General features: G+C 40.1%; 1 protein-coding gene across 2 annotated transcripts; it reads right to left on the reverse strand.

Annotated features, from left to right (window-relative positions):
* Positions 1-20,370: 20,370 nt before the first annotated feature.
* Positions 20,371-58,890, reverse strand: noa1 (nitric oxide associated 1). Of its 2 annotated transcripts, XM_002937553.5 has the most exons (8): positions 58,460-58,890; positions 45,115-45,952; positions 36,786-36,950; positions 32,879-33,087; positions 32,091-32,222; positions 26,822-26,938; positions 22,273-22,390; positions 20,373-20,658 (listed from the first exon to the last, which is right to left on the reverse strand). In XM_002937553.5, the coding sequence occupies exons 1-8, from the start codon at positions 58,769-58,771 to the stop codon at positions 20,468-20,470; spliced, it is 2,082 nt and encodes a 693-aa protein (XP_002937599.2). In that variant the 5' UTR covers positions 58,772-58,890; the 3' UTR covers positions 20,373-20,467. The 2 variants fall into 2 exon arrangements, with proteins under 2 accessions (XP_012811653.1, XP_002937599.2); XM_012956199.3 differs by lacking the exon at positions 26,822-26,938 and having other exon boundaries at positions 20,371-20,658.
* Positions 58,891-72,089: the final 13,199 nt, after the last annotated feature.

Raw genomic sequence — 72,089 nt, forward strand, 5'->3', positions numbered from 1 at the left:
ATCTTCTTCTCAGTAGGGTCTGCATTAACTTCTAAAACCCTATTCTGGTAAATTAGAGCTGAACTGATTTAGACATCAGTAGGTCATTCTTTTCTCAGACTTTTGATGTCATGCAGAGATAACAGCAATCTGGGGGTGGAGAATTTAGTGAAGCACAGTTTGCTTGTTTAAAGGAGGTTAGATGCAACCTTGAGATTTTGGTTTGCAACACTAAACTTCAGTGTTGGCATTTGTTTCACGTGTAATACATTCTATATCACAAGATCTAAATCTAAATGTAATTAAACTCCAATTTAATTCATTTTCAAATGAATAATGCACCATGGTCTTATTTTGAATGCAAACCTTAGGAGGTATAATGGTAGCAGAAACATTTACAATTGGTGACCAAATACAGATGCCCATGATACCAGTTTGACACTTGTTTCTTAATGAATGTTTAATCAAAAATTTTTTTGTACAGAGAAAGCCAAAAGATGAGCCCAATATACACATTTTTATTTAGTAATAAATATCAAGGCAGTTTTACAGAATCCACCAACAAATACATTAAAAAAAGACCACTGTACAATGCAAATATTCTGAAAATACTTCTGTTATAAACCAGTGAAGTTTTTAGGTAAGTATAGTAAAATGCACTCTTCCAACTTAATAATTATAACTATAATTATGTATGCATATTATTTCTCTTTTTCTTTGACATTAAAAGACAGGTAGAAGTGCGGGGCATAGAGGATGGAGGATTGGAGACACTCTGGAGCAGTTGAAGACTATGACGGGATGGAGTGGGAAAAGACTAGGACCAGGACAGGATGGTGTGGGCAAAGACTAGCACCAGGACAGTATGGTGCGGGCAAAGACTAGGGACAGGACGGTGCAGGCAAAGACTAGGACCAGGACAGTACGGGCAAAGACTAAGACCAGGACAGGAGGGTGTGGGCAAAGACTAAGACCAGGACAGGACAGTGCGGGCAAAGACTAAGACCAGGACAGGAGGGTGCGGGCAAAGACTAGGACCAGGATGGAATGGAGTGGGTGAAGATTAGAATCAGGACAGGATAGGAGCAGGCAGACACAGGCAGGAACAAGAACAGGGGCAGACAGAAAAAAAGAGCCAGAGCAGGGAACAAGAGTTAGGGGCAAGCCACCGTGCTCAATGAAAGGCCAATGCTCAGGCAAGGAATGTGAGGAGGGCTGGGCTTATAAAGGGCAGAGCCATCCCAGATTGGCTGACCCCACCTAACCAATAAGGATGCTGGGGTGATGTAACAAAGCCCTGTATAGAGGTGCATGGAAGAATAAATGAGCAGTGTGCTCTTGCTGGCTGCTCTTCTGGCACAATGGTTAGGGAGAGCAGCCAGCAATCAGGAGATCCTGAGATCAAACCCAGCAGAGCCTGCCAGTTACATAGGGTTGAAAAAAGACCAGAGTCTATCAAGTTCAACCCTTCCAAGTGAACCAAGTACACACAAACCTATTCTGACCTAGCTTTACACTCCCATACATACTAACATCAATACAAACTGTAGATTTTAGTATAACAATAGCCTTGGGTATTTTGCTTGTCAAGAAATCATGCAAGCCCCTCTTAAAGGCATTATTATTATTATAACAACATATTCCGCAGCGCTGTACAATATAACATAATCTACCATCACAACATAACTAGAAAGGGCATTCCACAACCTCACTACTCTCACCACGAAATACCACCTACACTGCTTAAAATTAAAGTTCTGTTCCTCTAATCTAAAGGAGTGACCTCTGGTGCGCAGATCATTTTTATGGGAAAAAAAGAACATCTCCTATCTCTCTGTAATGTACTTCAGCAAAGTAATCATGTCCCCTCACAAGCATCTTTTTTCCAGAGAAAACAACCCCATACCTTGACAGTCTAACCTCATTCCATCTCCTTTACCAGTTTAGTTGCAAGTCTCTGCTACATTATTAATATCCTTCTTAAGGACTGGAGCCTTAAGATGAGGCTTTACCAGAGACCTTTAAAGAGGCAGAATTATGTTTTCATCCCTTGGGGCAATGCCCTTTTTTATACAAGACAGCACTTTATTTGCTTTAGTAGCCACAGAATGACACTGCCTGTAATTAGACAACTTGTTATCAACAAAATTCGAGAGATTCTTCTCAGTTAACCATACCCCCAGCACACTACCATTTAGTATATAAATTGTATTTAGTGTATAAAATGTATATTACTTCTACCAAAGTGCATAACTTTGCATTTTTCAACATTTAACCTAATTTTCCATTTTGCTGCCCAGTTTTATCAATTTTGTCAAATCACTCTGCAAAGTGGCAGCATCCTGCATTGAACTTTGCACATATTACTATTGTCAGCAAAAAAAGAAACAGTAATTTCTATGCCCACCTCCAGGTCATTAATAAACAAGTTAAGAAGCAAAAGACCAAGGACTGACCCCTGCAGTACTCAACTAACAACACTGGTCCAATTAGAAAATGTTAAATTTACCACCACTCTTTGTAATCTATCCTTCAGCCAGTTTTCTATCTGATTACAAATATTATGTTGTAAGCCAATATTCCTCAATTTTATCATTAACTTTCTGTGTGGTGCTGTATCAAAAGCTTTAGCAAAGTCCAAGTAGATATCCACTCTAGCCATTCCAGCATCGAGGTTCCTGCTCACCTCCTCATAAAACCATGCTGGCACAAACTTAAAGTATTGGGATTTGCAGTGTATTCAAGTATCCTATTACCCCTTCCAAAAGAGGGTTAATTTTAAAGTTTAACATCTTTTGGTTTAAAACATCTGCTAAACACTTATTTACAGTATATATTATGATATATTAAATCATATGCAACACTCGCTGTTTAATGTGTACTCATTTTGGGATTCACAAAAAAGTAAATCCTATAGAGTAGATCCCATACCTGTACCTTTATAAATGTTTTTTATGTTTTTGTCCTGAGGAAGACACCCCTCTGTGGTGTCAAAACGTTGACTTAATTTAAGTACATTTTTGTATTTTTGATATAATAAGTCCAGCATATGGGAATGTATCTTTTTGTTTTTGCGCAGGTATATGGGAAAAAGCCCCCTCTGACTTGCACATGCCAATAAATAAAAGAGTGAGACGGCTAATGCAGACATTTTTTTAACTTGTACTGTAACATTATATTTGGAGGAGAAGGAAAGGCTAGTAAAGAGTTAATCTCAAGCTGCAGGCATACCTTCAGTTGTCTCAATAGTGCCCTTAAGTCTCCCCATATTTCACCTGTTCAGAAGATCTGAAGCCAAACAGGAAGAAAAAACACTGAGCTGTGTAAAGAAAGTTCCCATAATGCAGGGATCCCCAACCTTTTTTACCCGTGAGCCACATTTAATTGTAAAAAGACTTGGGGAGCAACACGAGCATGAAACATGTACCTGGGGGTGCCAAATCAAGGACTGTTATTGGCTAATTTGCAGCCCCTATGTGGACTGCCAGCCTATAGGAGACTCTGTTTGGCAGTACACCTGGTTTTAATGCCTAAACTTGCCCCCAAGCCAAGAATTCAAAAATAAGCACTTGCTTTGAGGCCACTGGGAGCAACATCCAAAGGGTTGGGGGGCAACATGTTGCTCATGAGCCACTGCTTGGGGACCACTACCATAATGCCTCACTCCTGCACAGACATGCAGACCAAGTGAACATGCTCAGTTAGTAAAAATGAGGAAGCTTCCTGCTGATTGGCTCAGATCCACATTCCTAAGGTGGGGGAGTGAGTTCTTAGCATTCTTGAGGGAGTGGGGAGCAGGAAAGAGCAGAGAACAGAAAGCTGCGTGTCTCTGGCACAGGAATTACAGACACAACTAATCTTTTTTCAGAGAAGTCAGTGCAGCGTTTCTGTGAGTGCTTATGGCTGTATTTACATAGACCTTTCTGATAAAGCTTACTTAGTTTTTACCTTTCTTTCTCCTTTAATATTTTGGTAACATTTTGTGATAGCCACTAGATGACATTGATCTATAAGTCATAAATTGTACCTTGTTGCTATGAGGTTTGCTGCAAATACTTATCAAATAAATGCATTTTAAAGAAATAAAGTCATGGGAAAACATGGTTTATTCAAAACACATCAGTTAATAGAGCTTCTCCAGCAGAACCCTGCGTTGAAATCCGATTTTCAAAAACACAGATTGTTTTATATTTAATTTTGAAATTTTACATGGAGATAGTCATATTCTTCATTTCCCAGGGTGCCACAGCCATGTGACCTGTGCCCTGATAAACTAGTCACACTTAACTGCTGTTCAGCAAGTTGGAGTGATATCAACCCCCTCCCTTTCCCTCCAGCAGCCGATCAGCAGACCAGTGGGAAGGAAGCAAGCTAGCAGCTCCCAGTTACATGGGAGTAAGAGAAACAATAGGTTATCTGAAAGTAGCTCTAATGTGTAGCACTGGCTCTTTCTGAAAGCTCAGAATCAGGCACAATGTACTAAGATGGCTGCCTTATAAACCAATATTACAGCTTGTTGGTTCAAGAATACAATTTCAAACGATAGAGTGAACTAGAAAGGGAAGTTTGAGAACAAACCATGTTGGGTTGAAAAACATGAAGTCACTGAATGGGCTCCACCCACTTTCTCTGACCATGGACCACAATTATACAGTAAAAACCACTGTCCTTGAGAAAGCTCCACAACCTGGGAGCGAAACGCGCGTTGGGCTTTGGGGGGAGGAACGGGTGTTGATGTGGGACGGTTTTTCTGAGAGGGAGGCAGGGTGAGGGCGCACGATTGATGTGCGATTTTAACTGCAGAGGTGTTATAAAGATTAACAAGCCGAATGGCTATTGATATTGGGGAGGTGGTGGGCTGATGAATTTGCTAGTTTATAGCTTAAAATTCGAGCATATGTGCACCTCTAAAACATATGCTAACAGGCTCCGTTTTTCTTGGTGTTTAAATGAGATGATGGGCAGAAACGCTATACCTTTCTCTCAACGAGTTTGAACTGGCAACAATTGTTGCAAATTAAAAGGGGTTTTTTTTTCTGGCTGTCTCTACAGGAACGCTTAAGTGCTGAGAGCCTTGATATTCATTGTATCATTTTTTTTTTATACTGTATAATCCTGTGCACCTGAAAGGCTAGATAACAGCTGCCCTACCACATCTCATAGCAGATTTTACACCTGATAATCACCTTTGCGAATTTTAATGGGGATTTGAGCAATGACACACATCTTTCTATTTTTTTTTTCCCTTTTTTAATGATTAGCAATAAAGGTTAAGTTTTATCATTTCAGTTTAATGGACTATTTGATCTACCTGATACTAATTGGGTTAATGGTGCAGTAATTTGAAGACTTGATCAGGACCACCTGTGTGGTGTTTCCTTTTCCGCCTTTTATTAATATTTAAAGAATGGCCGCAGTTTAAATTTAAACATATGAAGTCTATAGGTGAAATCTATATTGGTTGTTGTTGGCCCCACCCACTTTTCTAAACTTGGAACATAGTCACAAACCTAGTGACAAACTGTGCAAAGTTTTGGGACCCTGACTTTAAACATGTGAGAATGGCAGCAGTTAAAATTTTCCCACTGGAAACAATGAAAGAAATGTGATTGGCTTTTAGCGGCCCCACCCACTTTTTCTAACCTTGGGTACAAAGTCACGCAGTGACTGACTGTGCAAAGTTTGCCAACTCTGGCATCAAACCAATAGGTGAAATCTGATTGGCTGTTGGTGGCCCCGCCCACTTTTTGAAAACTAAAACTGTAGTCCTCTAGTCTAGTGACCAACTGTGAAAAGTTTGGGGACCATGGTGTTAAAACTGTCAGAATGGCAGCAGGTTGAATTTCCCCATTTAGAGTCAATAGGTAAAATCTGATGGCTGTTGGTGGCTCCACCCACTTACAAAAATACAAAAAACCTTTAAATGCATAGTCACCCAGTGTCTGACTATGCAAAGTTTGGGAAGCCTGGCAACAAACCAATAAAAATCAATAGGTGAAATCTGATTGCTTGTTGGTGGCTCCGCCCACTTTTCAAAACTAAAATTGCAGTCCCCTAGTGACCAACTGTGAAAAGTTTGGAGACCCTGGTATTAGTACTGTGTGAATGGCAGCAGGTTGGATTTCTGCCAAGTCAATAGGTAAAATCTGATTGGCGGTTCACAGCTCCGCCCACTTTTGGGCATCCAATAATCATCCTATTTTCATTCAGGCTGACCCCATGACTATGTGATTCAAGTTTGGGGAGTGAAGCCTCAAAGCTGTAAGTTTGGCAGCGGTTTCAATTTCCCCATTAAAGTCAATGATTAAAATTTGATTGGCTGTTGTTGGCCCCTCCCACTTTGGGGTCATCCAACAAATGTTGCTGCTTCATTCGGGGTGACCCCATGATTATGTTGTTCAAGTTTGTGGGGTGTAGCTTTAAAGCTGTAAGTGTGGCAGCAGTTTGAAAATCTTCCCTGTCAAAGTCAATGGGAAAATTGGGGGGTTCGGAGCGGCGCCACAAAAAGACGGGGGGCGCAATCTCTTAGAAAAGCACAAGCAACCTGCTCCGCTATAGGGCGAAGAAGTGTGGAGAGTTTGGGTGTTGTACCCCTAAAACTGTAGGAGGAGTAGCGTTTAGAAAATGGGGGGCACTAAAAATAATAATAATAACTAGAAAGGGAAGTTTGAGAACAAACTTCATGTTGGGTTGAAAAACATGAAGTCACTGAATGGGCTCTGCCCACTTTCTCTGACCATGGACCACAGTTATACAGTAAAAGCCACTGTGCAAAGTTTGGGGACCCTGGTTTTAATAGTGTCTGAATGGCAGCAACTTAACTTTCCCCACTGAAAGTCAATGACATCTGATTGGCGGTTGGTGGCTCCACTCCCTTTTTCTAACCTGCAGTTACCCAGTGACTAACTCTGCGAAGTTTAGGGACCCTAGGATTAATAGTTAAAGAACGGCAGCAATTACACCAATAAAAGTCAATAGGTGAATTGTGATTGGTGGTTCCGCCCACTTTTTCTAACCTTGAGTGGAAGTCACCCAGTGACAAACAGTGGGCACCCTGGCATAAATAGTGTGAGAATGACAGCATTTTAAATTTAAACCAATAAAATTTAATGGATGAAATCTGATTGGCTGTTAGTGGCCCAACCTACTTTTCCTATTTTTGAACTGCAGTCCCCCAGTGACCAACTTTGCAAATTTTGGGGACTCATTGTGAGGCTGACAGCATTTTACACTTCACCATCGAAAGTAAATAGGTGAAATGTTATTGGCTGTTGGTGGCTCCGCCCACTTTTTTCTAACTTTGAATGGCAAATACCCAGTGACTAACTCTGGAAACTTTAACAACCCTGGAATTAATATTTAAATAATGGCATCAGTTTAAATATAAACCAAGGAAATCTAATGGGTGGAAATGGATTGGCTGTTGGTGGCTCCTCCCATTGTTTGGGAACCCTGACATAAATAGTGTGAGCAAAGCAACATTTTAAATATAACCCAAAAAAATTCAATAGGTAAAGTCTGATTGGCTGTTGGTGGCTCCACCCACTTTTTAAAACCTAAAAATGCAGTTCCCTAGTGACCCTGGTGTTAATACTGTGAGAATGGCAGCAGGTTGAATTTCCCATTGAAAATCAATAGGTAAAATCTGATTGGCTGTTGTTGGCTGCACCCACTTTTTCTAACTCTGAACTGCAGTTACCAGGTGACTAGCTCTGCAAAGTTTGGAGACCTTAGTATTAATATTAAAAGAATGGCCGCAGTTTAAATTTAAACATATTAAGTCTATAGGTGAAATCTAATTGGTTGTTGTTGGCCCCACCCACTTTTCTAAACATAGTCACCTAGTGACAAACTGTGCAAAGTTTGGGGACCCTGACATTAAACACGTGAGAATGGCAGCAGTTAAAATTTTCCCACTGAAAACAATGAAAGAAATGTGATTGGCTTTTAGCGGCCCCGCCCACTTTTTCTAACCTTGGGTACAAAGTCACGCAGTGACTGACTATGCAAAGTTTGTGAACTCTGGCGTCAAACCAATAAAATTCAATAGGTGAAATCTGATTGGCTGTTGGTGGCCCCGCCCACTTTTTCAAAACTAATACTGTAGTCCTCTAGTGACCAACTGTGAAAAGTTTGAGGGACCCTGGTGTTAATACTGTGAGAATGGCAGCAGGTTGAATTTCCCCATTTAGAGTCAATAGGTAAAATCTGATTGGCTGTTGGTGGCTCCACCCACTTACAAAAATACAAAAAACCTTAAATGCGTAGTCACCCAGTGTCTGACTATGCAAAGTTTGGGAAGCCTAGCAACAAACCAATAAAAATCAATAGGTGAAATCTGATTGGTTGTTGGTGGCTCCGCCCACTTTTCAAAACTAAAATTGCAGTCCCCTAGTGACCAACTGTGAAAAGTTTGGGGACCCTGGGGTTAATTCTGTGAGAATGGCAGCAGATTGAATTTTCCCATTGAAAGTCAATAGGTAAACTCTGATTGGCTGTTGGTGGCTCCGCCCACTTTTTCTTACCTTTAATGCGTAGTCACCCAGTGACTGACTGTGCAAAGTTTGGAAAATCTGGCATCAAACTAATAAAAATCAATAGGTGAAATCTAATTGGTTGTTGTTGGCCACGCCCACTTTTCCTAAACTTGGAACATAGTAACCTAGTGACAAACTGTGCAAAGTTTGGGGACCCTGGCATTAAACATGTGAGAATGGCAGCAGGTTGAATTTCCCCATTTAGAGTCAATAGGTAAAATCTGATTGGCTGTTGGTGGCTCCACCCACTTACAAAAATACAAAAAACCTTAAATGCTTAGTCACCCAGTGTCTAAATATGCAAAGTTTGGAAAGCCTGGCAACAAACCAATAAAAATCAATAGGTGAAATCTGATTGGTTGTTGGTGGCTCCGCCCACTTTTCAAAACTAAAATTGCAGTCCCCTAGTGACTAACTGTGAAAAGTTTGGGGACCCTGGTGTTAATTCTGTGAGAATGGCAGCAGATTGAATTTCCCCATTGAAAGTCAATAGGTAAACTCTGATTGGCTGTTAGTGGCTCCGCCCACTTTTTCTTACCTTGAACCACAGTTACCTGGTGCCTAACTCTGCAAAGTTTGGGACCCCGGGGTTATTACTGTGAGACTGGCAGCAGGTTGGATTTCTGCCAAGTCAATAGGTAAAATCTGATTGGCTGTTCACAGCTCCACCCACTTTTGGGCATCCAACAATCATCATATTTTCATTCAGGCTGAGCCCATGACTGTGTGATTCAAGTTTGGGGAGTGTAGCCTCAAAGCTGTAAGTTTGGCAGCAGTTTCAATTTCCCCATAAAAGTCAATGGGTACAATATGATTGGCTATTGTTGGCCCCTCCCACTTTGTGGGGGTTTTTTAAAAAAAAAAAAAACCTGAATCCATAGTCACCCAGTGACTGACTGTGCAAAGTTTGGAAAATCTGGCATCAAACCAATAAAAATCAATAGGTGAAATTTGATTGGCCGTGGGTGGCTCCGCCCACTTTTCAAAACTTAAACTGCAGTGCCCTAGTGACCAAGTGTAAAAAGTTTGGGGACCCCGACGTTATTACTGTGAGAATGGCAGCAGGTTGGATTTCCGCCAAATCAATAGGTAAAATCTGATTGGCGGTTTACAGCTCCGCCCACTTTTGGGCATCCAATAATCATCCTATTTTCATTCAGGCTGACCCCATGACACTGTGATTCAAGTTTGGGGAGTGTAGCCTCAAAGCTGTAAGATTGGCAGCAGTTTCAATTTCCCCATTAAAGTCAATGATTAAAATTTGATTGGCTGTTGTTGGCCCCTCCCACTTTGGGGTCATCCAACAAATGTTGCTGCTTCATTCGGGGTGACCCCATGATTATGTTATTCAAGTTTGGGGGGTGTAGCTTCAAAGCTGTAAGTGTGGCAGCAGTTTGAAAATCTTCCCTGTCAAAGTCAATGGGAAAATTGGGTGGTTCGGAGCGGCGCCACAAAAAGACGGGGGGCGCAATCGCTTAGAAAAGCACAAGCAACCTGCTCCACTATAGGGCAAAGAAGTGTGGGGAGTTTGGGTGTTGTACCCCTAAAACTGTAGGAGGAGTAGCGTTTAGAAAATGGGGGGCGCTAAGAATAAGAAGAAGAAGAAGCGGAAGAATAAGCTAAAGTCGAAGAACAGTATTTGGGGGTTTTCAACTCAACATAATTATCTGCTATGTAAACAGTGTAATTTAGAAATAAAAAGTACACCATAAAAATCATGACAGAATCCCTTTAACTTTAATGAAAATTTCAGTTCTGTCCACAAATTTTCTATATGTATTTTCCAGTGGTAAGTGGCTGCTGACTATATCATATCAGTAGGAATCACTGCTGACTATTTCTTGTTGCCGTACAAGCTTATAGAATCATAGACACATCAGAAAATAACCAGTTGCTTTATGCAGTCTATCTATTAAATATTAATTTCTGTTTTGGTTTCTACTCATATCCCGCACATGCATATTTGAATTCTATTAGTAAGTTCCCACAACTACTAGAAAACTATCCATGTAATTTGCCATGTAAAAATTTTGAAATCCCAGTAGATGTTAAAGGGGAGAACCCCCTTTACCGCTACCATTGTGAAAGAGTGCATGATGTACACTAAGTAAGCTCTTACAGCAACAGGGCTTCCAATTACAGAACCCCAGGAATTATATAATTTCACAAATAGTAAATTATAATATTATACAGTATTTATCAGTGAGTTTGTAAAGTTTTGTTACCTTTTGGTTTATTTCCTTTTTTTTTTAATTACATTTCTAGGTCTAGATTTCTAGATTGTGTTTATTAAAGTGATACTGACAAGAAAAAACTTTTTAACGGATTCCTACTGTACAAATATGGCAGCCCCCTCATAGAGTTACATGGGGGATCAGATAGGTAATGTAAAAGCATAAGTAAATACTTTTATGGCAAAATTATAAAGCTCATGCAAAGACAATGTTATGATAGATGTAAAAAAGGTTTAATTTCTGGTTTAAGTTTATGGTTGTTGCACCTAGCCCTCATTTGCGGCTTGCACATGCTTTAATGTATATTGAGCTTAGCAAATTATGCCCCTGGAATCACCACCTGATTTGTCTGCATTTTGCACACATAGGAACTACTAAGTCAGACCAGTAGAATTACACACAAATGACATTCATAACACATGCAAAAGCAAAGGTATTTGGCACTGAGGCAACTTGTGCCTAATTTAAGATTTAATACAACTTAAAGGAGAAAGAAAGGTAAAAACTTAATAAGCTTTATCAGAAAGATCTATGTAAATCAGCAATAGGCAATTACAAAACTGTAATGCATGATCCTCTGTCCATGTTGGGGCACCCCCAATGTTCTCATGTCATTCCTATATTTAAAAAGGGTTTAAGATTGCAGCCTGGCAATTGTAGGCTAGTAAGTTTGACTTCCATGGTGGTCAAGTTATTTGAAGGCTTGTTAATGTATCACATACAAAATCATGTTCTGGAGAATGCCATTATGAGCAGTAATCAGCATGGCTTTATGAAGGACAGTTCATGTCAGACAAATTTGATTGTCTTTTATGATGAGGTTAGCAATAAGCTGGACATTGGGGGTGCAGTTGATGTGATCTATTTGGATGCCAAAGCATTTGATACCGTGCCCCACAAACGGCTGCTTTCTAAACTAAGGTCTGTTGGTCTTAGTGAATTTGTTTGCACATGGATAGGAAACTGGCTACAGCAGTGGTTCTCAACCTTCCTAATGTCATGACCCTTTAATACAGTTCCTCATGTTGTGGTGACCCCCAGCCATAAAATTTATTTCTAAAACCAGAAATATGTGTTTTCTGATGGTGTTAGGTAACTACCAAAGGGGTCCCGACCCACAGGTTGAGAACCACTGGGCTACAGGATCAAGTACAAAGGGTGGTTATTAATGGTACATTCTCTGCTTGGCTAAGTGGCAGATGAGATTCAATGTTGATAAATGTAAAGTCATGCACCTGGGATATAAAAATATGCAAGCCGCTTATACCCTTAATGGGACTGCACTTGGCAAATCCATGGACCTTGAAGTCCTTGTAGATAATAAACTTGACTGTAGCAAGCAATGCCAAGAAGCAGCTGCAAGGGCAAACAAGGTTTTGAGTTGTATTAAAGGGGGCATAGATTCACGGGAGGAAGGGGTTATTCTTCCCCTTTACAGAGTGCTGCTAAGACCCCATCTAGAATATGCCCTTCAGTTTTGGTCTCCAGTGCTCAAACAGGACATTATTAAGTTAGAGAGGGTCCAGAAAAGGGCAACTAAGCTGGTAAAGGGTATGGAAAGTCTCAGTTATGAAGAAAGACTGGCCAAGATAGGTTTGTTTACACTGGAGAAGAGGCACTTAAGAGGTGATATGATAACAATGTATAAATATATAAGGGGATCATATAATAAGCTCTCTAATACTTTATTTAGCAGTAGGTCCTTCCAACTGATATGAGGGCACCCACTCCGTTTAGAAGAAGGGAGGTTCCATTTAAATATTCGGAAAAGATTTTTTATTGTGAGAGCTGTGAAGTTGTGGAATTCCCTCCCTGAACCAGTCGTACTGGCTGATACATTGGATAGCTTCAAGAAGGGGTTGGATGGCTTTTTAGCGAGTAAGAAAATACGGGGTTCTGAATCAATTAGCAGTTAGGCAAGTTATATATAGACATTAAGGTTGAACTTGATGGACGTGTGTCTTTTTTTAACCTAACTTAGTAAGCTTACTTTCTGTGCAGTCTCACACAGGAGACTGCACAGAATTCTAGAGAAAGACAGATGCAGGTGGTAATCTGGGTGCAAGTAGGAAAACTGTGTGTAGGCTCTGTTTCATAGTGAGTTACACTGAAATATTAATGTAACATGGAGGCTCTGAGGGCAGAGAGCTGCAGATTGTCTTTCTAGCTGCAAATGTATCTGCTTACTCGGGTTGCCACCTGCCTAGTTTGGCCCAGACAGCCTGGTTTTCAGGAGGGCTCTCCAGGTCAAAACTCCTTGCCTGGTTTTCCAAAGTAGAGAATCAACCATCTCCATGTCATAACCCCACCCCTGACATCACATGTTCCGCCCCATGACATCATAACCACACCCAGGTTTCCGAGAATCAGAAGGTGGCAACCTTACTGCTTACTAACAGTGCCCTTATATATTTATGCAATTAATGTGCTGTACAAGTGATTGTATTGTGTTCCTGAGTGCTAAAATATTAAGTTGTAACCATGTGCTAACTGCTTTCCAGGATGATTATTAGAGTATCATCCCAATGATGGTAGCTGGGGCCTTGGGAGGGTATCGGGAAGCCCTCCTGTTAATTGAGTTAAGTTTGAGTTGAATTAAGTTTGTAGTGGTGGTACCTACCAAGGACCAAACAGCCCAGACCACAGCTAAGTTGATGTGGACTCATGTAATAAGACCATATGGTTGTCCTCAGCAGGTTTTGTCAGATCAAGGCCCGAATTTTGAGTCTCAGCTAATTACTGAACTCTGCGAAAGTCCCGCACTACCCCCTACCACCCCCAAGGTAACGGGATATGTGAGCGTTTCAATCAAACATTGCTGAACCTGTTGAAAACTTTGGGAGAGGAGTATCATGAGAGGTAGCGAGAAGTTTTGCTCAGTGTGGTATGGACCTACAACACAGTGCATGCCACCACAGGGTTTACCCCCTTCTTCTTGCTGTTTGGTAGGCAGGCAGGCTTGGTTGCCACCAGCACCTGAGGCCCCTGTGGGACGCAGCCCAGAGCAGTGGATACGGGTGTTTGCTAAGCGGTTGCAGGAGGCCCACAAAGAGGTACCACGAGTGGACCCAGCACCATTAAAGAAGGGGGATCGTGTGTTGATGCGGAACCCAAAGGCACAGCGAGGTTCTAAGCTGTGGCCAAAATGGTAACCTGATCCGGATGTAGTGATTGCTCAACCACATCAGAATCTATCTGGTGGAGCCAGAGTGGGATCAGGGGAAGTATAAGCGGGTACACCGAGACCAACTCAAATGATGTGTTTTCTACCCTGTACCGGAGAGCAGGACAAGGCTGTTGACACAGGGAATGGAGTCCGAGAAGGCTCAAACTTCATCGCCTGTGGGACCCCCGATTATTTGATGGGCATTACCAACTGAGGTGCAAGTGGGGCCACCAATGCGAGCAAGTTACCCAGAGGGTCAGGGTCAAATGGAGATGTGGAACCTGTATCCACTATGGAGGAGTAGCCCTGCCTTACCTGAAGGTTCAGGGGCACCTGCTTTATGGGAGATGGGTAGCAGAGAGGAGGAACTCCAGGAGCTAGCTCCCCCTGTGGAGCCTGGGGACAGAGTTGAGAAACATGCTGAGGGGCAGTCAGAAGAACAGTATCCAGTACGGGCTAACCCGTACTGCTTAGCCCGTATCTTACATATAGAGATAATTATGTCATTTTTCCCTTCATTATATGACACGGGAATCAGACATGGGGATACAGGACAGACTTGTTCAGTGCTGAGAAACTGAACTACACCCCCACCCCCCAAGCTATAAAAATGGCCTGCATCGACCCCCCTCACCTCTCCCTTATCTCATACTCTGTAACTTAAAAGACTGTCCCTGCTGCAAACCCCAACCCAAAAGAGCAGTTGAAGCTGATTTCCTGATAGCCCCAACTGCGCATGCTCAAGCAGTATCCGCATCGGCGGTGAGACCCAAAGCTTCTACGATTGAATGGAAGATGGAGCCCAGGTACGTTGGTGCGCTGCTCTTCTAGGTTGGGGTTTGCGATAGGGACAGTTTTTAAGAATACAACCCTAGTGTTGCTGGACTATAGCTCCCAAGCATGCCTCTACCTTCATTATATGTTAAATTATTCTGGGATTTGTAGTCCAGCAACAACTGAGTATAGTTTTGTTGAGCAGTGCTGTGCAGCAGGGTTTACATCTCCTTTAAGGTTGAGCTTGATGGACGTGTCTTTTTTCAACCTTTCAACCTGGCCACACGTTACAATCCACTCGTTTGGCAAGGTCACCAAAGGAGCTGATCTTCTCCTAATATGCCCACCTAAGGTAGGCAATATCAGGCTAATTTGGCCCTAGGGCAAACGGCTGACTTCAAACCGAATCAACAAGCTGATGCGGTCCCCAATACGACAGGAAAATCAAACCTGCCTAATGGAGGGGTGCCAATACATGTGCAGGTAAGCTGCCAAATTGGTCTAATGGACCCCGAAATGGCAGCCGAAATCTGCCCATGTATCCGAAATCTGCCTTTTGACAATTTTTCAATTTGCCTTTTCTGTTTTTTTTTCGTTATTTTATTTACCAACAGAAGCTATTTGGTTACAATAGTCTTATTTACCATAGCAACTAGGCAAACTTTTCCAGGTTTATGTTTGGTCATCTTTTATGGTCCTATTATTTATTTATTTATTTATTTATTTTAATCCGGGCAACATGGATATCTCTTTCTTAAAACAGAAGACCCCATATGCACTAAAAAAGGACTTAATTTACTCAGGAGCAAAAACCCATAGCAACCAATAAAATGTTTGCTTTTAAACAGGTAGCCAGTAACTGCTTCCTGCTGATTGATTGCTATGGGTTACTGCTCCTAGGCAAACAATGTGTTTTATTAAAGGAGAACTGTCACCAGTAATAGTGTTCTCTGTCTTTTGATTTCTAGGTGGCAAAGTGTAAAATAAAAAAGAATGAAGGTTTGTTTTTTTAAATAGCTTAAACTACCTCCTCAACCACACTGTTTTCAGTCCTGTACAGCCAGTATCCAAATGTGCATTGTCGGCGACAAGACATCATCAGTATTGACTCCTAGCATGTGCCTCCCTCCTGGCAAAGCCCTCCCTGACAGTCCTTCCGAGTTGCATTCCTCTGAAGGAGGTTGTCAGGCTTTTTTTTTTTTTAATATGCATGCACACTCCTGCAGTGACCTTATTCAGAGAACCTTAACCAACTGTCTGTAAATGGTCATAAAACAATGTCTCATAACTTGTAAATTTAAGCTTACAATTGAACAGGTAAAGGATTAGACCTATTTTTGTTACACTTCCTAGCAGATAGAGACCTCTGGAACTCTATCCCTGAATCCCTCCGTAGGGAACACTCACCCACTCTCTTTAAGATAAAATGCAGATGCTACCTTCCGGAGCACCAAAACATTATTTTGCCTAGTCCTTACCTTCCAATTTGTGCCTGTATGTTACCCAATCACTTAGATTGTAAGCTCCACGGGGCAGGGACTTCCTTCCTACTGTGTCTCATACCACATGGCTCTTATTCCCTGTGTATTTCAACTTATTTATTGTATTTGTTATAAAACTTGTCCTCCTTGTGTGTAATTTTGTAACATTGTACAGCGCTGCCTACCCTTGTGGCACTTAAATAAAGTTACACATACATACATACATATACAGATGGTCACTTCCCTACCCTAATCTCTGCCCCCCTTTGCACAGGCCTAGAGCTGAAGGAAAAACTTCAACTGTTTAAAATGACTGCAACATTGGCAATTAATCATTTTTTAATTTAATTTTATATTAATTTAACATTGTGTCAGTAAGCTGCACAGAAGGGCCACCCCTTGTTTAAAGCAACAGAGGAGAATCTGTCAAGCATTCTGGGGACCTGCGCTCCTACGTATACTGCTGCAGAGCCACAGATGCCCAAAGGAGGACATGAAACAGCTAGCCAGTAACTCAACAGCTGGTAGGTTTTTCTGCCCAGTGATACCTGAACTAATATCTGTCTGCCAGCACAGTTAATCTACGATAGCCAGCCTCCCATGCAGCTTTAAAGGCCTTATACCGTCCAATGTGTTCATTATTCAGAAAAAGCATGTGATAGTAGTCAAGCAGTTATGTTTGTCTATTATGTGTGACTAAGTATTTGCTAAAACATAAAAATAGTTAGATGAAGCAGAGTTCAAACATGGGCTGTTATATGGGATATATTTTTAGTGAGACCCACAATGTTCAGGGGTATAGTTTCCTTGGGTATAGTTGTGTTATTTGGGCCCTTCATTAAATGTTAAGATCAAGGGATCAATATAGCCTTAAAATGTTCTGTACAATTAATAATTTTCCTGTCATATGCTCTGTTCCTTGCATGCAGGTCTGGGAACAGCCTGGCAGCCAGCAGGATGTCGACACCATTAAAGGTAGGAGCAGCATCCACTGTAACAATCGATTGAGCCTAGCCTGACTCCTTCCTATACAGAAGGAAGGCTAGGCTTGATCAATCAATCGACCGTCGCATAGTGGATGCTGCTCCTTCCTTTGGCGTTATTGCCTTACTTCAAATGACCGGAAGCCCAGTTTAATTAGGTATTTTCTAATAAAGCATTCAAAATACTAAGTGGTTTGCAGGATAGGGCAATTATTGGGGCAGGGTAGAATAGATTTTTTTACTTAAAAATTTTTAGTGTTACTTTTCCTTTAATGACAATATAGAAATCTACGTGATGGCAGGGAAAGGGTTCAAACACTCATAGGGAGTTGATCACTAATAGCCCTTTATAGTTAGATAGTGGAATTCAAGTGCTTCGAGTTTTTTAAAAAGTAATACATACACTGTAGTTATCATGTCACCTCTTAAGCGCCTCTTCTCCAGTGTAAACAGAACCTACTTGGCCAGTCTTTCTTCATAACTGAGACTTTCCATACCCTTTACCAGCTTAGTTGCCCTTCTCTGGACCCTCTCTAATTCAATAATGTCCCGTTTGAGCACTGGAGACCAAAACTGAACAGCATATTCTAGATGGGGCCTTACCAGCGCTCTGTAAAGGGGAAGAATAACATCCTTCCCCTGTGAATCTATACCCCTTTTAATACCTCCAAACCTTGTTTGCCCGTGCAGCAGCTGCTGCCTGGCATTGCTTGCTACAGCCAAGTTTATTATCTACAAGGACTCCAAGGTCCTTCTCCATTATGGATTTGCCTAGTGGATAGAATTGACTGGTCTGCAGAGTTTTGTGTAATCTGCAAACACAGATACATTGCTTATAATACCCTCCCCTAAGTCATTTATGAACAAGTTAAACAAAAGTGGACCCAGTACAGAACCCTGAGGTACCCCACTGAGAACCTTACTCCAAGTAGAGAATGTACCATTAACAACCACCCTCTGTACCCAATCCTGTAGCCAGTTTTCTATCCATGTGCAAACGACTTCACTAAGACCAACAGACCTTAGTTTAGAAAGTAGTCGCTTGTGGGGAACAGTATCAAATGCTTTGGCTAAATCCAAATCGATTATATCTACTGCATCCTCACTGTCCAGCTACTTACCCATCTCATCATAAAAAGCAATTAAATTGGTCTGACATGACCTGTCCTTCATAATGCCATTCTCCAATACATAATTTTGTATGTGATTCCTTAACAAGCCTTCAAATAACTTGCCCACCATGGATGTCAAACTTACAGGCCTATAATTGCCAGGCTGAGATCTTACTCCCTTTTTAAATATAGGAATGACATTCGCCTTCTTCAAAACCCTAGGTACCATACCTGATGAAAGAGAGTCTGAGAATATCAGAAACAGAGGCCACTGTAATTCTTTCCCTAGCTCTCTCAGTACCCGAGGGTGTATTCCATCTGGCCCCGGTGCCTTGTTTACATTTATCTTGTGTAACCCTTTAAGCACCATATCCTGTGTCAACCACTGCGTAGTTGGAGCTGAGGCAACAGTGCAGCTATTGGGTGGGACTTGGCACTCTGGCTCCTCTACTGTATACACAGAAGAAAAGAATTGGCACATCTGCCTTTTCTGTATCCACTGTAACCATATTGTTACTATAAATCAATGGGGCCTATCCCTCAACCTACATCTTTTTACTATTAATATACTTAAAAAACCTTTTGGTGTTAGTCTTGGCCTCTGCTGCAATGCGCTCCTCATTTTCTATCTTAGCCTTCCGGATTGCTGTTTTACAACACTTGTTATAGGTTTTATATTCATTAAAGGAGATGTCAACTTTCACTTTAATGTCAGGTCTAATGCCAAGGGCACCTTACCCCCACCTCAAACGCATAACTTTCACTCCCTCAAGCTCTTCCTGCAGCCTGTATCGCTGCATTCTTTTTCTTGCCGTTTCACCTGTCACCCGGCGGGCATTTTGCCGGGTGACGTCATCGAGAGCTCGGTATATGTTCCAAATGCGCATGTGCACATAGCCCCTCCTGCCTGGATTATTTTTTTTTTTAACAAGCTTTATTAAAAACAACAGATAGGTTGCCCTGCCGAACATGCAGGCTCATTAAAATGGATTGATAGTGCGCATGTGCACCAAGCCAGGCAGACAAGGAGATTCTGAAGGGAGGGGGGAGAGGGAGTCACTGAGCTCTACAGTGAGAGAAACATCAAGCGATCGGCTGCAACTTCACTGTTTGCTTTTGAGGGACCCGAGTGGCAGGTATATAAAGAATGCTGTGAGGCTTTTCACTGCTAAAAATTTTTGGTTGGGGGGGTTGACATGTCCTTTAAACACAGCTACTGTCCCCAATGCTACATAGGGTAATTTTTAACACTTCTACTTTTTCTTATTAATGGAAAAATTGAGGATCAGTATAATGATTTAATATAATTTTAAATGACAACCATTTCTGCTCTGTGTTTTTATCAGAAAACATAATGCCCCAATCTATGCTCTGAAGTGCTGCCCTTAAGGAGCTAAAATTTGCTTTTCTAAAATTCAGTGTCTTTGTTGCCCCAGTGTAAATTTGTTTCCTGCACCAAACATCAAATGAAATAACATTATGGTCACTATTACCCAGGGGTTCAACCACTTGCACATTTGTTAAACGTTCTGGGTCATTAGAGATCACTAGATCCTATATAGTATGGTTCCTGGTTGGCTCCTCAACAACCTGTGACATAAAGTTGTCATGCAAGAAGTATCTAAACTTGTTCCCATTTACTGTCCTGGCAGTACTATTGCTCCAATCAATATCAGGATAATTAAAATCCCCCATTCTTATCACTTGCCCCAAACTAACAGCCTTTTCTATTTGCAACAGGAGCTGAGCCTCCTTCTCTTCGCTTACATTAGGGGGTCTATAGCATACCCCTACCATTAATTTGGTAGATTCTTTTCTATCTGTGAGAAGCTCAACCCATAAGGATTCAGCTCCCTCTGTTACCCCAATCACTTCCTCCTTAATATTTGCTTTTAATTCTTGCTTAACAAACAGACACACTCCTCCTCCTTTTCTATTGCCCCTGTCCCTCCGAAACAACGTGTAACCCCCAATGACATAAAGAAAGCAGTTTGAATATCCAGCAATGTTTCTAAATATTGGATATCCAGCAATATACAGCAGGCTATAAAAGTGATGATATGTGATTCCTTTAAAATCTAAATCAATCTACAGATACAGCGGCAATTTAAATATATGGACAACTTTACTTAAACACCATAGTGATAAACCTCCTTCTTTGTCATAACCCTATAGTCTCAGTTCATGGTCTAAATCTAAGCCTATTTCAAATTTTGGACAAGACAGGGAGGCTTTTTAGTTGCGTAGGCTGGCCCCTTTCTAAGCCTCTCTCCTTTAATGTTAACAACTAGCGGCAAAAGTGGAGGCTGACGAATTGTTAATGATGTTCCTTTTGGGGTAAAGCACCTCAAATGAAGTTGTTCTCCTGAGTGAGCTGTAACCGCAATCCAGCCTAAAAAAGAAAAGGAGATCACGTGATCATGTATTTTGAATATTTCATACCCTTGAAAAAATAAACACAGCATGTATAAGCAAGTGATAATAGCATTATAGGCAGTAAGACTGACATTTTCAGTCTCAGAAGCCCTAAGTCCTTTCAATTAAATTTTAAATAATTATTTTTAAAAATATGCTGTTTTCTAGAAGAAATTATTTAAAAGCCTGTTTTAATAAAACAGCTCCTGTAACAATCAGTTACACAGTGCCGAGAGTGCAATAGCACTTGAAAATCTTTATTTCGACTCCTGGCAACAACACCCCTGATCAGAAGGCCTATTACATAGGATGCATTCTATCTGAAGATGATCAGTGTATTGTGCTGGGCTCTAGAGACCAGTGTATGCTTTTACAGCAGCTACAGACTACCTAATCCAGTACCAGTAGCCAGTACCATATATCTATCAGATCACTTGTAATAATCAATTTCACATTGCAAAACGTAGCACAGGACAGTTTTGATATGCATCAGGCAAATGTGAAACTTGTGTTAACAGAAAATGTGCTGTGCAAAATATTTCTTTAGGACACACCCTCAAAGGACAAAGTGTAGGGAATGTAGGGGGTGTAGGGCCTCTGGTACTTATCCCAGAACTGCTCTTGCCATGGATGAACTTCACATCGATGGTGATGGAGCAGCTGTTTTGGGGGAGAGGATGGCTAAAAGGTTGAAGGAGATTTTTAACCAGTCATTGGTGTTAAGGAGAAGTAAGAAACTCTTTGAAAGTGGTTCTGGGCATAGCAGGAAAAAAATATGGTAAACATGTTAAGTAGATCATATATGGCAGGAAGAACTATATGTTGCATATACAAAATTAAAAAAAATTTTTATACAGATACATATGTTTATTCTGTTTGGATGGTAAAAAGGTAAAAGAGCTGCAGTTGAATTAAAATTTATGATCTGCATTATTAAAGCAAGACAGAATTATTCACACAACTGAGAAATAATATATGTATATTTCTTGTTTCTTAAGGATAGGGGACATTTTAAAAGGGAGAAGCTGTATAAAGAAAGAAGTTGTGGAGAAGAATCACAGCTGAAACCCCTACATTTAAGTTCAGAGGAAGAGGCTCAGCTTTTGATGCAAAAAGAAAGATTAGAAGGCCGGGGCAAGTCTTTTTAATGGGGGATTTTAATCATGTCATATCATATAGATAAAAGTTGGAGCAATAATACTGCTAGCACAGTTAATTTCATAGACTTTGGAAGACCCAAGCAGAATTTATGCTATATTGGATCTTTAACAAAGCAGAATACATTACAAATGTTCAAGTACTGGAACACATGGCAATAGTGACTATTGTCTCATTTCATGTTTGTACCAAAAAGCAAATATACACTAGTCTTTAAAGAAGATTTTAAATTATAGGAAAGCAAATTTAGCACTATTAAAACCATTACTTTAACTGGCAGACTGGGACGGGATATTAAATCATTAAGTTAATAAGAATGAAAAAGAAAGGATTTAAAAATTCAAGTCAGTGGGGAGAGATGCTTTGTTAGGACCTATAAATATGCAGGCTCATTTATAAAAATAGCAAATTTTCAAGAATCTAAGTCAATAACCTGCAGTAGAAAGCTTGATATCAGCAACAGCTCTAGAGGCACCAATTCCTTTTAGTTTAATATCTTGTGGAAGAAGGGGGGGAAACTCTTTCATTCTCTCCTCTCCTCCAATTGGAACCTAGTAAAAGAAAAGTAAGGTTAAAGTCAAGAAATGTTATTAATTTATGGATAGCATTGCCAGATGAAAATCCACACTCAGTTTTTTACATATACTTGATTTTTCTAGAAAATATTCAGTAAAGAAAAAGGCATGGGTTATTCTGTGCAAAGCATCTCATCTACCCGCCAATTTCATAATTTACACAGCTATAGCTATTTACACAATGCTTTTAAATACCATGACATCATTAACACACAAAAGTTGCAGAATGTTATACAATGGCCCTTTCATTAATCTGAAAAGGAAACATTAACTGTGTTAATGGATATCATACTATTTTCCCTTGTTGTAGCCAAAGAGTTCAGGATTGTTTTAGCATAGCCACTTTTTATTTTGTTTTTTTCTTTTCTTTTTTCAACCCTTTAAGTGCCGCAAAACGTAGAATCTACGTTCTATGGATAAAAGTACCCAAGTGCCACAGGTCGTAGATTCTACAATCTGTAGCACTCCTGGGTTTGGGGCGGAGGAGCGGCTTTTAAAGCCGCTCCTTAGCTCCACAGCCCCTAGGCATTGAGCAGAGGTGGGGAATGAGTGGCCCCTGGAGCACGGCCGCCCAGGGGCCCCTAGGCAACAGTAGGCACGTGCAAACTACATGCCTGCTGTTGCCTGCACTTTCTGCTCCCCCTCACCAGTCACTGGATCAGACAGAAAATGGCCTCCTCTGGTTCCTGGGTCCCCTTCTGCCTCCTTCTCCAGATTTTCAGCCTGCTTGTTCCCAGGTTAGTGTCACATATATACACACTTATTACACACACACATTTGTGTTTGGGGGGGGGGGGGTTGGTTTCCCACATTCACAGCACTCACACTTACTTGCACACGGACGCACACAACATGCACAGAACATAATTCGGTTCGATATTCGGCCAAATCTTTACGAAGGGTTCAGACTGATCTGAAAGAGTGGATTCAGTGCATCTCTACTGTACATGCCACATAGTTTGGTAAATCTATGCATATTGGGCATCAAACTGTTTATTAGTCGCGTGGCATTAATATTTAAAATGTTTTATGCCGATATGGTACGAAATGTAGGATATAGAATAGGGTAAAATGCAAGCTTTGAAACAATTTTCAGAAATGACATAAAAATTGCTACATTTAGCATAGCTATGCTGTTTGGTGCTTTGCCATACAAAGACATATTTACCCATTTTACATTCAACAGAATATGTATTTTCTGGGGTCTACCAATTCTACCATTTTTACTACCAAAAAGTACACAGCCTGATTTATATTCCATGAAATATGTATGCCCTAACTTCCTTTTGGGGTCCGTAAATGCCAGATACTTTAGTGATCTTACGTACAATGGGGATCAAACTCTTCAGTAGACCCTTGGCTTTCATATTTACGTTATATTTTCTTGGTACCTAATGTTATGTGGGAGATATAATGCTTGAAAGTGAAAGCTTTGAGGTGATTTTTTAGAATTTTCATAATTTTTTATAGAAACTGCTAAATTCAGAAAAGCAAAATGTGTGTTTTTCAAAAATATATGGTTTCCTGGGGTAAACTTAATGTTCCAGGATTTTTGACTTATTGGAATCTAAAGTACACCGTATTCTGCTGTAATGCTTTGAAAATGTGGTAATTTACGGTCTATAGTAATTTACTATGTCTATGAAGATTCTCATTCATCCAGTTCATGATATACAATATCTAGTAGAAACCCCTCAAGGGTTTAAATGCCAGGGAATTCCCTACCAGTCATTTGAACTGAACTGAAGAAGCCACTTGGATGAGTGGTGAAACTTATCAAGATAAACTCACAAAAGTCCAGTTGTTTTAGACTCTATTCTACTACTTACTTGCTGGGAGTTTTTGATCTATAGAAGTCAGAAATCTCCATAAAACTATACATATCAGGTACTGGCATGTTTGGGAGACATAAGGCTTTGCAAATCAAAAGAATGTGTCCATAAATACCTATATATAAAAAAAATATAAATTTTTCTTTTTTTTGTATTTAGAGCTCTAAATCTTGTTCCAGAAGTGGAAATACACAAAAACCAGATTTAGAAAGCTCAGGTTCTCCTGAAAAAACACAATATATAGCTTTCCTACCTAAACTAACCCCCCCCCCTCCCAGTAAATGCCCCTAAAATAATAGATCACAGAATGTTTACAAAATGTCTCACACTGCGGGGAACTGAAATGTGAAATTCTGCAGTATTTCAACATAGAGAAACAAAAGTTCATCTTACTTTTAAGTAAAGGTTTTAAGCCATTCATCGTGAATTTCCATAAATGCACAATTAAACCCCTTAGAGGGGGAAACAATGTTTTCAATGTTCAAGAGCAACAATATGTAACAAAGTAACAATAATTGGTAAATTGGTAAATTTTGTTGACAGAAGGAATGAAATAAAAAATTCATACAAAATTTTTTATGGACAAAAACAACAAAGTAAGTTAGGTTGAAAAAAGACATACCTCCATAAACTTCAACCTTAATGCCTATATATGACATGCCTAACTGCTAGTTGGTCCAGAGGAAGGCAAAAAAAAAAAAACCCATCCGAAACCTCTCTAATTTTTGCCGCAGAGGGGGAAAAAATTTCTTCCTGACTCCAAGATGGCAATCGGACCAGTCCCTGGATCAACTTGTACTAAGCGCTATCACCCATACCCCTGTATTTCCTCACTTGCTAAAAAGCCATCCAACCCCTTCTTGAAGCTATCTGTGTGTCAGCTTATACAATTGTACAACTGATTCAGGGAGAGAATTCCACAACTTCACAGCTCTCACAGTAAAAAAAAAATCCTTTCCAAATATTTTGACGGAACCTCCATTCTTCTAATCAAAATGGGTGCCCTTGTTAGTTGGAAGAACCTACTGGTAAATAAAGCATTAGAGATATTATTATATGATCCCCTTATATATTTATACATAGTTATTATATCACCCCTTAAGCGCCTCTTCTCCAACAACCCTAACTTGGCCAGTCTTTCTTCATAACTAAGACTTTCCATACCCTTAGATGCCCTTCTCTAGACCCTCTCTAATGCTCTAGATGGGGTCTTAGCAGCGCTCTGCAACCCCTCCTTCTGCGAATCGATGCCCCTTTTAATACAGCTCAAAACATTGGTTTGCCTTTGCAGCTGCTGCCTGGCATTGCTTGCTACATCCAAGTTTATTATCTACAAGAACTCTAAGGTCCTTCTCCATTATGGATTTGCCAAGTGCAGTCCCATTAAGGTTATAAGTGGCTTGCATATTTTTACATCCCAGGTGCATGACCTTTTATCCACATTAAATCTCATCTGCCACATAGCCGCCAAGATTGCAAATTTGTCAAGATCCTAGAGTAAGGATGCCACATCCTGGATGGATCTGATTGGGCTGCAGAGTTTTGTGTCATCTGCAAACACTGATACATTACTTATAATACCCTCCCCTAAGACATTAATGAACTGAAGTTAAACGAAAGTGGACCTAGTACAGAACCCTGGGGAACCCCACTGAAAACCTTACTCCAAGTAGAGAATTGTACCATTAACAACCACCTGATCCTGTAGCCAGTTTTTTACTATTAATGTACACTTGGAAAATGAGGAGTGCATTGCGGCAGAGGCTAAAACTAACCCCAAAAATTCTATCTTTGCCTTTCGGATTGCTGTGTGTTTATATTCATTAAATGCTGCTTTTTTCCCCTGACTTGCATTTCTTAAATGCCGTTCTTTTTTATCCTATTAACTTCTTTACCTCCGAGTTATCCCAAATACCTTGTATGTGGTTTAACTTGGAGCTTATGTGGACTAACAAGTATACAAGAACAATGCAGAATTCAATTAACACAGTCAAAACAATCCCAGCTCCACTAGCCTCTGTACAATAAATGTAATACAGGCACAACAGTGATGTGTAACTGAAATATATAAAATGGGTAAAATTACAGAAATAAAATCCACCCCTTTTGCTCTCATACCCAGAACAGCTATTAACCATAAAATCATAAAACATACACTCTGTGGTTGTCTGTTCTCTTGCTGCAGAGATAATAAAATACCATTAGTATCTAATTACTATATCTACTATTATGCCATTACTATCTGTGGCAGTCTGTGGCAAGTGTGTATATGCCCTTCCAAGAAACGACTTCCATACAAAATTCTTCTGGTATATTGTCTCTCAAAGAGGTAGTTCACCATTAAATAAAATATTAGTATCATGACTTTTTTTTCCCCACTGATCTTTATTTTGTATTTTTGTGTGTGATTTTTGAATTATTAAGCTTTTTGTATAGCAGCTCTCTGATTTAGAATTCTTAGAAGTTAACAATTGCTGGGGTATGAATGAAAGACTGGATACACTGATATACTGATGACATTTTCTTTACTGTCTACAATAATAAAGTTACAAAATATACATAGGAACAGCCTTACACCAAGTAATGTTCCACCAGCATGCTTTGTGTATATGTCATCTGCTTTGTCAAGGCTGGTTATGTGAACCGGAAGCAAGTTGGAAGCAATAACAGAAAACCATGCTGGCCTTTCACCCTGAAAACAGAAAATTCACATTGGCGTGATTATTTTAAATCAGATGCTTTAGTAAATAATGGACATTGAAAAAAATAAATAATCTTTGTACTTAAAATAACCAAGTTTGAATGATGCAATGGGCATGGTGATTTGGATAATTTTAGAGAGACATTTGCTATGAATTCTCTGACATTTATTTGTGAATACTATTTCTAAACATTTAAAATGAATGCATCACCTAAGAGAACCCATCTTAAATTATGGAGTGTCACAGAGTGGCAAAAAGCTGCCATGAGCACCACTGGACTACAGGTAACTGTATGGAAAGCCCTTATTATTTTAAATGAAAAAAGATTCAATGGCATTAATAACAATATTATAAAAGTAAAGGTTAAATACAGTGGGAATAGCATACTACAGTTTTGGGTACAAGACCCGCCTAAGTTGGGAAGGTGGGTAGGGTGGGATAGGGAATTTTGGTTGGGAATGTTATGTTTTTTATCTGTCTATATTATCACTATTCAGGTCTTACAAGTCTATAAGATACTCCTTTGCAAACACAAAATAATGACGGACATCGCTCACAGCGGCACCAATCTAAACCCAATGCAATATGGCTAAAATTTCAGTGACCTCTTGGAATATAAGAGGCCTTAATTCAAAATTTAAAAAGGAGCCTTATGTTTACCTACCTAAAGAGATACCCTCCCTCTATCCTCCTACTCCAGGAGACCAACCTTACGGGCCAAAAAATTCTAGCACTTAAAAAACCCTGGGTGGGATGGCACTATCACTCTACCTACTCCTCCTACTCCAGAGGAGTCTCAGTGCTAATACGCAAAGGGGTGCCATTCGAATTAATCAAGCTACATACAGATTACTATGGTAGATTCATGATTCTTCATGGTCTCCTAGCTCACAAACCCCTAACAATTATTAATATATATTTGCCGCCGCCGTTTGCTATGTCCGTTTTAAATCAAATTGTCTCTAAACTGGCAGAGTTCCCCATAAGTCCATTTATCATCATGGGAGACTTTAATAATTGCATGAATACCTCCCTAGATAGATCCAAACCAGAACCCAATACATCTACTAGACTTGCGGGATGGGCAGACGCTCTTCACCTTTGGAGATGGAAAAACCCCACAGCGAGAATCTACTCCTGTCACTCACTTACTCACAGGTCCCTATCTAGAATTGATCTGGCATTTGCCTCAGCCGACCTATTGCCTATGGTTGACAGTGCTATACCAGAATCAGCGCGTTTTTGAGCAGGGGGACAAGAATAGCAAGATACTAGCCTACCTCTCCAAACCCCAAAACAACTCTACAGCGATCCCCCACATTCGCCAAGATGACGGCACGCTTACCACAGAATCCAAGAACATTGCACAGCAGTTTGCCTCCTACTACAAGAACTTATACACAACCACCTACTCTGCGACACAACTAGCACAGTACCTAGCAAGCATACCCATTCCACAAATAGCCCCACCAGATAAGGCATATTTAGATGCCCCGATCACAAAGCAAGAGGTTGCCGAGGCAATTGCCACCCACCCCTCAAATAAGACACCAGGCCCGGATGGATTACCTTCCAACTGGTATAAGGTACTAGCTGAATACATCCCCTCTAAACTGCTAGAAACTCTACAATATGCCTATGACAATCAAGCCCTACCTGCATCCTTTGCGGAGGCGTTAATAGTGGTCATTCCGAAGCCGGGCAAAGATCCATCCCTCTGTTCCTCATACCGCCCCATCTCCCTAATTAACACAGACACCAAAATTTTGGCCAAAATTCTGGCGACAAGGCTCCAAAGGGTGGTTCCCGACCTGGTCCACCCGGATCAATCAGGCTTTATGCCCGGGAGATCCACTGATATTAATTTAAGAAGGCTCTTTACCAATCTACAAATCCCTCACTTAGAGACCGATACCAGAGTTGTTGCCTCCCTAGACTCAGCCAAAGCCTTTGATTCAATTGAATGGGGATACCTATGGGAGGTCTTGTCCGGCTTCGGCTTTGGCCAAACATTCTTAAAGTGGATCAAGTTACTATACCAGCATCCCACAGCAAGAGTCAGAGTAAATGGGATTACATCTCCCCCATTCTCACTGGAAAGGGGGACTCGCCAAGGCTGTCCGCTCTCACCAATATTATTTGCTCTAGCAATAGAGCCTCTAGCCATACTGATTAGGAACTCACCGGAGATTAGAGGCCTTACATATGGTAATATCCACGAAAAATTATCGCTATATGCAGATGATTTGCTAATATACCTTGCAGATCCCAGAGCTCTCTACTGCAGCAAGTGGACAAATTTGGACACTACTCCAGTCTGCGAATCAACTGGGATAAATCAATCCTTTGCCCTATAGATCCTCTTCAACCACAACCAGTAATACCCAATATACCTTTAAAATGGACCAATCAATTTAAATACTTAGGAGTCTGGATAACTACAGATCCTACTAACTATATACCACTTAACCTAGACCCCTTGCTGTCAGATTTCAAAGCCCGACTGACCCAATGGTCCAAGTTACCACTTACACTCTGGGGCCGCATAAATATAGTAAAAATGATATACCTTCCCAAATTTTTATACATACTGCACAATGCCCCAATCTTTATCCCTAAAACCTTCTTTAAGAAACTTAACCAGATTATCCTACCATTTATTTGGAACAATCGACCCCCCAGAATGGCCTGGACAAAACTATGCGCTCCACTAGCCGAAGGAGGCCTAGCCCTCCCCCACTCTTACCATTACTTCTTAGCTTCACAAATACACTACCTACACTGGTGCTTCATTCATGACCCCTACAATCCAAATCTGCAGCTCCAGGCAACAATACTTGGCTCCCTGGAAGGATTACGCAACTTTCCTTACCAGCACCTTAAAGATACAGCCCCACTGCCAACAACTTTAACTATTCCGCATAAAGCCTGGACCATTGCACTTACACTATTCAAACACCTGCCACCCTTACTTACGTCTAGGCTTCCACTCTGAGGCAACCGATATTTACCACAATGTAGGACACTACACAATTTCATATATTGGCCCCGCCATGATATTAAATACTTGGGAGATCTTATGGAACACTCAACCTTCCCAACATATCTGCAGATCTGAGATAAAGCTCAACAACCTAGTCTCCCCTTTTATAAATATTTGCAGCTGCGATCAGTATTCAGGGACCAATTTGCCACTCTTACCCCTCAGCTCATTTCTTTAACAGCGGAGGAAATCTTACAGTCTAACAACCCAGTTAAGCTTACTTCAAACCTATACCAAAATCTACTCTCAACAGGCCCAAAACCTTTCCACTCCGCACAAATATGGTGGACTTCCCAAATACCAGCACTCACCCAAGATGATTTGGAAGATGCAACAGATACAATATACAACTGTCTTATATCTACCAGAGACAGGCTAATACAATACAAAATCTTTCACCACCTGTATATCACACCACTAAGGTTGCATCAGATGGGCCGTACCCCAACAGATCGCTGCCCGAGATGTGCAGCAAGCTCAGCTAACTTTTTTTCACATGATCTGGTCATGCCCCCATATTGCAAAATTCTGGTCAGCAGTGACCAAATATCTGTCAAACAACTTAGCCTTCCCCACTGTGACTGCTCCTGAAACCTGCTTGCTAGGAGTTCTAGATACTATAATTGCCCAAAATAGCTCCCGGTTACACTACAGAATATTGCTGTTCTATGCCAAAAAAACAGTTGCAATGCATTGGATGGGCACTACCCTCCCCACCGTTACAGCCTGGTGAATGCTGTTGTTCCTCTGTACAAACTCACATACGAGATTAGGGGCGCGCCCGATAAATTCGATAAAGTGTGGGGCCCTTGGTGTGACCTGGAGGGAAACTGAAGGACTCCACTCCCACTCACATGGTAAAACCCCCGGCACTCTTCCACTCCTCTCCATCACATCCTGAGCATTTAGCACAGTAGGTAGATGAACCCAATCTTATGTAACTGCTGCCAGAATCATGCTTAAACCTTATATTGTCACACCTTCCCCTTTGATATTTGTAACAAGCCTTAATGACAGACCTGAAAAGAAACACCAGCATATTCTCTTTAATGTAATGTTAAGTGTGTTACTTTATGTTTTGTTTGTATGAAAAGCAATAAAATATACCTTTCAAAAAAAAAAAAATACAGTGGGAATATCAGCAAAATGCCTCTTTATGTTTTCTTTACCTCGAAAACAACATTTTGTGTATTGTAGTTTCTGTAAAAATGTTTTACAATACTGCTGGAAGTTGCATCTACTTATAGGACTATTTCTATTTACTTTATGATAAACATAAGCCCTTTTGCTTTATCCAAAGATTTAAACATTTACACTAAGGGGCAGATTTATTAAAATTCTAGGTATAGAATGGGTATATATTACCAATATACCCAAAAATATTCATTTGAAGCGTAAATAATCATGATTCATTAAAGAAAAAAACTAAAATTTGCAAGAAAAAAAAAACTTGGCAACAAAAAGCTGCCAAGTTTCTATAGAAGCCAAATGGAATTGTCTGAAGATTTCATTGAACTTTATTTTGTTTTTTTTCCAGTTTATTAAAAACATTCATTTCAGCCCCAATGAAAATGGAACAAAGTACTTTTGTCTGGCATTTTTTTATGATAAAATGCAACCAAGACTTTTCTGTCTAAGGTTTTCTTTTAGTGCTCAAGATTTTTTTCCCTTGAACATTAATAATTCCCCATTGGATAAGAGCTACTGGCCCACAAGATGGAGCGGTACGAATTCCGCTTTATCTTTTTTTTTTTTTATAATTGGCGAATTAACAATTAGAAGACTGTTCCATGAAATGCTAGATTTTAAGCTTTGGTTTAACAAAAATAAATATATACATAAATAAATAAATAGATGAGGAGGATGATTTGAAGCAAAATAGAAAGTGACAAACTGAACACAAATCATAAATACATGTAATCGAAAGTTGATAATAGAATATTATTAAACTTGTGTAAATAAAATGGTACTTTAACAAAAGGGTAATTAAGATTTGCATACAAAAAATAATTTCATAAATGGGACAAAAAACCTAAAGCATCAGAGGTTTATTCTTGTATGAATAAAAGTTTTATTTAAAAAAAAAACAAAAAACTTACTTGTAAAAAATCAATACGTCCCAATGCTGCCAGAAACAGTGTCATACCAGGTGAGAGTATAAATGTTCGAGGTATGATTGCTTTTGTTGGTAATGCAGCTTTTACTTCCTTATCTTTTAAAAGGTTAAGTACCTAAAAAAAAAAAAAAACTTATAAAAGATCTTAAAAGGCCAGAAAGAACCAAGCCATATTTCTCCTAATATAAATAGGAGATAGAATGGAACAAACTGTACTATTTCTCAGGTAGTGTAACCTGTTCTTCTTAAAGGAGAAGGAATGGCTAAGTCACTTGGGGGTGCCAAAATGTTGGTCACCCCCCAGTCACTTTAATCGCTTACCTTTTACCCCGGGCTGGTGCCCCTGTTATGAGAAAACCGCACCAGCCCGGGGTACCTGCGAGCGAGCGGCTCATTTTCTTCTTCTGTCTTTGCGCACTTGAGTATGCACAGTAGAGTGAAAAGCCGAACTTTAACAAAAAGGTTGGCTTTTCACTCTACTGCGCATGTGCTGGCCCAGGGATTACGAAGGCAGAAGAAATAAGATGAAAAAAATAAATAAATAAATAAAAGGAAACACTTGCTGCAGCTACCCTGGGTTGGTGCGGTTTTCTCCTAACAGGAGCACCAGCCCAGGGTATATGGTGATGCCAATGATACAAACCAGCTTATAGTGTGTTTAGTTTTTCTTTTAACTGTGCTTGCGGTTATAGACAACTTTTGATGCTCCAATTGTTCCAGACTGACAACACAAAACAATATACCCATTTGGGGAATATAAAGAAAACATACACAGCCTTCTTTTACAATTCCAGGAGTGTCATAAAACCAATGTGCATCTTTTAGCTCATTGTATGTAAACTGGTTGACTTCTCTTAAATTTTCAGATAAATAACCATGCTCTGGATCATCCTCAGTGCTGAATGAAAGCAGTTCTGCATCAAATTCAATGTCTTTTTTGGACATCTTTTGGCTTTTTGTGGAAGTTCTGCCCACTCTACCTAGAAAACAACAAAAATATAACTCTGTTAAGCAATAAGCTCAGATTTGTTTAAAAATGTTTTTTTTACTCTTTACTGGTGGCTCCTGCACAATGTTGAAAAATTGCTTAGCGTTTAGTACACGTGTTAGTGGAAAGTAACTAGGCAGTAAATGGGTTACTTACCTGTTTCCCGACATTTATTATGTAAAACATTCAGCTAGATTTTTAAAAGTCTTGACCTACAGCTACACAGTTTCTAGATGTCACTGACCCCAATAGCCAAATTTTTATATGGGCCCCAAAACCACGACAAGTTGCCCTATTTTGCTAACATAGTAAGTATTTTAGTAACATACACGTAAAAATTGCTCAGGGCCCACTAGTCCCTCCACACTCGGCTAAAGTGCAGGAGTGATTCCACCCACATTCCCCTGATCATACAGCTATTTTTTCCCCTTATTCAGATGGTTTGCCTCCAAAGTGAGGTCACTTCTGGTTTTGCAGATCACGGGCCAGAGGGTAAGTTAACCTACTAGGGCCGGGTAGAGTAGCGTGTCTGAGCAGGGGGGCATAGTGATGTGGTGGGTCCATGGGTCTGCCTGACCAGAACCACACAGGTCTCTAGCTCAAAGTTAAAAATTAGCAGAGACAAAGAGCAGCCCTGCCCTGTCCTACTGGTAAGGAAAAAAATGTCCAATGTTTGACTGCGACTTTCATAACATATTTAGACTACCCCATCTGGTGTAACAAATTTCTCTACAAATTGAATAGTTACAAAAACCAAAAGACTCAAGTGAGTGTGTGAAGCAGAAAGGCTGTTGAGAAGTAAAGCCTGTTGTCTTCTCAAACAGTTCTGCTGTGTAGTGGTGCCAACTGTTCAAGTGGTCTGATAGGAAAAGTAGTTTTGCTGCTCTTCTTTGGTGTCCCAAGACCTTAAAAATGCCCCTCAACCTTGAGCTTTGCTAACTGCTTAGCAAGATTATGTGGGTACTGCAGAGTTGCTCAGTGAATTCCAGTTGCTGTGTCGACATGAGAGCTGCTCTGCGAACTCTACTGAGAAGAAAGATCTCCTGTGTGGTGGCTGCTCAGGGAGACTGTACCCCATGTTGCATTTCCGCTCTGTAAACCAGAGAGGGGTTTCTTAATAGGCATCTGGAAAATGAGGAGCACATTGTGGTAGAGGCTAAAACAAACCCCACAGGTGGAAAGTGTGGCCCCAATGTGCTAAACCAGTTCTTTTCTTTAGTGTATACAGCAGAGGAGCCAGAGTGCCAAGAGCTCAAAATAGTCAGTGGTTGATACAGGATATGGTGCATAACGGTTCACTCAAGATTAATGTGAACATGGTCCCAGGGCCAAATGAAATACACCCTTGGGTACTGAGAAAACTAGGTTCAGTTTTACAGTGGCCTCTGTTTCCAATATTCTTAGACACATTTTCATCTGGTATGGTACCTATGGATTGTAGGAAAGCTGATGTCATTCCTATATTTAAAAAGGGATTAAGATCTCAGCCTGGCAATTATAGGCCAGTAAGTTTGACATCCGTGGTGGGCAAGTTATTCAAAGGCTTGTTATAGGGATCACAAAATTATGAGCTGTAATCAGCATGGCTTTATGAAGGACAGGTTGTGTCAGACCAATTTAATTGCTTTTTATGATTTAGTAAGAAGCTGGATAGTGGGGGTGCAGTAGATGTGATCTATTTGGATTTTGCCTAAGCATTTGATACCAGATGTTGCACATGAATAGGAAACTGGTGACAGGATCGGGTACAGAGGGTAGATGTTAATGGTACAATCTCTACTTGGAGTAAGGTTCTCTCTTGTAGATAAATAACTTGGCTGTAGCAAGCAATGCCAGGCAGCAGCTGCAAGAGCAAACAAGTATTTGAGCTGTATCAAAAGGGGCATACATTCATGGGAGGAGGGGACTATTCCTCCCCTTTACAGAGTGCAGGTAAGGCCCCATGTTGTTCAGTTTTGGTCTCCAGTGATTAAACGGGACATTATTGAATTAGAGAGGGTTCAAAGAAGGGCAATTAAGCAGGTAAAGTGTAAGGAAAGTCTCAGTTAAGAAGAAAGACTAGATAAGTTAGGTTTGTTTACAAGTGGAGAAGAGGGGCTTAAGGGGGGATAAGATAACCATGTATAAATATATAAGGGGATCATAATTAGCCAAAGCGAGTTAGCGCTCTCAGTAAGTCAATGAGCCCATAATTTATCTACCCATGAGACATATATGGTATGTGTGGCAGATGTGGATAGGTGCCTACGTATTCGGGTGATACGCTGATTTTTTAGTTTAACAGATTCGCAGATTCCAGATTGTAGGGTTAATAGTTGTCAACAGGAGATCTGAGATCTTGAAGAAGTGCATGCGCGCAAAACACGTTGATACGGAGAGTGACCACAGTGGTGATCCGTGGTGAGAGGAAGCGCCTTGGTAGAGACGCCACTTGGTGAGCTACGTGGAAAGGAGCGTCACGGACCTTTTAACCATGTCTACTATAAATAAGTTCCCAGCCGGGACTCGGTCACTGCTGAACATATTGTTTCTGCTCCCTTGGGGCTCCTCTGTGTACCGGCAAATTCTTTTAAATATTTGAACCGGGGCCCCCTAAACTACATTAGTATTGGAATTCCCTAACTTTTTACTATTTAGGGAGAGGTGAAGAGGCCTTTTACCGATTCTCTTGATATCCGGCTTTATACCGAAGTAGAACCCCGTCATTAGGATATATACAGCTGTGAAGCTGTGTTATTCTCTCCCTGAATCAGTCGTACTAGCTTATACATTAGTCAGTTTGAAGAAAGGGTTGGATGGCGGAGGAAATACAAGCTTATGTGCAATAGCTCAAAGTAAAAATTGATCCAGGGACTGGTCCGATTGCCATCTTGGAGCCAGGGAGGCATGTTTTCCCCCTCTGCGGCAAATCAGCGAGGCATTTAGATGAGATTTTTTGCGTTCCTCTGGATCAACTAGCAGTAAGGTTGTCAGGCTTACCTCTGCCAACTGCTTGATACTCAAGGAGCAGATGATAGGAGCTCTCCCCTACGCCTCCCACTGAATACTCAGATCCTGGACGTGCAGACAGGGTGAGCTCAGATGATGAGTAGCAGAGCTAATAACTGAAGCACGGATCTCCACTGGAGCAGACAACAGGTAGACAGGGGTCAGATGGAAACCGAATCCACTGAACAGATGGGCAGCAATCAGGAGGAGTAGATAAGAGAGCCAAAGTAAAAAAACTGGAGTTCAATTAAAGGGTCAGGAAAAAGCCAAAGTAAGGAACAAAAGGACAGGTCGAACTGAAATCACAAACAGGAACCGCAGAGTGTCAGTCAGGAAGGACAATCGCCTCGCACTGGACTGTAGGCCATGGTGTCTATTTAAACGAAATGCACATGCGTCCACTTGTGCACGAAAACGCGACAAAGCGTGTGCCCGCAGACGTGATCGCATCGAAGTGTGTGCACAGATATGCAAAAGAAGATTGCAAATAAACGCACATGTGCAAAGCAAGTGGCTTAGCATGAGAAGCGTGAATAGCCTGACATAGGCAGGTTATATATAGTATATGTTGCTATGTTATATCAAGCAAAGCTATTTCTATGAACTGCACAACAATAAAAAACAATGATTAAAAAGGGCTTTGTAATTAAATCTGGTTTGAATTTTTGCAGTTTCCTAAATGAAGTAAAAATATTTACAAACCTACAACATAACTGTGTTTTTTAAGAGTCTTCAACTGCTTTAGTTCTGTTTCACTTAAGTCTTCTTCTGTTTTCGAAAAATCCTCTTTTAACCTCTTCTGACGCTGAAACATTCTGTATGGTTTAGGATTGACAATAGGAAACTTCAGCAAATCCAATGTAGTGCCTGTTAAAAGAAATACAATAAAAATATAAATTAATTTTTTTTTTTTACTTCAGCAAATTTCTTTATGTGCAGATAGCTCATTTATATGATGGAAAACACACTCTACACATTTTACACACTGTAAAGCTGGCAATATGTGTTATCGTAAGGTTTAGTGGGCACTAAACGTTCACCTATCGATTTTTCATTTGAAAATGTTAAATCGTAGAGTAAATTAATTTCTATGTAAACTGTGTAATTTAGAGAAAAAAAGTGCACCATAAAAATCATGGCAGACTCCCCGAAGTTCATTAGGATCCTATCTGCCTGTTAAAACAAAAGTTAGCAAAATAAGCAAGTCAGCACATTAAGAACTGTCTTGTCTAGCAAACGCTAAATAGAAGGTGGGTGCACCAATGTACCTAATTAAAATATACAGAGGTATATATATATACAGAGCTCCATGGTTTGACTCGGGGATAAATTCACCCTCATGGATATTAATGAGAAAAGATGGCTTGTTTAACCCTTTCCCTGCCAAGCACGTAGCTCCTACATGCTGGCATAAAAAGATGTTAAACGCCACGCACGTAGGAGCTATGTTTTCTTTATCTTGCGCTCGTTCTCTGCGCTTCCTGCTTAGTCCAAGTGCAGAGAGCGAGAGCAGGATAAAGAACCCCCTAGGGAACGAGCAGAGGGGGGTAATTAGTGGCCCCTGGGGAGCGATTGCCCAGGGGCCCCGTGGGAAAAGCCTGACACATTGATTCTACGCGTCAGGCTTTTGCTTCTCTCTCCCCCCTTCAATCATTAATATTTAGAGTGTTTTATGTTGGTACGTTATGAAATGTGGGGTACATAATGGGGCAAAATGCAAGCTTTGTGACGATTTCCAGAAATGTTATAAAAACCGTTCTGTTTATCATAGCTTTGTAGTTTGCAGTAGAAAGATGTATTTACCCATTTTTGTTTTGTCAGAATGTGTACTTTCGGAAAATGTACGGTTTTCTAGGGTCCATACTGTTAGGGGGTCTTATGGCACATAATACACATACCGGGTGCAAAAACTGCACAAGCTGGAGCGTCATTTGTGAAAATTCATATGCATTATTTTCATTTGGGTGCCCCTGTACTCCGCATAGTTTGGTAAATCTATGCATATAGGGCATCAAACTGTTCAGTAGACCTCTGGTGTTCCTATTTGGGGTGATTTTCCTTTGTATGCAAGAAATTGTGTGAGATAAATGCGGCTAATTGCAACATTTTAGGCGATTTTCTGAAATGTCATAGAAACCACTAGCTTTAGGAAAGCTTTGCAGATTGTTACTTTGGTGTAGAAAGGACTCTTTACCCATGTTGGATTTGTCAGAACGTGTACTTTCCAAAAATTTATGGTTTTCAGGGGTTACCCTACATTTCTGCAGTTTCTATCCCACATGAATTAGGTAAAGGTAAGCAATGAAATTAGTGCGCACAAGGTATATTTTGGGGTCTCTAAGTGCCATGTTCTTTGATAAACATATGTACAGTGGGCATCAAACTGTTCAGTAGACCTCTGGGGTTCATATTTAGGGTGTTTTATCTTGGTACCTAATGAACTATATAAAATAAGATGCTGCATATTGGAAATTTTGAAGTGATTTTTGGAAATGTCATATAATTGTCAAACTTAGGAAACCTTTGCGGCTTGGTACTTTGGAGTAGAAAGACATGGGTACCCATTTTAGATTTCGGGGAATGTGTACTTTCCAAAAATATATGGCTTTCTGGAGTGAGTACTTTTTACTAACTTTATCCCACATAAAATGATGTAAATGTGTTGATTTTGAAATGACAGAAATGATAGATCATATGGGGGTATGTTCACATTGGGGCCCCTACATGCCACATACTTAGGTAAACCTATACATATTGGGCATCAAACTATTCAGTTGTTTCTAAAAATGTATAATTTTCTGGGATAAACCTTCTGTTAGTGGAATTTTTGACCTTGAAATCTAAAGTATGCAGCTTTCTGGAACAGTGCTTTGGAAATTTGGTAGTGTACTGCTGGGAGTTTTTGACCTATGCAAGTGAGAAATCTCCATAAAACTATATATATTTGGTATTGGCACGTTCAGGTGTCATGGGACTTTCCAGATCAGTTGTATTTTCATGCATAAAATAATTTTTGTTTCTGGTGTATGTGTTTATATTATGGAAAATATTTTTTTCATTTTTTAGAAATTTAGAAGCCTATATCTTGTTACAAAATTGGAATTACACAAAAATTCCACCATATTTTGAAAGCTTAGGTTGTCCTGAAAAAAACGATATATAGTTTTCCTGGGTAAACTAAAAGTCCCCCCGAGGAAAAGCCTCTAAATTTAAACAGTGCAAAATGTTCAAAAACTGTCTGGCAGTAAAAGTTCCACTTTGTTCAAAAAAGCTGGCAGTGAAAAGGTTAAAGAAGAAGGAAAGGCTAAGTCACTTGGATGTGCCAAAATGTTAGGCACCCAAGTGACTTTAATCTCTTACCTTTTACCCCGGCTGGTGCCCCTGTTTGGAGAAAACCGCACCAGCCCGGGGTAGCTGCAGCGAGTGCTTCCTATTCCTTTGCGCACTTGCACATGCGCAGTAGAGTGAAAAGCCGAACTTTTATGCAGATATCGGCTACATGTGCCTGCACCCGAGCATATCTCATTCATTCAGGTGCAGAGGCACAGGTAGGAGGCGTATGGCTGTATTTTTAAAATATACGCCATACACCACATCTGTCATCAGCCCTAATGGGCTGGAAAGAGTTCAAAGACTTGCAACTAAACTGGTAGAGGGCATGGAAGATTTAAACTATGAGGTCTGGAAAAATAAGGCGCTTGTGAGGGGACATGATTACTCTGTACAAGTACATTAGAGGGGATTATAGGCAGATAGGGGATGTTCTTTTTTCCCATAAAAATGATCAATGCACCAGAGGCCACCCCTTTAAATTAGAGGAACAGAGCTTCGATTTGAAGCAGTGTAGGTGGTTTTTCATGTTGATGGTGAATGCCCTTCCTAGTGATGTTGTAATGGCAGATGCTGTTAATGCCTATAAGAGGGTATATATAGTTCATGTATGTGTTAGTAGTAGATAGGTAAGTATAGGTTAGTGTGTGCTTGTGTGCTGGGTTTACTTGGAAGGGTTAAACTTGATGGACTCTGGTCTTTATTTCAACCCTATGTAACAAATAGTTGCTCCTAACAGAATCAGCATTGTATCACTTGTCATACTTGTCTGAAAAATCCATCTTAAACTATTTTATAAAATCTTCTAGAAGCTACACAGATCATTTCAATTAAATGAAGACTATATGTTGTGCTGCTAGCAAAAGGAAAAGCTAGAAGAGAACTGTGCTAACAAAACTTGTACACCTAACCTATGTGAGGCAGGCAGATTGTTTTCTTTCTAACCAAATGACCTGTCCAACTTAAAGGAGAAAGAAAGGTAAAAAATCAGTAAGCTTTATCAGAAAGGTCTATGTAAATACAGCCATAAGCACTCACAGAAACACTGCACTGAGTTCTCTGTCAAAAGATTTGCTGTGTCTGTTTTCTTCTGCTAGAGACACGCAGCTCTCTCCCCTCTCCTGCTCCCCTCTACCTCAAGAATGCTAAAAACTCACTCCCCCCCTTAGGAATGTGGAGTTGAGCCAATCAGCAGGAAGCTTCCTCATAGTCTTACAAACTGAGCATATACACCAGTCTGGGTCTCGGTGCAGGAGTGAAGCATTAACCCTTTAAGTGCCAGCAGAATTTGACATTTCGGTTCCTCTCAGTGCCAGACGTTTTGTAAACATTCTGTGCTCTCTCAATTTAGGGGCTTTTACTGGGGGAAGGGTTAAGTTTAGGTAGGCAAACTATATATTGTTTTTTTCAGGAGAACCTGAGCTTTCCAAGTCTGCCTGAGTTTTATTATTAGTGTATTTCCACTTCTGGAACAAGATTTAGAGCTTGAAATACAAAAAAAAAAAAATGCTATTTTTTAATGATATAGGGATTTATACCAGAAAAATATTTTATTTTATGGACAAAAATTCAACTGATTTGTAAAGCCTCATGTCTCCCGAACATGCCAATACCTGTATAATTTTATTGAGATTTCTGACTTCTATAGATCATAAACTCCCAGCATTAAATTACTAAATTTTCAAAGCATTACAGCAGAATACATACTTTAGATTCCAAAGCCAAAAATCCTGGTTTACCCCAGGAAACCATATATTTTTTAAAATTACACATTCTGACGAATTTGAAATGGGTAACTATGTCTTCTAACTCCTAAATACCAAACGGCAATGCTTTACTGAATTTAACATTTTCTATAAAAAAAATTATAAAAATTCAAAAAAATCGCCTCAAATCTCCCATTTTCAAGCATCATATCTCCCACATAATATTAGGTACCAAGAAAACACATCCTAAATATGAAAGCCAAGGGTCCACTGAACAGTTTGATGCCCATTGTGCATAGGATCACCGATGTATCTGGAATTTAGAAACCCCATAAATAAGTTAGTGCATAGAAATTGCCACAGAGGTCTCTTTAGCTACTGAAAATTCAACACGTTTACAGCATTTTCTGTGGGGTAAAAACACAAAACAATACATTGACCCCCCCAAAACCATATATTTTTGGAAAGTACACATTTGTGCGAATTCAAAATTGGTACCCATGTCTTTCTACTCCAAACTACAGAGTTGCAATGCTTTCCCAAAATTGTCGGTTTTGATGAAATACCTGAAAATCACATCAAATCTTCCACTTTCAAGCACCTTATCTCCCATATAACATTAGGTACCAAGAAAACACACCCTAAATATGAAAGCCAAGGGTCCACTGAACAGTTTGATGCCCATTGTGCATAAGATCACCAATGTATCTGGCATTTAGAGACCCCATAAGGAAGTTAGTGCATAGAAATTGCCCCAGGAGGTCTCTTTAGCTACTAAAAATTCAACACGTTTACTGCATTTTCTGTGGGGTAAAAATAAAAAAATAAATTGACCCCCCAAAACCATTCAGGCGAATTCAAAATTGGTACCCATGTCTTTCTACTCCAAACTACAGAGTCGCAATGCTTTCCCAAAATTGTCTGTTTTGATAAAATACCTGAAAATCACATAAAATCTTTCACTTTCAAGCACCTTATCTCCCACATAACATTAGGTACCAAGAAAACACACCCTAAATATGAAAGCCAAGGATCCACTGAACAGTTTGATGCCTATTGTGCATAGGATCACCAATGTATCTGGCATTTAGAGACCCCAAAAGGAAGTTAGTGCATACAAAGTGTATACGCTGCAATATAAGCTACCGGCATGTGCATTATGTGCCATAAGACCCCCTAACAGTACGGAGACCCTAGAAAACCATATATTTTCCGAAAGTACACATTCTGACAAAACAAAAGTAGGTAAATACAACTTTCTACTGCAAACTACCAAACTACAAAGCTATGCTAAACAGAACGGTTTATGTGACATTTCTGAAAATCGTCACAAAGCTTGCATGTTGCCCCATTATGTACCCCACATTTAGTAACATACCAACATAAAACACACTAAGTATGAACGCCAGGGGTCTACTGAACAGTTTGATGCCCAATATGCATAGATTTACCAAACTATGTGGGGTACAGAGGATGCCAAAGAGCAGACAAAATGTCCATGTGCAAAGACAAGTAATAAAGAACAATGTAAAATGCAATAAAATTGATAAAAAAAAAAAAAAAAATCACTAAAATCGTTTTGGTTTTTTTTGCCTAATATCACCTGCGGTCAGAATAACAGTTCGAGTATTTTGGCTTGGACAAATAAGTTTTACAGACAAAGTCAAGCGAACTACAACTATGCATAACTGAAAATGCAATAAAATGGCTAAAAATGCAATAAAACACCTAAAAATGCCCCAAAAATCACAGAAAATAAAACAAAATAATACACAAAAGATATTGCACAGTGCGGTTAGCGAATACGCTATCCGCAATGGCAAACATTTTTTTCAGGCAAGAATAAAAACGATGTGATAAAAAAAAAAAAATTACAAAATTACATAAGTGTGTATGTATACTAGGTAAAATGTGTTTTGTGTGTGTGTGTGTGTGTGTGCAAGTAAGTGTGAGTGCTGTAAGTGCTGTGAATGTGTGAAACCCCCCCAAAAATGTATGTGTGTGTGTAAAAGTGTGTATTAGTGTAATAAGTGTGTGATTGTGTGTTTTTGTGTGTATTTGGCACTTACCTGGCAGAAGAATCTGGAAAGACACAGTAGAGACACAGGAGAGGCAGCTGCACACAACGATCTGTGAGTAGGCGGTGCTGGAAGAGGGGGGGGCCAGAGGTTGAAGCTGGAGAAGGCAGAGGCACTGCAGGGAAAGCCTCGTGGACTTTAGGTATTTCCTATGGGGCCCCTGGGCGATCGCGCCCCAGGGGCCACTCGTCCCCCCCCTGTGCTCGTTGCCTAGGGGCTGGGGAACGAGTGGGGAGCGTCTTGAAAAGCCGATCCTCTGCTCCCAAACCCGGAAATGCAGCAGGACGTAGATTCTACGTCCTGTGGCACTTAAAGGGTTAAAGGAACAGTAACACCAAAAAATGAAAGTTTATAAAAGTAACTAAAATATAATGTGCTGCTGCCCTGCACTGGTAAAAGTTGTGTGTTTACTTCAGAACGTCTACTATAATTTATACAAATAAGTTGCTATGTAGCCATGGGGGCAGCCATTCAAAGGAGAAAAGGCACAGGCACATAGCAGATAACAGATAAAACACTATTGTATTCTACAGAACATATCTGTTATCTGCTATGTAACCTGTGCCTTTTCTCCAGCTTGAATGGCTGACCCCGTGGCTACACAGCAGCTTGTTATATAGATTATAGTTACTGTAGCAAACACACCAGTTTTACCAGTGCAGGGCAACAGTGCATTATATTTTTATTACTTTAAAGCTCTTTCATTTTTTGGTGTTACTGTTCCTTTAAGGGAACTTTCTTTACACAGCTCAGCGTGTGTACACAGCTCCCAGTTAGATATCAGAATCGCACTCCTCCAGTTAGGGCGAAGACACATGTGGCGATTAGTCACATGTGGCAACTTTTGTAAGTCAATTTATGCAATTGCTAGAAACACGTAAAAGTTGTATTTCAGAATTTCCAGAACTCTTTATCAAAATTACATTTGTACCCAGTTCTACAGGTGCAAGTTCACTGCATCAATTGACACAAGGCCTCACAAGAGGGGGAGGGAGAGAGAGAGGGAGAGAGAGAGTGAGTAGCACCAAGCTTACAACTGTACAATAAAAGGTTGTACACAAACACAGAAATTACATATGTCTATGAAGGGTCGGAATTTTTCTGACCTATGTGGTGGAGAGCCAATAATGGAAGTCTGTTTTGGCACTCCCTTTTTTAAACCACACCCATTTATAACCACGCTTATATTAACGCAAACATTTTAAGACCATATCCACATTAATAGTGGTAGCACATCAAAGATATAAATGGTTGGTGGTCACTGCAGGGATATAACCCATCATTCACATGTGTAAAAAGTTAATTAAGCCATATTAGGCCATGCCCTTAAATTCATATGCCTCCACTTACCCTGTTGATAGCACATCAATCTCCAGCACATAATTACTGTATACACCTTAGGGACCATATAATAACATATAATAATTTTAAATGTTAACAAACGCCAAAAAAAAACAAAAAACCCCTGCTAGGTTCACTTCCCACGGACAGCATAGGGCAGGCAGAGCACAGGCAGTGGACAATGGAGGGCCTGAATCTGAGGTGTAAACAATGTAGGGGGCAGTTAATCTGGGTACTGGTACCATTTTTAAAGCTTACACAAAGGTAAGCAGCCAGACAGATGGGGGTGGGCGCCAGTTGGACACCACTTACATACAGTATCTAGTAAAATTAAGTCTAAAGCAATCAGAATTTTCTTGAAAACATTTCACCACTCATCCAAGCAGCTTTAAATGAACTGAAGAAACCGCTCAGATGAGTGGTTAAACATTTTCAAGAAAATTCAGAAATTCTGGCTCCTTTAGACTTAATTCTACTAGATACGGTATATACATTTCTACTAGATACTGTACATTACAAATTCGAATGCATTTACAGAAGACAAAAAGGGTCCTGTTGGATAGAGTCTGCAATTACCTGGCCATGGAGAGATTGTCGCTTCTTTGATTATCTCTGATGCCTTTTCTTTACAATAATCAGATTGCAGCAATGTATTGAATAAAGTTGATTTGCCTGCATTTGTAGCTCCTACCAAATAAACATCTCCTTTATATTTCCAGGATTGTTGCAGTTTTGATATCAATTCTTCAACTCCATAACCTGTTTTAGCACTTAATAAGTGTACATCTGTAATATTTCCCATCCAATTAAGCCCTGCTTTGGTACAATAGTCGTGAAGCTGACCTTTGAGGTACTTTAAGTAACCTGGAGAATCCCCAGGAAGTAAGTCAACTTTATTACCCAGGACTAAAATGCTTTTGTTTTCCCCAACAATATCAATTAAGTCTGGAAAAATAGAATCAGGAATATCAAGCATATCCACCATGAACAATACAAGGCCTTTTTTTGTCTGAATGCTTTTTACAATGGATCTGTATTCCTCTTGTGAAACTTTAACATGTAGTGCCTTTTGATGATAAATGAGTAGACAGCACCGTTGGCACATTAGCTCATTGGAATCTTTGCATTTCAAAAAACTTGCATACTTCTCTGATGGTAGGTATCCTGGCAAAGAAGGTTCAAGTGAATGCAGTACTGCACCACATCCTGTGCACTGTTCTCCACTTACAGGTAAATTAGGATCTGGATTACCATATATTTTATGTTGTCTCTTACGGTTCACATCCTTTTGATCAAAGTGTAGTTTCTTTATTACAGAAGTGAAGTCAGCATCAGTAAACACCACCTCTTCATCCAGATCTGGCTTGTGATTTCCACGTTTTAGATCCTCTATGAAAGGATGGAGTGTTTTAACCTACCGGGAAATAAAAAATGTTGATCATGTTATCAAAACCAATAGTGGTTTGTTATGCAGTAATGCAGAGGGCACATAGAGGGTTTGCCCATGTAGCCAAGTGGAGGCTGTACTTGTCAATGCACTTTTACTGTGGTGCGTAAAGTAGCAGATATGCTTCTCTCAACCTGCAAAAAAAAAAATGTAGTCTGAGAGCAGCAGAGCAAAAACTCTTTGTGCCCTCAGCCTAGAGTGTCGATCTTTAGTCAAGGTTGCTATAGTCTACCAAATTTACCTGGGCACTGGCTAGCCAAATATGTCAATTTAATAGAGGGTAGGGCCCTGTGGATCAGCGTTGTAACACCACTCATGGGAACATCTGATGCAAGACACATGTTGTCTAGAAAAACAAATGTATATAACGGATATGCAATCGTACCATAAAATACAGAATTCATGGTCGAAGCTATATCCTAGGGAAATGCCATAACGTAATTCCTCACCATTACCCGAGTGAGTCATATAGAGTAATCTACAACGTTCTTGCACATTTTGTTCTAATCACTGAATCTTTGTAATATGGAGCTTTCGTCAGGGATACACCATGTGAGGAACAAACAATTATAGCCCCCAAAAAGGCGCCAAATGTTGTTGCTAGGCAACCCATACAGAAAAACAAAGTGACCAAAGTGAACAATAAACAACTTAAATCAAGGCTATAAAATACCTATAGCGTGCTTGTGGCAACTTGTGTATAGTATACAAGTAAAATTATATCAGTATAACTGGGCACATGTATGCACGGACCACCAAGGTAGTACCTACCCATTCCAGACACCCGACCAAAAGTGCCAAGGAAAATGAATGTGGCTGTGCTGCTTGCAGAGGGCCGTTCCTGTCATGGTAGGCAAAATCGCATCACTCACGGGGTGCCCCAAGGCCAGTGTCTACGAGTGGCGCGTCTCTCCCGCCGTTGCTAGGCAACCAGGCAGTGGTGAGAGGGCGCATAGGTCTGAGCGTTGTGGCAAACCAGAGGCGACTTCCCCGCCGCGTACCGTGCGTCTCTGCTTAGCACACGAGGTTGTCGGCACCTCGCTGCCGTTTTAATGGGTTATTTTGCCCTGAGGCACACCAGGCTGGGGGGACCCTGCATCGGGTCGGTATTGCCATTGACACTTACTCACATGCCGGTTCCTCAAACGGCTAAAGCTAGTGCGTCCTTTGCACTGTAACAGAGACGACCATATTCGGGGTAGGGGGAACCGCCTTCTGTCCCCATATAATAAAATTTACCATGCAGGACGGACAGGCATGGGCGTCCGCAGAAAATTTTCCAAGGGGGGGGGGGCAAGTAAGCTAGCAGGATGATACCAGGGGAGGCTAAAGATGGCCCATACACAGACTGACCTACAGCTAATGTGACACTTAGTGGATTCACTGCTGGCGTAAAACGTTAACCTCCCAACTACCTCTGGCAGTTCCCACTGACTCCCAGGGATACTGTACAAAAGTGCGGGTGGGGGTGCTTTTTTTTTTTACCCTAAAATGTTTAGTATGTAAAAGTATTCATACGCGCACTTCTGTTAGGGGATCTGCAAACATTTGTGTTTGTGATAAGTTAGCTTCAAGGGGTAGTTCGCATTCGAATTCACTTTTATTTTTAATGGTTTTTCAGTTATTTAGCTTTTTGTTCAGCAGCTCTCCATTTGGTATTTCAGCAGCTATCTGGTTGCTAGGGTCTTATTTGCCCTAGCAACCAGGTAGTGGTTTAAACAAGAGATGGGAATATGAATAGTTAAGGGGCCTACTTGGAAAAATAAGTAATACAAAATTATAATAATAATAAAATTGTAGCCTCACAGAGTAATATTTTTTGGCTCCCATTTGAAATCTGTATAGAGGCAGAAGAGAAAGGCAAATTATTCAAAAAAATTAATTAGGAAGACCAATTGCAAAGTTGCTAGGAATAGGCCATTTTATAACATACTAAAGGTTAACTTAAAAGTGAACCACCCCTTTAGATGTGTTTATGTTAGTTTTATAGCAAGAAAGGCAGTGGATACTGACTCCCCATTATATACAGTGAGACGCAGTCCTTATTTACAAAACCAGCACATTATATGCCATGAGGAGCAGTGGGTACAGATGGCAGATATTCAGGCCCTGGCACTATAACACTGATACACAGCATTGGCCCCACTGTAACTTACTATAAATGAACAAAACAATGACAAAAAAAAAATAGTAAGTGCAAAAAACAACAACAAATATTTAAACACACAATGAGCTTTTTCAGAGGGAAAGAGTTAACTTACCCTCCATCTGTTAGGGTAGGGGATAGATTATAAATTATTATAGATGTCAGGTCAGGCAAAAAACAATTTAATGTCAGCTAGTGATTTTTTAGAACTGTATAGTACCTGTGTATAGTACCTGTGTATAGTACCTGTGTATAGTACCTGAGGGATGAAAACTGCAGCAAAAGTTGAGAGTTGGTTCTCAGGTAAAGTTACAGCTGCAGATTCTTCTTTTCAGTCTTCATTTCTGTTTCCAGTTTGCAAAATCTCCTGATCCCTGTGTGCATCTGTGCTCTGATTGGTCAATTTTACCGTCTGTCAAGGAAGCTGTGCTCTGATTGGAGAATCCACAAGAAGAAAGATCCAATCGGAGCACAGCAAAACGGGCTTGAGGGGACAGAAACGGAGTAAGGTTTTTTTTTTTTTGCTACTTTTCCAGGGGGGGGGGCAAGTGCCCCCTCTTGCCCCCTTCTGTGGACGCCCATGCGGACAGGTATACGTACCCCACGCGGGGTTACCATACAGCGAGCCAAAAAAGTACAGAATACACCTATTGTCACTGGGGAGCTGGTAGTAGAAGTAGATATCACTAGGGGTCATCTGTGCACCAAGATTGTTGTCCATAAGCCCAGGGGGGGGGAAATTGCAACAAAGTAACCAAGGATGTTACGCATAGTAACAAGAAAGAGTCTAAAACAATATAACCATGGATTGTTACAAAGGTATAGCTGAACCCCTGGGAAAAATAATATTAATCTTGTACAATAAACAGATATATATGACTAAACCAAGGTGTGGTTATTAGAAATTGTCGTTGTATTCAGTGGAATATATGCTCGAATAGCAGTAGACAGTCCAATAGAATACATGTTGAAATAGCAACATAGAGAATCACTCTACATACTATTGAAACAATGTATAATGGGGAAAATTTGTGTCAAGCAAAGCCATTGTCATTAATAGAGAAGGCCCTCAGTTAATATAATGTCAATATACTACTAAATGAAGCATCCAAGTGGTAAGGTCTCATTCAGCCCCCCTGGGGCCACACAGTCTAGTTTATATATCGGGACTCCCTTTGTAATAGAGCCAAGTCCCTATTTTCCCCTCAAGACAGCGGGGGTTGGTGGTCGATGGCCATACACCTGAAGGTTGGCAATGGGTACATAATATAGTCCACAGGGGCAAGTGATAATGTAGACAACATATGCGGACAGACAACCCAGTCGGTGGAAAATCTTGAGTCTCTTGCCGGTGTGGGGGTGTGGGAAATCGGGACCAGTAAGTAGGCACCTGCATGTCACACAGTCAGGGCACTTATAGCACCCAAGTTTCTTAATGTTAGATAGCCAGTCCATCTGTTTGTTGTTATAGTTTTTAAAGTCAGTTTTTTCTAGTAGGTTTCTCAAGCTCTTTCCCTTCCTTTAGCCCATCAGGGGTTTTTGGGCCTAGAAAAGGGCCAACGATTCATCTTGATTTATCATGTAGCTTGAGTATGGCAGAGGGCCCTCTGAAGTTGTGCCTGCAGTATGTGTTCCTTATACCCATGTTCTAAAAATCTGTTGTAGTTGTGCTTTCGCAGTGTCACTTGAGCTGTTGTTCCTAATAACTCTGAGGAACTGGCAGTACGGGATACCTCTGATTGTCGCTGGTGGATGTTTGCTGGAAGCATGCAGGATGGAGTTTCGATCAGTTGGTTTACGGAATAATCTGGTGCCCAATTTGTCATCTACTCCAAAGATGTTGAGATCTATAAAGTCAATATTGTCCTTGTGGTAGTTCAGTGTAAGTTTGATGGGACAATCAAGGTTATTAAGGTGGGAGAGAAGGGCTTCCTCCCCCTCTGTCCAGATCATAAATAGGTCGTCGATATAGCGAAAATATATTAAAATTGAGTTATGAAGTAGTAGTAATAGGTGGGCATTCTGAAACTTGGCCATATAGAGATTCGCATAGGATGGTGCCAGGGCACTACCCATCGCGGTACCAGCCAATTGCAAGTAAAATTTGTTTTCAAATCGAAAAAAATTCTTAGTCAATGTCAGCTCTAGGAGGTAGGTTAAAAATTCAGTAGGTGTTTTAGTAGTCATGTTTGTGGAAAGTGCCCTGTTGACTGCACTTATACCCTGTTCGTGTGGGATGACGGTGTAAAGACTTGTCACGTCCATTGTCACCAAGATGCAGTTGTCAGGTATGTCCCCCAAGTCTCTCAGTTTCCTTATTACATGTGTGGAGTCCTGGGTGTATGATTCCATAGTCTTAACCAATGGTTGCAAAAAAGAATCAATGAAAGTAGACACTGGCTGATAACAAAGAACCTACTGCAGAAATAATTGGTCTACCAGGGGGTGCTGACAGGGATTTGTGGATCTTGGGTAAAGTATATATAATGGGTGTACGGGGATAATCTGTGATAAGGAAATCGTAGATAACCCTGGTGATCCAGCATATTATATATATATATATATATATATATATATATATATGTGAGTTGGTGCACACCACTAACAGTGATTATACCTGGGTGCAAGAGCAAATATAGTACAATAAAACAAAAAAAGGTGTCAGCACTCAGAGGATTTAAATTATTTAAAAAATTTTTTAATTTTATTACAAAATATGAAACAGGAACATTACAGTCCTCAAAGTTTTAGTCCCCCACAGGGACTTTCGTCAGGAGGTAGAGAAAAGTACTTTTTAGGGGCTTATTCATTAAAGCACGAAAGCCTTCCATAGGACTCAATGGCACTCTGCAGCTTTCACCTGGCCAAAGCTTGACTGAATTCAGAAATGTTCGTAGTCATTGCAAAAAATACGTCTTTTTTGTGCAAATTTACACAAAACGCGAAAAAGTAGCATAATTTTAACGATATTATCAGGGCTGTGGAGTCGGTAGATAAATTCTCCGACTCAGACTCCTCAGTTTCTGATACTTCCGACTCCACAACTCCGACTCCTCTGTTTTTAATATGCTAATGTATTTTATACATTCATAAAGTCAATGAAAAGCAAGCTTCATGGTCACTCAACGTGTTCGTTTATGCACTGTGTGCATTGGGCTTTATTCTTATAGCAGAGAAGTAATTAATTATGACGGTTTGTGAATTGGGACATTTAAACTTGCTTTATTTATTTTTTTTATTCCCATTTAAATTTAGTAGGAGTCGGAGTCCGAGTCGGTTCATTTTTTGCCGACTCCGACTCCAGGTACCCAAAATTGCCTCCGACTCCAACTCCTCGACTCCGACTCCACAGCCCTGGATATTATCGTGGTCATTACGAAAAGTTCTAAACTTTAGAAAAAATACTAATTTTTTGCAATCGTAGTCATTGTGCTTTAATGAATGGGCCCCTTAGTTTACCTTGGAAAACAATATATCCAATTCTGTAACAAGTAGAGACTGAATAAAACCTCACTCATTTACTTCATCTGATGTCTCCAAGTGTGAAAATTCCTGTGAGTGCCGTTACTACGTTTGAACCCAATTCTGTAACAAAATATAGCCTTCTAAATGTCTAAAAAATGAAAAAAAAATATTTCCATAATATAAACACATATAGCAGAACAAAAATTATTTCAGGCACAAAATTACAACTGATTTGTCTCCTGAATGCACCAATACCAAATATACATACTTTTATGGAGATTTCTTACTTGCATAGGTCAAAAACTCCCAGCAGTACACTACCATATTTCCAAAGCACTGCTTCAGAAAGCAGCATACTTTAGATTTCAAGGACAAATATTTCACTAACAGGTTTATCCCAGACAATTATACATGTTTTGGAAAGAACAGATTCTGGGGAATCCAGAGCAGCTAAAACAGTTTGTCTACTCCAAACTACCAAATTGCAATGCTTTCCTAAAATTATTGGTTTTTATCAACATTTGTGCAATTTTTGAAAAATCAATTCAAAGCTTCCCATCTATAGCATCTTATCTCCTACAGGTCAAAGTAACCAGATAAAACCTCCTAAATATGAATGCCAGGGGTTTACTGAACAGTTTGATAACAAATATGTATAGGTTTACCCAAGTATGTGGCATTTAGGGGCCCCAAGTGTATCATTTCTGTCATTTCAGCTCCTGCAAAATAAACACATTTACATAATTGTATGTAGGATAAAGCTTTTAGAAAGTACATATTCCCCTGAATTCAAAATGGGTACACATTACCTAAATGTGCCAATTTGATGACATTTCAAAAAATCACTCCAAAACTTCCACTATGCAGCATCTTATTTTCTACAGGTCATTAGGTAATTAACACCCTAAATATGAACCCTAGTTGTCTACTGAACAGTTTGATGCCCACTGTATATAGGTTTATCAAAGCACGTGGCACTTAGAGACCCAAAAATATATCTTGTGCATACTAATTTCATTGCTTACCTTTCCCCAATTCATAAACACACGGCTGTTTCATGTGCGGTAAAAGCTGCAGAAATGTAGGGTGACCCCTGAAAACCATATATTTTTGGAAAGTACACATTCTGGCAAATCCAACATATGTAAAGACACCTTTCTACATCAAAGTACCAATCTGCAAAGCTTCCATAAAATTAGTGATTGTTATTACATTTCTGAAAATCACCTAAAAATGTTTAAATTTGCTGCATTTATCTCACATAATTTCTTGCATGCAAAGGTAAATCACCCCAAATATGAACACCAGAGGACTACTGGACAGTTTGATGTCCAATATGCATAGATATACCAAGTTCTGTACGAACTCCAAAATAAAATAGTGCATATGGATTTCTCACCTGCCAACTCAGCTTTTGCATACAGAGCCACCCTGACAGTGTATTATGTGCTGTAAGACTCCCCCAACTGTACAGAAAACATATACTTTAGTACAGTACACCTTCTGATGAATTCAAAATAGGTGAAGATATCTTTCTACACCAAAGTACCACATGGCAAAGCTATGCTAAAAACAGATTAGGAACACTAATAGAGGGATAAAAAAAAAAAAAAAAATGTACAAATCAATAAGATAACAAAATAAGTCACACAACAGTGTAAATAGCAGTGAAAATAAACAGATTTTAGGGAAAAGACAAAGGGGTAAAATAAATAAGTAAAAAAAAAAGTGTTTGTGCATACTGTACATGTCTGTACACATCTAAAAGTTGTGCGACGGTGTGTGTATATGAGTATATGTCTATAAGTGTGCAAAAAAAAAAACTGCTAAACTGTATGTGTGTGTAAATGTATGTAATAGTGCAAATAAATGCCACTTACCTGTTTTGGAATTAGAAGGACGTGGGAATCGCTTTGGGGCCTGGAGGGTAATGTGTGCAGAGTCCTGCGCAGGAAGTGGGCAGCGCGGGGTGGGGGGAGGAAGGAGCCGGACAAACAGCAAACGCGATCACATCTGCTGCTTGGAGGTCTGCCCTGTGACAATCGCATTGCTTGTTGCCCAGGGGGCCGTCATTTCTCCTGACTCTATTTGCCCAAGAACACATAATGCTTGGCAGATAAAACCTTTTTCTGCAAGCACATACGATGTACTTGGCAGTTAAAGGGTTAATACCAAGTTTTTGAGAAAGCCTAGTTTTTTTAGCAAGTGGAGACCCTACTGTGTCAAGAAAATGTTCTTTTTCTTTTTGAGGAGCCATGACAAGTATGTGAGGTTGTTTTAGGGCTCTAACACACGGGGCATTTCACCTCACTGCTGGGGAACGCAGGGAGAAATACAAGTCCTTTTCTTTTTTGGCTAAATTTATGATTGCTTTGTTCACCAAATAAACATTTTCATGTGTAATGCTGCCAATCATTTGTATTAATATATTTGATGTAGTGAAGCAGAGTCTACTAATGCCTTTAAAGGACATGTCAACCCCAAAAATAATTGTGTTCTAATAAAAGAAAACATAATTCTAGGCAACTTCCCAATATCAATTTATTAAAAAAATGTAGTGCTTTAAAAATTATTTGTAAATGTAATTACTATTGAAAGCAGCATTTGCTTAACTCCTGGTTGTTACTTTTCAAATAATGTTGCAAGTGCCAGGCCGTTTCAAATGCCAGAGCCACCAGGGCAGAGAATAGAAAGGACAGGCAAACACTGCTTTTAATAGCAATTATATATACAAATAACTAAAACTTAATTACAAATATGTAATGAATGTATATTGCAAAGTTGCTTAGAATTAGGTTTTCTTTTATTAAGCAAAAAATTATTTTTGAGGTTGGCATGTCCTTTAACCATTTTTCTGCCAACGACGTATGGGATACGACGTGGCAGAAAAAGGCTTTAACTGCCAACAACGTCGTTTGGCAGTTAAAGATTCTCTCTGCAGAAGCGACATGTGTTTTTAGCGATGACAGACCCCTGGCAACAAGCCAAGGGGGCTGTCATGTCGGTCTTGCTACACGATTGTCACAGGACCGACCTCCAAGCAGCATCGCGTCTGCTGCTTGGTCCCCACTTCCTGCTTCCCCCCCCCCCCAAGTGCCGGCCCACTGATAAGGACAGCGATCCCTGCTTCAGGACAGGTAAGGTGGGTTTTTTTTTTGCACTTACACATACAATTGTTTTTTTTTTCCATTTTGCACACTTATATACACTCACATGTATACACAAACAAGTTTTAAATAAGTACACACACGTATTCACAAACACTTTGTTTTTAGTTTCTTTTCCCTAAAAACTGTTTATTTTGACATCGTGACTATTGGATCAGATATTCTGACCACTAATTACACAGTCGTGTGACTTTTTTTGTTGTTTCACTGATTTGCACAATTTTTGTGGTTTTATTGCATTTTTTTAGCATAGCTTTGCCAGGTGTAACTTTGGTGTACAAAAATAACTTTACCTATTTTGAATTAATCAGAATGTGTACTTTCCAAAAATATATGGTTTTATTGGGGTCTCTGTATAGTTAGGGGGTGTTACGGCACATAATACGCTGTCAGGGGGCTGTGTGTGCAAAAGCTGAGTTGGCAGACGAGAAATCCATATGCGCTATTTTCATTTTGGGGTCAGTACATACCACAGACTTTGGTATATCTATGCATATTTGGCATCAAACTGTTCAGTAGACCTTAGGTATTCCTATTTGGGGTGATTTGCCTTTATCTGATCTTTATCAAGAAGTTGTGAGAGATAAATGCGGCAAATTGCAACATTTTTATGCAATTTTCTGAAATGTCATAAAAATCTGTAAACTTAGGAAAGCTTTAAAGCTTGGTACTTTGGAGTAAAAATAAATGTGTTACCCATTATATATTCGGGGGAATGTGTACTTTACAAAATATATGGCTTTCTGAGGTGAGTGTAGCATTATCCCACATAAAGGATGTAAATGTGTTGATTTTGCAGGAGCGGAAATGATAGATCATATAGGGGGAATGTTCCCATTGCTACATATTTAGGTAAACCTATACATATTGGGCATCAAACTGTTCAGTGGACCCCTGGTGTTCAAATTTAGGGTGTTTTATCTTGGTACCTAACGCTATGTGGGAGATAGGATGCTGCAAAGTGGAAGCTTTGAGGGGATTTTTGGAAATGTTATCAAAATTGCAAACTTTAGGAATGCTTTACAGCTTGGTACTTTGGAGTAGAAAGACACAAGTACTCATTTAGAATTGAGAGAATGTTTACTTTCCAAAAATATATGACTTTCTGGAGTAAGTGTAAGTTTTACTAGCTTTATCCCACATAAAATTATGTAAATGTGTTGATTTTGGAGGAGCTGACAAAAATGACACAGACTGACAGAAATTATAGATCATATAGGGGTATGTACACATTGGGGCCCCTACATGCCACATACTTAGGTAAACCTATACATATTGGGCATCAAACTGTTCTGTGGACCCCTGGTGTTCATATTTAGGGTGTTTTATTTGGTTACTTTATGACCTGTAGGAGATAAGATACTATAGACTGGAAGCTTTGAAGTGATTTTTTAAAAATTTCACAAATTTTGATAAAAACCAATAACTTTAGGAAATCATTGTGACTTGATAGTTTGGAGCCTATTCTGGATTCCCCAGAATCTGTTCTTTTCAAAAATGTACAATTTTCTGGGATAAACCTTCTGTTAGTGGAATTTTTGGCCTTGAAAGCTAAAGTATGCAGCTTTTTGGAGTAGTGCTTTGGAAATTTGGTATTTTACTGCTGGGAGTTTTTGACCTTTACAAGTGAGAAATCTCCATAAAAACTATATATATATTTGGTATTGGAACGTTCAGGAGACATGAGACTTTCCAAATCAGTTGTATTTTCGTGCATAAAATAATTTTTATTTCTAGTATGTGTGTTTATATTATGGAAAATTAGATTTTTTTTTTCATTTTTAGACATTTAGAAGTGTATATCTTGTTACAGAATTGGAATTACACAAAAATTCTACCATATTTTGAAAGCTTAGGTTGTCCTAAAAAAAACTATATATTGTTTTCCTGGGTAAACTAAAAGTCCCCCCGAGGAAAGGCCCCTAAAGTGAAACAGTACAAAACGTTCAAAAACTGTCTGGCAGTAGAAGTTCCGCTTTGTCCACAATGGCTGGCAGTGAAAGGGTTAAGAGTGGTTTGTAGGACTTCTTAAACAAGTTGTTGTGCTCTTAAAATCTACAGTTAGATTAGCATATTTGGATAGCTATATATATAGTTAATATATGTGAATGTATAGATGGTCTATATAGCTTCATTTGGTAGGGTTGACCAACGCAAATTAACGATGTAATTATGTAGTTAAACATGAAGCAATCAAATATAGTTATTACCATATTACATAAGTGGTACGTGTATACAAATATTTTGTTTATGCTAAGGAAGTCAATAAATGGACTGTGCAATATCAATAATTTTTTCAAGTAGCAAACAGAACAGAATAGGAAAAAAACAATCCAAGAATATACTAGGTGCCCATGATTAAAGGACAAGCTTAGCCTTCCTTCTGTATAGGAAGGAGTCAGGCTAGGATTAATTAATTGATCACCGCAAAGTGGATGCTTCCCCTGCATCGCCTTTTTTTAGTTTTAACAGGTATTTTCTAATAAAGCATTCAAAATAAATGCTTTGCAGGATAGGGCAATTATTGGGGCAGAGTAGAATAGATTTTTTACTTAAAAATGTTTCTACTTTTCCTATAATTTTGTTTTTCACTACCTTTGCTAGACAGTGATGTTGAGACAAGTTGCAATTGGTTTTGTTTAGCCAGAGCAGAATGACAAAAGCTTGTTTGTATCATATGCCTTAATAAGGCATTTAAAATTGATAATATGTTTCAATCCACAGTGAATGAATTTGCAGGTAACGCTAAGTGCCCAGAGCTATGTCTGCTTTTAGCTTCCCATGCATCCTCTGTCTATCCCTCTACAGCTTACATCAGAACTCCTGCAGCACCCCATAAGTTACCAGGGGTAGTGACTTGCTGCTCATGGTAAATTTAAAAGCCGAATTTTCAGTTATTAAAGCAGAAAATCGTCTCTTGAGTGCAGACAAAGCACTATTTGCATTCCCCCTGAGCACAAGAAAGTTAAGCCAATGTTTTTAAATAAATACATAAAGAAAATTGCATTTGTCATATTCCATTTACTCTGTAGATCTGCTCATGTGCTCGCAAGATGCTGGCACCAGTTGGGGGAACACTATTTTAGCCAAAAAAATAAAACCCTCAGGTAATCTGCAGAGCATTGTCGCCTGAGGCAAGTTTCTCAATTTGTCAGCACCACTGTATATTTCAACTATCCCAGAACCTTAAAATTGGCATCGCCCTTGGGAACCTTTGGCTCAAGGTTACCATACCAACTGCTACTATTTAAGCTCTGTTTTATTTTGTATAAAGAAAACACAGCAATTAGATATCTTTTTTTAAATATATTATCTTAAGGACTGCAAAAACTGCTCCTCTGTATTCTACACTAGACCGGTTACAAATTGTCTCTGAATATATTTCTCTGCATTATACTAAATTATTATGGTTGATGTGTTTGAACAAGCGAAAAGTGTTACCATGAAGCACAATATAGAGCTATTTTTTACCTTAGAAACTATATAAAAAATATAATTACCATATTTTAAAACATGGCTTATTAAATATGCCCTGAACACGAAGTTGCAAATTTCTAACGCAGTGCTCCTGCAAGTTAAATAAGTATCCAGGACATGAAAAGATTTCCCGGACAGCCTCCCTCGATACAATCACCCCCTTCAACCAAGTGCCCTAGTACAAATTCTGCGCTTATCTTTAGCGCTCCTGTTAACTACCTGTTTTAGTAATGCCGGACTAAGGTGTGGGTCTTTCTTGGTCGTTCTGAGGTCCTTCTCTTTCTGATACTCCTCTAGTAACCGCTTCTCATACATATCTTCAGTATCCTTCTCCAGTGGGTCTGCGAATTCTGCAAAAAGGAAATCTTCCTCATTCTCTCGTTGGTCTCCTTTCGAAAAATGTTTTTCCCTGGTTCTCTGATCAGAAAAGGCTCCAAATAAACCTTGAGCACCACGATACTTATCTAATTTATTTTGAGTAAAGAACGCATTACAACGCACGAGAAGCGGATTAACTCTAGCACTAAACATTTTTCAGAAGCTAACGCATGTACTCTCACGGATCCAGCACCCTCACGCTTACTTCTCTGATCACACTTCCTGCACTTGCGCTGTGTTGAAGTGAGGCTTGGAATGCAAACTGTACTTAGGGCCTATGACTGCTGAGGCGCTGGCTTTCCAGATGACTTTATATGCCGAAATTTAGGACATATGAGTAAAAACTGTACTGAATATGAATATGTACTGAATGTGGGTGGTTGAAGAATGGTAGTATACATGTTAAATGTTACATTCGTATTAAGTCTAGCATTCTTATGGCAGGGGTTTTTATTGTATTTTTAACTTTTTTGAAGTATGACAAAGAACTATACAATAGACATCAAATACAAATGTAAATTGCAATGTTTTTCATGTTCTCTGATTTACCACCCAATACTGGTTTTACTGCATTCCATACCGCCCAACTGTCCCGCTTTCCGCGGGACATTCCCGGTTTTGGTAGCGCATCCCGCTGTCCCGGATAGTTCCATGAATTCCCCGCATTTCCGTAATGCGGGACATTCATGGAACTATCCCTGACAGCGGGATGCGCTGGCTGTAGTCAGGCGTTCCTCTTCTTCAGTGGCTCCTCTCTATATGCGGCTCCTTGTTCGGCGGAGCCAGGCCCTTTTATAAGGTTGCGCCCATGCGTATTGACGTCACACGCACGGGCGCAACCTATTAAAAGGGCCTGGCTCCGCCGAACAAGGAGCCGCATATAGAGAGGAGCCGCTGAAGAAGCAGCAGCAGCATGTATGGAGGCTCTGTGTATTGGGGGGGTACTGTGCATGGGGGGTACTGTGTATGGGGGGATTACTGTGTATGGGGGGGCTACTGTGTTTGGGGGACACTGTGTGTGGGGGGGCTACTGTGTATGGGGGGCACTGTGTATGGGGGGGCTACTGTGTAAAAAAATGGGGTGTGGTAATTGGGGCGTGCCCACAAAAGTGGGCGTGATCAAAAAATTTGCCGCGCTGCACGCGCCAAATCATTTTGTCCCTCTTTTCATTTTTCAAATGTTGGGAGGTATGCATTACCCAACATTCCTCCTACCTCACCCTGCCTTTGGCCCATCATTATTGGGGACACACATTGGGGGCTATTGGTCTAATATTGGGGCGGTGGGTGTTGATTTACGGTGTCTGGTTGATAAATTGCGAATTCATTCTGATTTTTACCCTGTTCATGGCAGAGGAAGTGTTATTGACACTTTTCAGGATTTAGTTGCAAAGAGCTTATTGTCTTTGAAAGCTGAATCCAATTGTGAATCTTCACATTCTAATCTTACTAATAAGGAGCGTTTTGCTTTGAAACAACTCTGTGATGATCAATCTATAGTCATAAAAAATGCTGACAAGGGAAGTATGGTCGTGGTGCTTGATAGTGAGGCGTATAGGGCTGACGCTCTTTGGCAACTTACGGTTGTGACAACATACCAAGTCTTGAGAACTAATCCAACTAAGGATTATACTAAAGTCCTTTCAAAGTTTGTTGAAAAAGCGTTTATGTGACAGGTTTAGTGACAGAGAAGGTTAAAGACTATTTGGTACCTAATAGTCCAAGAATACTAGTGTTCCTTCATTTGCCCAAAGTCCACAAAAGGAGCGCCCACCAGTAGGAAGACCAATTGTATCCGGTATAGCCATATATACAGCCTTTGGTCCAGCGTTTAACTTTATACGTTCATGACACTATGTTTTGCAATTGCTGGGTGATCTTAGGTGGCAGGATCATTTCTCCTGGGGCACAATTGATGTCACTTCACTTTATTCCTGCATTCCCCATGACAGAGGATTGCAAGCAGTGTCTTATCACCTTGATAAATATAGTACTTATGATGAGGTGACAAAAAACTTCATTTTGGATTCTATTTCAAACTTGCTTTCTCATAATTTTTTCTCCCTCTTGCCTAAACACTGTATGCCCTGATCTTCCAGCTGATGTAATGCTGGGGGTCTTAACCCCTCTACACTCCTGGAGGGGCAATGACGGCCCATTCTTACTACCACTCCCTACATGGCACTCCTAGATTGTCCTGTAACAGAGAAACTACTATCCTAATCCTTACCAAGTGGAGCACCTCTGTCTAGAGGAAATCCCCACACTTAATCTCACTCAGCACATGGCTGCAATCCTTTTTATAGGCTTATGCACCACCCTGTGGCCATAACCCAAACTGCGGGGATACTCCCCATTAACTATTGATATTCCAGACTATACCCAGTGTACCTTAACCATTACCACCCTGGGGCCTGTCCTAGGGGTATCCATTCCGTGGGGCATATTTTAATAGACCCATACAGAGTTTTAAAGGTTACGGAGAAATTGTAGCACTGAAGGCTTTTTTTGAACATGCTTGCCTCTTGAGGGATAGGTGGCTGTGGCTATTCTATGAAGTCTTTGTTGGCAGCCAAACAAGATAACATGCCAATTTTTGTCATGACTTACAGTAAACAGTTCTATAAGATTAGGAACATTATTAACAGCCTCATTTCGGTTCTCTATAATGATCCCCATTTGGCCACAATATTACAAGGAGGATGTAAATTTGTTGCATGTAAGGCACTTACATTGGGCAATGTGCTCTCCCCTACTCTATTGAATTTTAAAAGAACAAAGAAGACCACATGATTAGATACTAAAGGAACTTATCCCTGTGGTGCACGGAAATGTGTGTGCTCATGTTAAGCGTTCTACTTGTTTTTTGAGCTCAGTGACAGGCAAGTCTTTTGAAATGTGCATGTATGCTAACTGCAACACATAATACATAGTTTTATTTAGCATTGTTTTTTGAGACTGTATAATTTAAGTTATGCAAATGTGAAGTGTGTCATTAATTTAAAGAACAAGGAAAGGTTAATATAAATTAAAAGTAAGTCTAAAGGCCTTTGGACGAGGATCTCCTAAATGTTTACCAACACATATATTAAAACTCCTATATAAAGAAATCTGTTTGCCCTTTTGAAAAATGGATCTTAATGCAGGATTCTGCTATTATTGACTGATGCATTTTGTAATATACCTGTTTTTCTGTTTTTAATAAGAACTGCCTAACACCACTAGTACAGGTTCACAGAAAGGGGTTGTGGGAGCACTCTAAGGCTAAATAGAGTATACAAATACACAATGGAAGTGCGACTGATCTGGCCAAATTAACTACAAGCATTCAAAAAGAGAGGGGGATTGATCAATGCACATTCCCTGGTCCCCTGTTTCATAAGTAAATTATCTATGCTAGTGCATGTATTTACAAAAAATGGGGGTTTTTAGTTACAAAATTATGATCATAAGATTGGTAAGCCACCATATCACGTCAAGGTAAACCCCGTATGGTGGTCCTATCTATTTAACTCTGGTCATATTTTTCAAAGGCTGGCAATCCCGTGCACTATCGCCATTCTTGACCTGGGGGCTGGTTTGAGTCAGGGGGGGGGGAAGAATGTTCTGGTATTCTATCTGCTTCCTTTCCTCCGCCCACCTCATTATCCTCATGTGTTTCCCATCCTCTAATCATGACTCTTTACAAGCCTGTCCCTGACTATTGCACCTTGCTTGGTCATTAAGCTGTTCCTGTGACCCTGCCGCTGATTCCCTTGTTCCTGTGCTATTATTCTCGTGGCCCCCTTCTGGCTCCAAGCTCCAGATTCTGTGTCCCTTCCTTGTCATGTTCTCTAATTTCCCGGTTCTGACATTGGCCTGTCCTCGGCTTCGTTTGATTGCTGCTAGCCCTGACCTTTGGCCTGATTTGGATTGTGTCTCTGCCTGCCGTTTTCAACTATTCAAGTGTGCACTGTTACTTACTTCACTACATTTATTAAAGTTCCTTTCACTGATCATCATGGCCTCTGACATCAGTTATGTGATATATGGTTACACTCTGGGTTACGCAGTCTTCAGGTTCCCAACTTCCTGGTACTCCATGACGTCTCCTCAGAGAGATCGTGACAACAGGTTATTAAAATGATCTAATGTGCATGTATTTGCTGTGTCAACTTGCATCAATAGGAAGGGGCATGGAAGGATTCAGACATTTCTTTGCCAGCTAAAATACACAGTGCTGTGTATCTGTATCTGTGGGTTCTGAATTTTGAATTCCAATCCAGACCTGAGTACCATTGTCACGAATAGATGGCAATCTAAAGAGATGAAGTTTAGCTTCTCCTACGCCTCCTACTAGAGAAACAGTACCTGAAAAATATACAAGGGTGGGCTCAGTGGCTCAGTGGATCAGTGGAGGAATAGCAGGAGTGCAAATAGCAGAAACTTTCTCCTGTGTCAGAAATCAGGATCAGGTCAGAAGACAGGCTGAAGTCAAGGAAGGCAGCAGAAATTTAACAGGCCATAGGAACTGAATAAGTCAAAGTACACAGGCAGGGTCAGCAACAGAAAGATCAATCAGAAGAAACAGGCCTCGATTACTTTGCAATGACGTGTAGGCCTTAGCATCCATTTAACTGCATTGTGCATATATTGTGAACTGGTAACGGGAAAAGAGTTTGCAGGTAGATATATTTCCCCTAGGTTCATCCCCTAAGTTTCCTAAAATTGGCAATTTTGATGAGATTTCTGAAAATCACCTCAAAGCTTTTACTTGTACCCCACAGGTCTACTGAACAATTTGATGCCCAATGCACATTGGTTTACCTAAGTATGTGGCATGTAGGGGCCCCAAGGTGAAGATATATATATATTTTTGGAAATAACACATTCCCCCATATCTAAAATGGGTACCCATGTCTTTCTACTCCAAAGTATGAAGCCGTAAAGCTTTTCTAAAATTAACGATTTTGACGAAACTTCCGAAAATCACCTCAAATTTGCACCATCTTTTCTCTCACAGGTAATTAAGTAATCATATAAAAACACTCTAAATATGAACACCAGGGGTCTACCGAACAGTTTGATGTCCAATATACAGTGGTGTGAAAAACTATTTGCCCCCTTCCTGATTTCTTATTCTTTTGCATGTTTGTCACACTTAAATGTTTCTGCTCATCAAAAACCGTTAACTATTAGTCAAAGATAACATAATTGAACACAAAATGCAGTTTTTAAATGAAGGTTTACGTTATTAAGGGAGAAAAAAAACTCCAAATCTACATGGCCCTGTGTGAAAAAGTGATTGCCCCCCCTTGTTAAAAAATAACTTTACTGTGGTTTATCAATTTCAATTTTCAATTTCAATATCAATTTCTGTAGTCACCCCCAGGCCTGATTACTGCCACACCTGTTTCAATCAAGAAATCACTTAAATAGGAGCTACCTGACACAGAGAAGTAGCCCAAAAGCACCTCAAAAGCTAGACATCATGCCAAGATCCAAAGAAATTCAGGAACAAATGAGAACAAAAGTAATTGAGATCTATCAGTCTGGTAAAGGTTATAAAGCCATTTCTAAAGCTTTGGGACTCCAGCGAACCACAGTGAGAGCCATTATCCACAAATGGCAAAAACATGGAACAGTGGTGAACCTTCCCAGGAGTGGCCGGCCGACCAAAATTACCCCAAGAGCGCAGAGACAACTCATCCGAGAGGCCACAAAAGACCCCAGGACAACATCTAAAGAACTGCAGGCCTCACTTGCCTGAATTAAGGGCAGTGTTCACGACTCCACCATAAGAAAGAGACTGGGCAAAAACGGCGCAAACCACTTTTAAGCAAAAAGAACATTAAGGCTCGTTTCAATTTTGCTAAAAAACATCTCAATGATTGCCAAGACTTTTGGGAAAATATCTTGTGGACCGACGAGACAAAAGTTGAACTTTTTGGAAGGTGCGTGTCCCGTTACATCTGGCGTAAAAGTAACACAGCATTTCAGAAAAAGAACATCATACCAACAGTAAAATATGGTGGTGGTAGTGTGATGGTCTGGGGTTGTTTTGCTGCTTCAGGACCTGGAAGGCTTGCTGTGATAGATGGAACCATGAATTCTACTGTCTACCAAAAAATCCTGAAGGAGAATGTCCGGCCATCTGTTCGTCAACTCAAGCTGAAGCGATCTTGGGTGCTGCAGCAGGACAATGACCCAAAACACACCAGCAAATCCACCTCTGAATGGCTGAAGAAAAACAAAATGAAGACTTTGGAGTGGCCTAGTCAAAGTCCTGACCTGAATCCTATTGAGATGTTGTGGCATGACCTTAAAAAGGTGGTTCATGCTAGAAAACCCTCAAATAAAGCTGAATTACAACAATTCTGCAAAGATGAGTGGGCCAAAATTCCTCCAGAGCGCTGTAAAAGACTCGTTGCAAGTTATCGCAAACGCTTGATTGCAGTTATTGCTGCTAAGGGTGGCCCAACCAGTTATTAGGTTCAGGGGGCAATTACTTTTTCACACAGGGCCATGTAGGTTTGGATTTTTTTTCTCCCTAAATAATAAAAACCCTCATTTAAAAACTGCATTTTGTGTTTACTTGTGTTATCTTTGACTAATAGTTAACGGTTTTTGATGAGCAGAAACATTTAAGTGTGACAAACATGCAAAAGAATAAGAAATCAGGAAGGGGGCAAATAGTTTTTCACACCACTGTACCTAGGTTTATCAAAGTACATGGCACTTACAGACCCCAAAACATACCTTGTGCACACTAATTTCATGGCTTACATTTACCTAACAGGCAGTTTTGTCTGACAAAAGTACCAATCTGCAAAGCTTTCCTAAATTTAGCGTTTTTTATGTCATTTCTGAAAATCACCTAGAAACGTTGCAATTTGCAGGATTTATCTCACAAAATTTTTTACATACAATGGCAAATCACCCTAAAGGTAAACGCTGGAGGTCTAATGAACAGTGTGATGCCAAGTATGCATAGATGTACCAACGTATGGGGTATGTACAGATCCCAAATAAAAGTGCATATTCATTTTTTCACCTGCCAACTCAGCTTCTGCAAACAAAGCCACCGACTGTATATTACTGTATGTGCTGTAAGACCCACTAACTGTACAGAGACCCCCAAAACCCATATATTTTTGGAAAGTACCCATTCTGACAAATCAAACATGGGTAAGGACATCTTTTTACACCAAACAACAAACTTTCCTAAACTTAGCGGTTTTGATGACATTTCTGAAAATCACCTAAAAATGTTGCAATTTGCCGTTTTTATCTCACAAATTTTTTTAGATACAATGACAAATCACCCTAAATATGAATGCCAGAGGTCAACTGAACAGTTGATGGCCACTATGCATAGATTTATCTAAGTATGTGGTTATGTACGGACCCCAAATTAAAGAAGTGCATATGAATTTTTTTCACCTAGAATATGCTGTTCAGTTTTGGTCTCCAGTGCTCAAACGGGACATTATTGAGTTAGAGAGGGTCCAGAGAAGGGCAACTAAGCTGGTAAAGGGTATGGAAAGTCTCAGTTATGAAGAAAGACTGGCCAAGTTGGGTCTGTTTACACTGGAGAAGAGACGCTTAAGAGGTGACATGATAACTATGTATAAATATATAAAGGGATCATATAATAACCTTTCTAATGTTTTATTTATCAGTAGGTCCTTCCAACGGACACGAGGGCACCCACTTCGTTTAGAAGAAGGGAGGTTTCATTTAAATATTTGGAAAGGATTTTTTACAGTGAGAGCTGTGAAGTTCTGGAATTCCCTCCCCGAATCAGTCATGCTGGCTGATACATTATATAGCTTTAAGAAGGGGCTGGATGGATTCTTAGCAAGTGAGGGAATACAGGGTTATGGGAGATAGCTCTTAGTACTAGTTGATCCAGGGACTGGTCCGATTGCCATCTTGGAGTCAGGAAGGAATTTTTTCCCCTCTGCGGCAAATTAGAGAGGCTTCAGATGGGGTTTTTTGCCTTCCTCTGGATCAACTAGTAGTTAGGCAGGTTATATATAGGCATTATGGTTGAACTTGATGGACATATGTCTTTTTTCAACCCAACTTACTATGTTACTATGTTACCTGCCAACTCAGCTTCTGCAAACAAAGCCCCCAACTGCATATTATGTGTCGTAAGACCCCCTAACTGTACAGAGACCCCCAGAAAACCATATATTTTTGGAAAGTACATATTCTGATAAATCAAACATGGGTAAGGACATCTTTCTACACCAAACTACCAAACAGCAAAGTTACACTGAAAGAAATGCAACAAACAACAATGCAAGTGTAAAACTGCAATAAAACCACAAACATGAAATACAATTAGGCAAATCAATGAAATAACAAATTTATTTTACAGTGTGGTTAGTGGTCAGAATACCTGATTCAATGTTAACACTGTGAAATAAATAGTTTTTATGGGAAAAACAAAATACAAAATGATAAAATAAGGAGCTAAAAAAAAAAGCAAAAAAAAGTATATGTGTGTCTGTAAGTGTATACTTACATCTAAAAAGTGTGTGAATATGTGTATATGAGTATGTAAGTGTGTAAAAAAAAGCCCACTTACCTTTTTTTGTGAGCAGGGGGTTTCTTGGCTGCACAGAGGGTCACTGGATCGCACAGCCACTGAAGCAGGAAGTGGGCAGGCTCAGAGGGGCTGCACCAGGAAGCACTTAACAGCAGACACACACGATTTTGTCTGCTGTTAAGAAGTCAGTCCTAAGCGCTTTGCAGGACCGACTTGTCAGCCCCCTTGGCCCATTGCTGAGGGGGTTGGGGGCACATCTGAATCCCTTTGCTACCAATAACAAAGGTACATCGTTGTTGCCAGATAACAGCTTTTAAAAAACAACGTAGTACCTACGTTGCTGGCAGGGAAAGGGTTTAAAAAAGATGTGTTTTGCTGAGTCCGCCAGAGGGGCCTCAAAAGGCCCCTCCACCCATTGAGCCTTGTCACAAGGGGCCTCTGGGCATGTTGGCCAATTAGGCCCCTTTGCCTGTTCTGCTTTTAGAGATAACAGAGCTAACTACTGAGTGTTTCAGAGCTATAATAGGAGCATGTCTTGTGACAAGTATTGTGAGTATCATCTTGGAAACAGTTCTGTTAGCACTGTATATACTCTCTTCGTAGGAATAAATGTATCTACAATCAAACTGGCCTATCCAACAGTTTCACTTGGTGCCTAATAAACTTGCCTAATAAGCTTGGTGCCTAATAAACCCCAGAGTGGAATAATTGGAGAACAGCCATACAAGAGAGATGATTGGATACTGAGACCTTAGGCGCCAACAAAGGTGAGACCAAGATTTAGCGTTCACTATCACTTTCATACCCTCTTTTGGCTGTATCTACAAGAGTAGCCCACTCTAAGAACCTGGGATAGGCCAGTCATAAGTTGTTTTGTATGTCTCTGTTTTAGTCTGTGCCTAAACCTTGTGAGTTTAGTATGACAGTTGTTCATAACCCATAGATGCTGTGTTCATGTTCAGGTAACTGTGGATGTACTTATATGTCAGTGAAAGTACTTTATGTTTAATAGTGATAAGAGCTCTCTTTCTGCACTACATGGGATAATTGTTCTATAACTAATATCTCACTGTGTAACAATATTAATAAGGATTCACTGTAGAATGATACTAATAAGGATTGCCTACCATCAGATAAAGAGTGCAGTCATTGGCTGTACACATTGAAATTAGTTCTAGCAGTTCTTATGGGATTTGGTTGCATCTATCTGTTCTGGAAAATTTGGTTGGATCAAAAGAGGGGTTATCCTGTATGTGAATTTTAGCCACCTAACCCACTATTTAGATTCTTTCATGTAAAAGGAGGGGGCGTGAGTGTCTCCAAGCCCAGTTCCAGGGGAACAATTTACCGAAAACGAGGGGCCACCATACACCGACTTGGTATACCTCTGATCCTAGATCAGAGAAGAAAGAGGAGCTCCTAGTATTTCACTGTCCCCTAAGGCAGTGATGAGGGATTCCCCTGTTGCCTGAGGTAATGATGAGTGAATGGTGAATGGGTATCTAAGTGGCTAAATAAATAAATGGTCTAAATTAACAAGACAGACCGATATGGCTATCCCATGTGATGGTACCTTTGATACACTCAAATGGGCTACCCTATACAAAATTTCCCGTCAAAATTACGAGACGCAAATGAGTTAGAAGCATGGGGCAGATGGATGCTGGTATTTCATTAGAAGTGGGACACACAGTAGGGATCCATGTAACTAAGATTAGGAAGACATGGAGTGAGGAAGAAGCAGAGGGTTATGACCAAATGAGAGAAATAGAGGGAGTAGTTATGTCAGTAGTAGTAGTAGGCTTAAAACACCTTCAGATACCTAGTGCTTTCCCATCCAGTGAAAGTCCATAACCTTCTCTGGATCTTAGTCGGGCTAAGGAACACCAGTTGGTACCAAAGCTGAGAGGCCACAAGCTGGTTGATTACCAATGCCCTCCCCCTCAGAGAAAGCACTTTAGCAAGATCCTTTCATCTTCCAAGACAGGTGAGAACGCGCTACTTAAGTTCACTGAAATTCAGGGAGACAGGGCACTCCTCAGCTGACAGGTAGACTATTAATTATTGATGACCTTGGTCTCCCATGAGGTGTCTTGAAAAGGACATTTAGAGGACCTTCCAGAAGGCATGAACTTTTGGACCAGTTGATCCGAGCAGATGAGGCAGCAGCATAGGTCTCTTGGCACTCTTGTGTCCACTCAAGATCAGATAGGCCCTGGGTCACAAGGATTACATCATCTGCATAGGCTGAAAGAACCACCATCAAGAGGTGCAGTTAAAGACCAATTGATTTTTACCAGATACTCTGCAGAGGTGTACAGTATTTTCACGTAGCCTACAAAATGTGGACCAAAGCCATAGGCTTGCAGAATACCTAAGAGATATTGGTGATCCACCCTGTCAAATGCCTTCTCTTTATGTAAGGAGAAAATGGCAAGGGATAGACAAGCCCTTTGAGCAAAATGCAGCAAATCTCAGACCAGAAAAACGTTATAAAAAATTTTTAGGATTAGGACAGTGTAGAACTGATCTGGATGAATCACCATTGCTAGCACAGACTTGAGCCTGAGTGAGATAGCTTTGGCTACAACTTTATAGTCTTTGTTGAGCAAGGAGACCGGTTTCAAGGGCTTCAGTAAGGACCCTTTGGAAATCAGGTCCCAGAGTATCCCAGAAAAACTGAACTCAACGGTCAGTCCATCTAGCCCTGGAGATTTATTGTAAGCCATTAAACAGAGTTCTTGAGAAAGCTCATCTAGAGTTATAGGTTTCTCCAACCTCTCTCTCTTCTCCTCTTGCTGACCGCTGGAAGCCCATCCCATAGCTCCTTGCAGGCGTCTGGAGAGATGGGATCTGGAGAAAAAAAGACCGAGCTTTTTCTCGGATAGCCTTTGGATCATTAAGGGGGTGGCATCCACTTCAAGGAGGCATGTGATTTGTTTTCGATTCCACAGCATAGAAGAACCGTGAGCCACTATCAAGTCACAGAGTAACTGCATACGGCTTCGTACATAGACACCACAAGTCTGTTGTTGTTCAATATTATGCAGAGTTTCCTTCTTTTGTATGTATTCATGCTGCAGGACTTGGTCTTCAGAGCCCAACAGCTTTTGCACAAGATCAAGCACCTCCCCATGCCTCAATCTCTGAATGGACATGAAGTCCATGTGAGGTGGTTAAAGAAGACCCTACACTTCCACTCCAGATGCCAGGTTGCTTCAAGCTCTAGAGTGTGCGTGGAGAGAAGCCAGTGAGGCCTATAACGCAGTACCAAGGAGGAGACGGGAGATGAATTCAATAGATCCCGGTCAGAGGCAGGCGGCAATCGCTCAGTAGTCAGGAATCAGGCTCAGGTCCAATCCCAGATAAGCAGGCACAGAACAGTAAACCCCCTTAAATATTGTCTATTTTGGCACCACGCTGCTCCGCAAATTACGCAAAGAAAACAACAGGATGCACGTGTGCCTGCGTTTGCACACATACGGATCGGTGCAACAAAACATGCATATGCGCACATTTGGATGCCAACAAGACTGCAACGGCACCACTGTGGAATTGCAGCGCCAAGGAGCGCCAATGGTAAGTAACCTTACAGGGAGCACATAATCCTTTTATATTGATGAGACACCCTTTACAGTCTGGACCCTGATGTATATCAAGATGCTTTGTAATTGTTGAATTAGTAAAGCTATTGTACTGATTAATGTGTTTACAATGCAGACAGACTAACTAATTCTTTTATATATCTGAGAGAACCCAGACAGTCTGGAATTCATGTTTTTTGTATTGTTTAAATATGTTAAATATGCCCTTTACTGTGCACACCTTTTAATCCCTGTATTGTTCACCACCTGCATTGTTCATACCTCAGACAGGCTGTATTATCAGTTCCAGCAATGTATGTAATTTTTTTAATAAGAATAAAAATGAATATTAACTTTATTTCAACAGATCTATCGAAAGCATGCCTACCTGTAATGTTAAAGGATGCCCTCATATAAGTGGTCAAAAACTGCAGTATCCAGATGTGGTTTTACATCCTTTTCCACACAATATTCATCAGATAAAGAATTGGTTAATGCAAACCGGACAACATGCAGATGAAATTGATACCTTATCTGAAAAATTTTTAAAAGATACCAAAAATTCAAATTCCAGAATGTGCTCTCAACATTTCACATCTGAATGTTAGATGATGCAGGGTTCAAGAAGATTTCTGAAACCAAATGTGATTCCAATAATTTGTGTAAGTATACCTGCTCCTGTTGTAATTAATGTGTTTGAATCTGATACAACCCTGCCATCAACAAAAAGGAGAAGAGTGGATGATGCAGAACCATCCACCTCAACCCGACTGGTCAGAATAGTGTCACGTTTAGTAACTGTAGTAACACAAGCAGAAATGATTACAAAGACTTGTTCAACAATGACATTCAAATCTAAGTTCTCTTGCCAATCTAGTATGCAAACAACTGGAACTGCAGGAAAAGAAATAAGTACACAAACTGAAGAAGTCAATAAAGCAGATGTAACCTAACTAAGAAAAGACCATACTTATCCAGTATGTTTTTTAACGCCACTAAAAGCTATGCAACCCACCAGCTATATTTTTTCCCATTGCACCAACATTGTAACCTCTGGAGAACCTTGAAACACAATCTAAAGATCTAGGTTCACATGTTGAAAAACAATCCATAATATTTTCTACTCCAATGGCAACAAACCCTAGAGATACAACTTTTGAGATATCAGAGCAGTCCTCATCTTACAATTCATAAATCAAAAATTAAAAAGAGACTGCTATGAGTGGACGATCAATGTATGTGCAGAAAATAAATGTTATAATATATGAAGAGAATGTAGATGACTTGTCACAATTAGTCAAATGCCAGCACAGTACTGAACCACCCTGTCAAGCACCTATAATAGAAA

Source organism: Xenopus tropicalis, chromosome 1, assembly GCF_000004195.4.
Source record: "Xenopus tropicalis strain Nigerian chromosome 1, UCB_Xtro_10.0, whole genome shotgun sequence".
Lineage (NCBI taxonomy): Eukaryota > Metazoa > Chordata > Amphibia > Anura > Pipidae > Xenopus > Xenopus tropicalis.

Excerpts from the sequence above, each read along its gene's own strand:
- noa1 (XM_002937553.5), bottom strand. The coding sequence starts at position 58,771 with ATGTTTAGTGCTAGAGTTAATCCGCTTCTCGTGCGTTGTAATGCGTTC. Across the intron at positions 45,953-58,459 it reads GTCCGGCATTACTAAAACAG|GTTAAAACACTCCATCCTTT; the intron begins GTAGTTAACAGG and ends ATTTCCCGGTAG. Across the intron at positions 32,223-32,878 it reads GAATTGTAAAAGAAGGCTGT|GTACTTAACCTTTTAAAAGA; the intron begins GTATGTTTTCTT and ends TTTTTTTTTTAG.